This window comes from Gossypium hirsutum, chromosome A12 (assembly GCF_007990345.1).
Source record: "Gossypium hirsutum isolate 1008001.06 chromosome A12, Gossypium_hirsutum_v2.1, whole genome shotgun sequence".
Lineage (NCBI taxonomy): Eukaryota > Viridiplantae > Streptophyta > Magnoliopsida > Malvales > Malvaceae > Gossypium > Gossypium hirsutum.
The window spans coordinates 101,748,000-101,801,503 of NC_053435.1; the positions used below are offsets into that span (position 1 = coordinate 101,748,000).

The 53,504-nt window shown below is 33.1% G+C and overlaps 3 protein-coding genes across 4 annotated transcripts; 2 read left to right on the top strand and 1 right to left on the bottom strand.

The window, feature by feature from the left end:
* The first annotated feature begins 1,205 nt into the window (after positions 1-1,205).
* On the top strand, positions 1,206-8,924 carry LOC107933487 (AP-4 complex subunit epsilon). 2 transcript variants are annotated; one of them, XR_001693640.2, is made up of 12 exons: positions 1,206-2,091; positions 2,771-2,956; positions 3,048-3,263; positions 3,359-3,469; positions 3,810-4,007; positions 4,086-4,217; positions 4,921-4,977; positions 5,077-5,193; positions 5,379-5,456; positions 6,326-6,469; positions 7,339-8,591; positions 8,688-8,924. XR_001693640.2 is itself a non-coding variant. In XM_016865710.2 (11 exons), the coding sequence occupies exons 1-11, from the start codon at positions 1,525-1,527 to the stop codon at positions 8,398-8,400; spliced, it is 2,868 nt and encodes a 955-aa protein (XP_016721199.2). In that variant the 5' UTR covers positions 1,206-1,524; the 3' UTR covers positions 8,401-8,924. The 2 variants fall into 2 exon arrangements, 1 of the variants encoding a protein (XP_016721199.2); XM_016865710.2 differs by having other exon boundaries at positions 7,339-8,924.
* A 10,876-nt stretch (positions 8,925-19,800) lies between these two features.
* LOC107933461 (uncharacterized) lies at positions 19,801-23,224 on the top strand. The gene is made up of 8 exons (XM_016865674.2): positions 19,801-20,181; positions 20,270-20,338; positions 20,461-20,490; positions 20,945-20,977; positions 21,671-21,741; positions 22,069-22,150; positions 22,486-22,578; positions 22,692-23,224. Exons 1-8 carry the CDS (start codon positions 20,068-20,070, stop codon positions 22,740-22,742), a joined length of 543 nt encoding a protein of 180 aa, XP_016721163.1. The 5' UTR covers positions 19,801-20,067; the 3' UTR covers positions 22,743-23,224.
* Positions 23,225-27,266: 4,042 nt separating this feature from the next.
* LOC107933465 (abscisic acid 8'-hydroxylase CYP707A2) lies at positions 27,267-29,636 on the bottom strand. Its single transcript, XM_016865681.2, has 7 exons — positions 29,391-29,636; positions 28,964-29,282; positions 28,470-28,862; positions 28,206-28,368; positions 28,001-28,107; positions 27,779-27,897; positions 27,267-27,673 (listed from the first exon to the last, which is right to left on the bottom strand). The coding sequence occupies exons 1-7, from the start codon at positions 29,588-29,590 to the stop codon at positions 27,583-27,585; spliced, it is 1,392 nt and encodes a 463-aa protein (XP_016721170.1). The 5' UTR covers positions 29,591-29,636; the 3' UTR covers positions 27,267-27,582.
* Between the last annotated feature and the right edge of the window lie 23,868 nt (positions 29,637-53,504).

Genomic DNA, 53,504 nt, shown 5'->3' on the forward strand with positions numbered 1-53,504 from the left:
TTTAGTCACTTATGTTTGAAATGTTACGTTTTAGTCACTTATGTTATTATTTTGTTACGAAGTGATCACTCTACTGTTAGGTTCCGTTATCTCTCTAACGGTAATCCCCTACGTGGCAGTCCAACTAGATTTTAAGTGCCAACTTGGATTTCTAAATGGGATGAAAATAGATTTTTAATTAAAAATTTAATTAATTAAAATTTTTAAACCTAAACCTTAACTAAAAAATTTGTTCATCTCCTCTTTTTAATTTTTCTTCCATCTCTTCTTTTTTCAATGCTTTTTTTTTCTCATTTGACTGGAAAAACTATTATTAAGATTGAAATAGTTGAAATTAAATTGACTGCTTCATATAGATGGATTCAATGGAGGGTTCAGGTATGTCTTCTTTGCATTCCTCTATCTCTTTTATTCAATACTGAAAAACAAAAGATTAGATTTTTTATTGTTTAATGAAAACCCTAAATTGAAATTCTTGATATTTTCTTCTACTTTTTGAAATTGTTTGTAAACATGTATTTTATTTTGCGTCAGTAGACATCCCATAAAATACAACCAGAAACATGTTTTCATGAACATGTTTCATTCAAGCAAATTTTAAAATTTTCAGAAAAGGGCTGTTACTTTCACTGTTCTTGTTCATAATTATTATATTTTCTAGTTCTTTCACAGTTCTTGAATAATTGGTTTCTCAATCAATTTTTTTTATCTGAATCAACTTGTATGTTCACAATCTCTTTGTGGGTATTCCAGATTATTCTTTCTTATTGCTGATTTCAACTATTTTGATCTTAATAATAATTTTTCCAGTCAAATGAAAAAAAACCATTGAAAAAAATAAGAGACAGAAGAAAAATTAAAAAGAGGAGATGAACATTAAGATTTAGGTTTGAAAATTTTAATTAATTAAATATTTTTAATTAAAAATTTATTTTCATCCCATTTAAAAATCCAAGTTGGCACCTACAATCTAGTTGGACTGCCACCTAGGATTACCGCTAGAGAGATAACGGAACTTAATGGTAGAGTGATCATTTCGTAACAAAATAATAACATAAGTGACTAAAACGTAACATTTTAAATATAAGTGACTAAAATGTAACTTGAGACAAACAAAAGTTACTATTTTTGTAGATTAACCTTTTTTTTCTTTTGGGAGAGACTGTAATTCCAATTCATCTGCCGTGTCAAGTAAAAGTTGTATGGAAATTCTCATAGCAGTATTTAAAAAAAAAAAATCCAGAATCGCCAGTGAAGCTCTCGACCGTGGATTAGCCCGGGCGGTCCCTTATTGCACTGCCCTGTGCCTAGCCCTCGTTTCACCCACTTTTTGTTTTTTCTCTATTTCTCTCTCTGCCTGATAAAAAGCCTTTCTATTTTCCTTCTCTAAAACACACAGATAAAACATCAATCGATCTAATTTTTCAGTTCGAGATCTCAATCTCAACACCGAATGAAAAAGTGATTGTAGGCAGATAGTAAAGAAAGCTGGAGCAATTAAGGACGTTCGGTAGGGAGCTCGCTATGGGCTCCCAAGGCGGATTCTACCAGTCCAAGGAATTTCTGGATCTGGTCAAGTCCATCGGCGAGGCTCGATCCAAGGCTGAAGAAGACCGGATTGTTCTCAACGAGATCGAGACTCTCAAACGCCGTATCTCCGAGCCCGACATCCCCAAACGCAAGATGAAAGAGTACATCATCAGATTGGTTTACATCGAGATGCTCGGTCATGACGCTTCCTTCGGTTACATTCATGCCGTTAAGATGACTCACGATGACAGTCTCCTCGTCAAACGAACTGGTTACTTGGCCGTTACGCTCTTCTTGAACGAAGATCATGATTTGATCATTTTGATTGTCAATACCATTCAAAAAGATTTGAAGTCTGACAATTACTTGGTGGTCTGCGCGGCCTTGAATGCCGTGTGTAAGTTGATCAATGAGGAGACCATTCCTGCCGTTTTGCCGCAGGTTATGGAGTTGCTCGCACATCCCAAGGAGGCCGTACGGAAGAAGGCCATCATGGCTCTCCATCGCTTTTATCAGAAATCCCCCTCTTCCGTCTCGCATCTTGTCTCCAATTTTCGCAAGGTAGGTCTTTCCATTTTCCATATTCTACTTCTAGGTTTAAGCTAGTTTTATCATTCCTAATGAATATGTTTATGCATTTTAATTTAACCACCAGGCAGCTATTTTATGTGTATTTACCTATTTGAATTCGGAAAAGTGTCTTGTTTGATTTGCTGATAGCGTGGGTACTATAGAGGTCCAAATTTACTGATTTTTCAATTCATTTTTGGATTAGTTTCACAAATCATCATTTTGCTTAAGTTTTATTGAAACTAGATGAATAGTTGTGTCTTATGTGTTGATTTCAAATTTATCATTAATAGTAACTCCAAGCTCATGCTAACCGATCTGCTGTCCAACAGAATTACCTTATACATGATACTCAACTAAAACCTCAAATTCTCGAATACCTGCTTTTGTAGAATGACCTTTTTATTAAGGAAGGAAAATAGGAGTAGAGAAACCATATATTTTAAAGAAAATGCCATTGTGCAAGTTTTCAGTGTGTTGTGATTAGTACTTCCATTTTTAGGAAGGTCCATTTTAAGATCTATACCTTGAGAAGTTGAAAAGCTCATCCTAAAAGGGGGAAAAAAAATAGTCTTGATATATTTGTTTGTTACTGTTTCTCAATATATTTTTTCTGGAGGACCATAGACTGTCTCATTTATAGGCTTAAAAGTGGCTTCCTTTCTTTCAGAGGCTTTGTGATAATGATCCTGGAGTTATGGGAGCAACCCTTTGTCCGCTTTTTGAACTTATAGCAAGAGATGTTAATTCTTACAAAGATTTGGTCATCAGCTTTGTAAGCATTCTTAAACAAGTAGCTGAACGCAGACTATCAAAGGCTTATGACTGCCATCAAATGCCAGCTCCATTTATTCAGGTGATGCATCTTTTAGGTTTTACTTGAGTTTTTAGGTGATGCATCTTTTCAATTGACAATGTAGATCATATGACATAGTTGTATTTTGCAGATCAAGTTGCTTAAAATTCTGGCGTTGCTTGGAAGTGGTGACAAGCAAGCAAGTGAAAACATGTATACTGTAGTGGGAGACATATTCCGAAAATGTGATTCATCAAGTAATATAGGAAATGCTGTACTTTATGAGTGCATATGCTGTGTTTCTTCTATATATCCCAATCCCAAGTTATTAGAGTCTGCAGCCGATGTTATATCAAGATTTTTAAAGGTAGCCAATGCTTCTTCTGTGGATATGCTCTATTACTAGTATTTATTTATTTATTCTATGTGTTGAATTATGCCATCTTTTGTTTTTGTTTGCAGAGTGACAGTCACAACCTAAAATACATGGGCATTGATGCTCTTGGCCGATTGATAAAGATAAGTCCAGAGATTGCTGAGCAACATCAGCTGGCTGTGATTGATTGCTTAGAGGTTCAGAAGCTTCTTATTTTGAATTCTGTCCTTGGTATTTAGTCTTTGTTTCAGTACTTTATTATGATTTAACTAGTGCAGACTGGGATTATTTATATAGCTTGCTCTATATGGTCAGATGTACCAGTTACTTGGTTCCAATAAATGAGAAATGAGATTAAGAGGAAATAGGGGGAATGCTCTTAGAAAATTTAATCTGTCTGGTGTAGATTTTTTTTTCCCCTTGTGTTTTGGCTTGGCTACAAAATTTTGAGTGAATGCTTTTGCTTCTTTATTATGCTATTTTACATGCAGTTGTCATTCTTCATCGCAATTATTTAACATGAGTGCTTTGACACAGGACCCTGATGACACTCTGAAGAGGAAAACTTTTGAACTACTTTACAAAATGACCAAGTCTACAAATGTGGAGGTTATTGTTGATCGCATGATTGATTACATGATTAGCATTAGTGATAATCATTATAAAACTGAAATAGCATCTCGATGTGTTGAACTTGCGGAGCAATTTGCACCAAGCAATCAGTGGTTCATCCAGGTATTATTTTGACTTCCAGTGGCCAATCTAGTTTCTTAGCTTAGAGTACTGACCGTTCCTGATAATTTTACTCTGCAGACCATGAATAGAGTTTTTGAGCATGCGGGAGATCTGGTCAATATTAAGGTAGCACATAGTTTGATGCGGTTGATTGCTGAGGGATTCGGAGAGGATGATGATAATGCAGATAGTAAATTGAGATCATCTGCTGTAAGTTCATTTGACGATGGCCTTTGCAGGCCCATGCACAACCCAATGTCAACCCTTGCATCATATCTTATTTCCTATAAATTTAACATCTTGCATCTTGTTTGATCTGTTTTTCTTCCATATTTTTAATTAATTTGATTCTATTTTAAGTCTGAGAGAAAGAAAAGATCCCCGAAAGCTTGAAACCTTTGGATTTGTAATAGCTTGTGCTTTGTCCATTTTTGTATTGCTGTGAATGGAATTAAACCCAGGGCTTAGCCTAGTTGGTTCATACAGCCATCCTTAAGAGGTGGCATTCAGCAGGTTTGCACTTGAAATTCTAGCACCTGCAACCTATTTTCCTGTTCAAGCATAGCCAAAGTTGAGGATGTCTGTTTTTACTACTAGGAAGTCGCCAACTTATAATTTACAGCATAGGCTTGTGTAACATTTCTGGTTTCAGTGGAAAGCCAAAGATATAATACTCCTTATAATACATAGCATCCATTATTCTTTATCTGAATAATAATTTGAGGATCACCTATGTTTTAACTTGAATTTGTCTGGGTTTTGCATATGTTTTGTTACCTATTAGCCCAGAGGGACATTTATAGTGCAATCTTCACCCTTTTTAATTCATATGTAGCATCTATATTCAAGTTTTACTCTTTTCTTTCTTGGTCCTTTTGTTTTCTTAAGTTTGAATGATTATTTTTTTGGGCAGGTGGAGTCATATTTGCGCATTCTTGGTGAGCCAAAGTTGCCATCTGTTTTCCTTCAGGTATGTTCTTTTGTTTCAAGTATTCTTTCCCCCTTGTATTTCTTGCATGTGGAAGGACTAAAATATTGATTATTATCTTAATTGTGAGTTTTGTTGCAGGTAATCTGTTGGGTATTGGGGGAATATGGAACAGCTGACGGAATGTTCTCTGCTTCTGACATTACTGGGAAGCTGTGTGATGTGGCAGAGGCTTATTCTAATGATGAGACTGTTAAGGTATCAGCTAATATGAATTAATTGTTCTTAGACTAGTTATTACTTATTACCACTTGATGCAAACCTAGATCCTTTTATGTTGACAATCTCGTGGTTAACTGAAAATTTCTTTCGTAATTGTTCTAGAATATTTTTTTGTTCTTTCAATATCTGCAAATCTGATGATCTTTCATTTATTTTTGAAGGCATATGCAACTACAGCTCTCATGAAAATATATGCGTTTGAAATAGCAGCTCGTAGGAAAGTAGATATGCTGCCTGAGGTTGGTTCCCAAACACTAGAGGACAAATTTGTTATATGCAAATGCTCATTTATGTTGTTGATGTGTTGCATCCTTTGGTACTTTTATTATCATGTTTTTAGTGAAATGGTCTGAAAATAACTTAAACTACCTGTCTTTTCATGTTTGGTTTTGTGGTTGCTTGGTTGCCTATAAAATGAAAATCTAGTAACATTAGCTAGCAAGGACTTTTAGAGGAATTTGTACTCTAATTAATTAGGCAAAGTTTAACCATGGTTACAACTTGCAACATAACAATGAGATGCCTCAGTCTCTTTCCATATGATTTGGCAATGAAGAAAATAAATCAGGCTTGGGCTGGATGTCAGGCTGGAAGTGTGTTAGCTTTATCTCATTGTATTGATTGTGAAATTTTGTTTGACAACATACTGTCTCTCACTTAGAAGCTGCTGCAGCTGTTAGAAGGGGTTCTACTGTTTAAATAATAATCTTCTCCTTTTCTCTCTCTCTGTGGGGGTTATGTTTGAGCATAAAGGACATAAGTAGAAATTACGATCAAGCTACCTCTTACTAGGTTGTTCTGATGTTGAGATAGTGATAGATGTGAAGAAGGGTTATATTTATATTTAGGAATAAAGCCTACCAGGTGGAAATCAGCGGTTTGTGATGCCAATTGTGCAGTGTGCTAGTAGTGTGTAAATTGCTGCAAATTTATTGTAACTGGATGGTTATGGAACTTCTAGTGTTGAGATGGAAATTTCTTTATAGTGCTTATTAACTCCAGCAAGCTAGTTAATGCCTGGATATAGAATGCTTAAATGTATAATCATATTCAACTCTTGTAGGGCAACAAATTTGTGGACTGATTTCTCTTATCGCTCTTGATGCAGTGCCAATCTTTAATGGAAGAGTTATTGGCTTCTCACTCAACAGATTTACAGCAACGTGCCTATGAACTGCAAGCAGTGATTGGGCTTGATGCTCATGCTGTTGAGTGTATTATGCCATCAGATGCAAGTTGTGAAGATATTGAGGTGCTTTCTTATCGCATTCTGTTTGTTTAATTTGGTTTCAACGTACAGATTCTCATTTTATCTGATGTTTCTGATGGCTCCTGTTTCAATTTCCTTGTGATGTCTTGTTATAACTTCTGTGGCTTTCTAGCTTAAGATTCAAAGAATAAAATGATATGCTTATGACACTTTTATCCTTACAAGTTGATTGCGTCTTTGACCTCAAGCTCGGGTTGATAAAGCATTTAGTGCTTGAAAATGGTCCGTTCCACTTAAAGTTGTCATATAGAGTTTGAACCTATGATTGATGAATTAAGCATTATCCCTCCTTGATTCTCCAATTCGCTGTAGCACTTCTGTTAAATGTAAATATTGCTATAAAGAAAAGAGTAATTTAATTCCCTTTTGCATCTGTCACCTGCTCCTGCATCGATATACTTGTTGAACATTGCGATAGTTGTGGTGTTGCCTCTTCTATGATTGAGATAATGTTTTTACAAGTAGGTTGCCCTGAAAATTTTGAAAATGGACTCTTTGGTGACAAGACTATATGGATATATATACACACTTAGTTTACCTCGTTTTGGCTTTTAGGAGTTCACAGAATTGTCTTGATTTGACTTATAACAATTTATATCTATATGTTCCGTTGAAAGCTTGTGGGAGCTTCAGAATATTCTGTGCTCTGTCAATTGGTTGATATTTTAATCCCTAGCTTTCTACAAAAAGATAGGGTCCATTTAGCAAATGAAATAAAATTTCATGCTTATGTTGGCTATTTGTCTTTTTGGTCCGTTTGTGTTCTGTCAACTGCATCATGGTGGAACGTTCTTTTCTTATTTATATGACTTTTCATGCAAGAGTACAGTCATTGTTGGTTCTGCTTGCAGGTTGATAGAGACCTTTCTTTCCTTAATGATTATATCCAAGAAGCAATAGAAAAAGGTGCTCAGCCCTATATTCCTGAGAGTGAACGCTCTGGAATGTTAAATATCAGCAATTTTAGGAACCAAGATCACCACGAGGCTTCATCACATGGTCTTAGGTTTGAGGCTTATGAGCTCCCAAAACCAGCTTTGCAGTCCAGGATCCCTCAAGCATTAATTGCTTCAACTGAAATAGTTCCAGTGCCTGAGCCAATGTATCCTAGGGAGAGCTACCAGACTACTATGCCATCTATTCCATCAGATGCAGGATCGGCGGAGCTCAAGCTACGACTAGAGGGAGTACAAAAGAAATGGGGTAGACCGACATATACACCTGCTACATCTACCTCAAATTCCACATCACAGAAAACAGTTAATGGGACTTCACAAGGTGATGGGGCAAGTACCGTAAGTTCAATGCGTGAAACGTATGATTCAAGGAAACCACAAGTTGAAGTTTCTCATGAGAAGCAGAAACTTGCTGCTTCACTGTTTGGAGGTTCATCAAAAACGGAAAAGAGGCCTGCTACTGGTCATAAGGCTGCAAAGGCAAGCAGCCACATGGTGGAGAAGTCTCATGTGCCAAAGTCTAGTATGGAAGTTGCATCAGATAAGGCCGCTTCTGCTCAGCAACCTCCGAACTTGCTTGATTTGGGGGAACCAACTGCCACAAGTACTGCTCTTCAACTAGATCCATTTAAACAATTGGAGGGCCTTCTCGACACAACTGAAGTTGCTTCAGCTGTAAATGGTGCACCTGCTGCTTCCGTATCACCTGATATAATGGCATTGTATGTTGACACGGCTGCTGGTATACACAATAAAAATGATGCTGATCTTTTATCTGGCTTGTCAAATCCTTCAGTGACAAACATGCCTGGCACTACTGCAATGCCGCAAGTAACACAAAGCAGCAGTAAACGGCCAAACCCTAAAGATTCCTTGGAAAAGGATGCATTGGTGAGGCAGATGGGTGTGAATCCATCGAGTCAGAATCCAAACTTGTTTAAAGATTTACTTGGGTGAACTAGAAACATGAATATGATTTAAGGGATTTTAACAGCTACCAAATTTGCAGTGCCAGTGCGGTTTTGCATGCAGCTGGGCAGTTGATAGGACAATCATACAGGCTATATTGGTATTTATTTATTATTACCAGATATATGCCAGGGATTGTCATATAAATGAGATCCAGCCATATAGAATTTTGGGGTCAGGTACTGTTCTGGAGTTTCTTTTTCCTTTTTTTTTTTTGGGAAGCATTACTGGTCTGGAGGGTTTAGTGTTTATTATAATATTTTTTATTTTAATAGGAAAGAGCAGAAACAATGATGTTGTGTTCGTTCTTTTGAGTGATTTGCCAGCGGAGGTTTTAGTGGTGGTGTATTGTACTGTAGGTCATGCCCATGCCTATGCCTAAAGAGTTAGATGGGCGAGGGTTTTGCTTTTGCCTACTTTAGCAGTGACCGATGTTTGAGTCCCTTGTTATAATAATGATGTACAAATACTGGTAAGTTAATTAATTAATCTGAAATATGGAGTTTAAGTAATCTACCTCAATTAGAATCACAAATAAAGACTCCCAAGATTTGGAAGATAATTTTATTTCTTTTTTTTTGGTTTCATTTTACTATACTTTCTCAGGATCTGAAATAATAATAGTTTAAGTTCTATTTTCTGTTTATAAGTAGGCAACAGGCTTTCTGGCTAGTATTTGTATACTATTAGATGTGTCGGAACTCGGTAGACTGAATTTAAAAAAAATTCAACTGATTAAGTAATTCAGGCTTTTTTTTATAAAAGTAACTCTAAAAAATAAATTAATTATCAAAATAACCTATTTTTTTAATTATGTACAAAAATAATTTATTTTCTACAGTAAAAAGTGGTGGAGCCATATGATATGGCGTCACCACTTTGCCACATCAGCCCGAAGTATTAAAAAATTATTTTTTGGTGCAATCATGTTGAATGGCGCCATCAGTATAAAATATTATGGAAATACTAAAAAATTTAGAAAAACGAAGGATTTAAAAAAAAATTCTATTTTTGGGTGGAACCATTCTAAATGGCGCCATCACTTTTTCGATTTATCAGGTTCTTATATTTTTTTTACTTATTTTTTTATTTTTTTTCTTATATTTTGTCTCTTTCTTAGATTTTTTTAAGTTTTATATTATTTTCTTAATTTATTTTGCTTATTTAATTTATATTATTAATTTTAAAAAATTTGTAATATATATTTAAAATGTATTATAATATTTTTTAAAAAATTTTAATTATTATTTTTAAATTTTTTTTTAAATTTATATATATATATATTTGTGAAATTATTTTTTTTATAAATTTTAAAAATGTATTTTTCAAATTAGTTTTGAAATTATTAGTTTTATAATATTTGAAATGTATGTTTAATATTTTATTAATTTTACATACAATTTTAAATATTATTTTTAAATTCTTTTTTATCATTAGGTATATATATTTAAATTTTAAAGTTTAAATTAAAATATATATATATTTTAAAAAATATATATTAAATATTATTTTATAAATATTAAATATTTTTTTTATTTTTTTGACTTTTTTTATTGTTTTGTTTTCTCTTTTATGTTTAATTATTATTATTAACTTTAAAAAATTTGAAATATTTTATTAATATATATATTTGTAAATTTTAGATATGTATTTTGAGATTTTTTTTAAAATTTTAAATACAATTTTTAAATACATTTAAAAATTTATAATTTTTTAAATTATATAAGAAATCACAGTATTTTAAATATATTTTTTAAAATTTTGTCTTTTTCCTTTTTTTTTTACTTTTTTGAAATTTTTTGTTTTTTTCTTATTTTATTTTGTTTATTTATTTTATTATTAATTTTAAAAATTTTGTAATGTATATTTAAAATGTTTTATAATATATTTTTTACAATTTTAAATATTATTTTTAAATTCTGTTTTTAACATTAGATATATGTATTTAAATTTTAAAGTTTAAATTAAAATATATATATATTTATTATAACTTGTCACATCATGACTATTAATAAATTTAAATATAAATAAAAATTTTAAAAAATATATATATTAAATATTTTTTTATTATTTTGACTCTTTTTATTGTTTTGTTTTTAAAAAAAAATTGTTATATATATGGGTGGGGCTTGGTCCCACCTTGTATAGATGAAGAAGTTGAGTGAGAAAAAAAAATGTACGTTTGTTAAAATTTTATTTTATTTTTTTATATTTTATAGTTAATGTAATATAATAAATAATTGTATTGTATGTTTGTTTTTTTATATTATACAGATTTGAAGATGTCTTCTGGAGCAAATACGGATCACACTTCATCGATGATCGACGAAACAGTAAAATTTATTATAAATTAAAAAAAATTCGTTTTAGTTTCCCAATTTTTTTTTGCTAATCGCTACTCTGTTTAACATGTTTTGACTGCTTTAAAATACTTATCTCTAATTAGTTGTTATTTAGCTTCTGTTGAACATTTTAGATTATTAATTTGATTATACTTTGTAATACTTTTTTTTGTTATAATTGATTTAGATATACATTATTTGTAATTGTATTTGTATACTTTAAAAAAAAAGTTAGTAGCTCTCACCTCCAAACATCTAATTTAATCACACAAATTAGAATAGAATAGATATATTATAAAAATAAATTAGGATATTTTCATTTTTTTTAAATAACTACCCCTTAAAATCGACTTAAAACTTTACTCTATTTTTACTAATTTCATACTTAATTTATTAGACGGTGTGTAGGGATTAATAAACAAAACTATTACTTTATGAGCTCAATTTATGGAAAAAATTTCTTTTAATTTTAATATATATATTATTAAAACAATAATAATAAAAGTGAATATATTTGATTATTTACTAGTTAATTTATAAATAACTAGAAAACATAAGTATTTGTTTAAAAAATACTTTATGTTTTTAAATTTTATCATATAAAAAAATATTAGTATTCTTTAAAAAATAATTTTTCGCTATTACTCACTTTAAAATTTGAATAAGATATCATAAAATTTTAAAATTAGAAATATATACGTATTGTAGCAATTAGTGTCAAATTGAACTTGCTTGAACCAATCATCTTCTTTTGGGTTGCTTTTTGGTTTGGACTTATCTTTTACACTGGTAGAGTTTGAGTTGCTGCTCAATGAATTTCTCTTTTCTTGTAATTTTACTAGTCCCCAGTTCATATTCCTGTAATTTCTCCCATTCTTTTATTATTAATATATTTATTTTAATTAATTTAATGCTTAACTATGGTTAGGATATAATAATCACATTTGATTTCTACGTGTTATTATTAATATTTTATGACAAATTTTCATTCTATTATTAATATATTATTACTTATTTAATTCAACTTAAATAAAAAAAAATACTTAAAATGGTTACGTTGGTATAATATAAGTGTGATGTTTTTGTTTTCTCAACCTTTCACTTTTACTCTTGAATATATTTTTTTTATGTTTAAATTATATAGATAATTGATTTATCATATTTTTATAAAAAATTTACCATACAGGATGGTTATCGGGTTTTGAGGTTGCGATGTCATTTTCCCAAGTACGATCCGAACGAGCGGATCATGCCATACTTACGGTTGGCCGGATTTGAGGACGTCGCATTGATCGGAGGTTTGACTTGAGGCCAAACTTACTATCCGCCTTGGTTGAGCGGTGGTGTACGGAGACCCACACCTTCATTATGCCGTGCGAGGAGTGCACTATTACATTAGAAGACGTCGCTATGCAACTTGGGTTACAAGTTGACGATGCTGTGGTCACGGGTCGAAGCAAAAGTGTTGGTACCTTTTGTAGTATGCCACAGACTGCTTGGACGGTCCCCTCGTGATGGGGAACAGAATTTCACATGCTTGACATTAGCATGGTTGAGAGAAAATTTTAAGCAGTTATCGAGCACTGCCACTGAGCAGGAGGTGATGTATGCTGCTCAAGCCTATATTATGCAGCTGATTTGGGGGATACTTCTGCCGAACAACACGTCTAATAGAGTCCACTTAAAGTACTTGCCTCTATTGGAGGATTTTTCTCGTGCCGGTAGTTACAGCTGGGGATCTGCAGTGTTGGCTGCATTATACTATGAGCTCTGTCGTGCAACAAAACATGGGGTTAGTAATATGACTGGTTGTCTGGGTCTACTGCAGTCTTAGGCTCTATACAGGATGCCGTTTCTAGCGGCTGTTAGGCACCAACCATATTCATGGCCACTTATAAATAGGTAAAAATAAAATTATACTTAACATTTAACGACTCATAAGTGTGGATAATATTTTTCAAAGTTTAACTGCCAACGTGTTTGTTTTAATTTCAGATGGGCGACGTATCCGGGAATGGGTGCGAGCTAGAATTAATCATTTACCGTCAAATGATAGAGGCGTACGCCGGAGAGAAAGTAATATATATTAATATAGTTTAAGTAATGTTTATTTAACTTATCTACTTACAGTATGTGATGTGAATTGACTCATTATGTTATATTGTGCAGTTCTTGTGGATGCCGTATTCTGCAGTAAACATTGCAACCCTTATTCCTCAGAGGGTTCACGTTGAAGCTCGTATGTGGTGCATTAACACGCTGGTGCTCAACTTCTCAACCGTTGAGTGGTACAACGGTGATCGAGTTATGCGAAAATTTAGGTGTAAATAATTTGTGCCGGTCGAGCCACAACAGTTTGCTGATGTCCACGGTAAGACCATGCAGGGGAGACATACATTAGATTGAAGCGTGGAACATTAATGTTATGTAGCACTATGGAATACCCGATACGATAGGTGGCCTGAGATGCACTCCTGCATGTTTGACTTCAGTCCCTCGACTGAATATATGCAGTGGTACATGAATCGATGGCGAGTTTATTTATATGTGGGGCAACTTATGATAGTACCAGGTCACGGCTACAGACGTGGAAATCAACCTACGGTGGAGGTAGATGATCAACATATGGCGGAGCCCGACTCGGAGGACCAAGTTTTAAACACATCGGAGCAATGGGTTAACACTTTTTGTGATGAGTCCCAGAGCAGTTCATATAACCCGGACATAGGTGGTTCGAGTTCATATCACCCGGACATAGGTGGTTCGAGTTCATATCACCCGAACATGGGTGGTTCGAGTTCATATCATCCGGATATAGGCGGTTCGAGTCTATTTGACCTAGAGCAACCATCGACATCAGTTGATATGTTTGGTAATAACATGTACTCCACCCCGCCTCAGGCCACGATCGACCCAGTTGCCAATCCTTCAGATGTGTACAATACACCTCAACATCTACCCCGTCAACGAAGGCCCGTAAACCGTTATAAGCCGAACGATGATACCACTCTTGGTTCTTTCCAATTTTAAGTTATGTAAATTTCAAGTATTATGTGATGTTTGTTGTATTGGTTTAAGGTTTCACAACTTATATATTAGTGTTTTTTTATTTAATTTATTATAAAATCTTTTAAAGTATTAAAAGTTGCAACTATTAATTTTAAATATAATTTTAACACTAAATAATACAAACTTTATTTCTAAAAGATCATAATATAGACAGACCTCAGTTACAACATTTAATTTCTTTTAGACCGTGAAGATTGGCCAGTGTAGACGTTTCCATGGGGACATTTGCTCCGATTGTGGCCAACTGTTCTACATATGGTGCAACGCTTTGGATCGACTTGTTCTCTTACATCCATGTCGTTTCGAATCCTCGTTATTGTCGGTCTACCTTTGACTCTCCTACGTAGTGATCGATCAGGCAACATCTCAAATGCAGGCGATTGCACTTCCCATGTCGATATATCCCTTAATACAGGCAACTCGTTACCCCAAATACGCAGCGTATGTTCAAGTGTGTATACATCATCGATATATTGTTCAACAATCAAACTATAGGTAGCACAAGCTACAACCACATGCGCACACGGGTACCGTAGTACTTGGAACATCTCGCACTCATACCACCTGTTTCAAAGATCAACTCCATAGGACCGTGGCGGGATCCCTGACCGATGACTGATATACTCTGTCACTCGAAAAGTTTCCAAATTTCGAGAATATAGTTCTACATTCATCAACCTAGCCCTTTGAGTGTTATCTTTCATGGCATCTCTGATTTTTTCGACGTACACGTGTCTTGCCTCTAACTGTTTTGCTTGTTTCAACCCTATTTTTGGCATTAAGGTTGCTAACCTGTAAAATGTGGCTGAAAAAGTAGCTGAAATTGGCAAGTGACGCGTACGCCTTAAGACAGAGTTAACGGCCTCAACAAGGTTAGTTGTCATATGGCCATAACGGTACCTCTCGTTAAAATATTGAGCCCATTGCCACGACTCCATGCTACTCAACCACTGTGCAAGAGAAGGTTTGCAGCCCGCCATATCAGTCTCTAACCTCGTCTACTTATGTCTAAATCGGTGTGGTTCCAGCTCGTACCCTATGTGTATATTCCGATAAAATGCGTTAAAATTAGGAAATGGACTAGAAATAATTACAAATACTAATTTAAATACGATATTTTTACCTATGTTGACAAGTCGTTTGCACCAGTCTTTGTTCTTATACTCATTGTGGAAGTTCACAGTGATGTGACGAATACAATAGACAGACCTCCACGGAACCTCCAATTGCCGAATTGCAGCAACAACATCCTTCGATCTGTCAGATATAATGCAAATGTTGTCTTGCTTGACAACATGTCTCCGTAAGTTTCGAATGAAATATGCCTATGATTCAAAGTTCTCCGACTCTACGATGACAAAAGCGATTGGTAGTACATTTCTATTACCGTCTTGTGCAACCGCAATCAGAAGTATCTGCGTGTATTTTTCATAAAGCCATGTTCCATCAACTTGCACTACCGGTTTGCAGTGGGAGAAGGCCCTAACACATGGATCGAAAGTCCAGAACAGTCGACGAAACACTCTTTTTCCCAGTTCCAATTCTCCATTAGGGCCTCTATAAGGCAACGTTTGCAAGTCCACGACAGTTCCTGGGACATACTCTACCATTGCTGAAATCCAACTCTGAAGTTCATTGTATGACTCATCCCAGTCGCCGTACAATTGTTGCATGGCCATTTGGTTCGCCCACCACGCTTTCCTGTATGACACTCTGTACTGAAATCGAGCTTGCATGTCTGCAATCAATGTCGACATAGGAATGATTGGGCTATCTTTCACCAGTGGCATGATGCAATTGCAAATACTTTTGGCATCAAATTTTCGATGGTCTTGAGACATGCGTGCGACAGTACATGTATGACACCCTTCTAATTTTCGTATTTGCCACTGTTGAGTCCTCGGTATAAATGCAGTACGAACTCGCCAACCACACCTACCGTCGGCTCTCCAACATTCCCCAACATAGAATGTCGGTGTAGATTTGGAAACCTTGTAATCAATCGACAACTTCATGCTGTATTGTTTGATGGCAAACACACAATCCGCCTTGTTCTCGAACTGTTGCCCAACGAACAACTCGTCGAATTGTGAATTTGACGCCAATCTATGAGCAGGTACTATATCAGCGTACTGAGGGAACTCGGATGCATGCGCTGCATCTGGATCTACGTTCAACATGTTGCCCCCAGGTTCATTTCGTAAAATAATACCACGACTCGGGTTACATAATGAAGGGCCGTAAACATCTTCAACCTCCTTCGGGCCTTCATCATCGATATCGTCCGGAACCTAATCAACATCGGGGTTACTAAAATCTTCAACGTCTTGATCAGAATCTTCACCATTATTGGTCATTTCTCTGACATTTTTCTCAGTGCTTATTATCACCTCCGGATGTATTTGTAGACGGGGACTGAGGGTTGGGTTGTTGTACGAACTCCTACCATAATTAGGAATTTTGGGTATCTGCGACGTTCCACCGTATTCTAATTGGCCTGTCCATCCAACATTAAGATCAAAATCAAATTCGCGATGTTGACTTATTGGGCTAACATTCTCAACAGGCTCTAAGTCTGCTAACTCAACAAATAATTCAACTGGTTGGGGGTTCACACTCCTAGTGGACCACCATATTTCCATCATAGTGCCCAAGTCATCATCATCTAACAGTTGCATCGCACAAAATTTGAACGGATCTGTAGAGATTGGAAACTTGTAAAATAATTTGGACATCGCCCTTCCACAACGGATAGCTATTTTCGCACTGATCTTCCTTTTCATTTATGCTAACTTTATATTTTTTTTTGAATTGCAAACCTACTCTTTGCCGGCCTTGAAATACACAGCCAATATCACCTTCTACAATTTCACCATAAAAAATAACATACACCAAAAACACCTCATTATTTATTTTTAACAAATTTTTTGAACTTTTTCACTTAGCACAACAACTACACCACTCTATATATAAAAGAGAACCAAGAGGTGGAGCCATAAAGAATGGCTCCACCAAAATACTGTGATTTTTTAGAGTATAGGGGGCCCCGTAGCAATTTTACCATTTCCTAGTGGAGCCAAATAATTTGGAGCCTCCAGTTTTCAAGTCTGACAGCCAACTTATTTGTTTCAGCCCTTTTTTTTTTTAAAGTTCTGACTTTCTTTTTTCTTTTTTAAGTCCTTATTTATTTTATTTATTTCGAAAAACTTGAAACATATTTTTTAAAAATGTTTTATAATATATTTTTTATAAATATTAAAAATATATTTTCAAATTATTTTTTAAATATTAAATATTTTTTAAATTTTACATAGAATTTTGAAATTTATAATTTTTTATTTATTTTTAAAAATATTTAACAATTTTTAAATTTTTTATACAAATTTTATTTAAAAATTTAAAAATTTAAATGTTTTATATTATTAAAAAATAAAAACAAATAATAAATTTGAAAGATCATATCTTTAAATTATTTTAATATTTTATATTATTAAAAATATGGTTAATATTTAAAAAATAATATTTATAATTTTCAAAAATTAATTTGAGAAATATACATTTAAAATTTAAAAAAATCTAAAACTGATATTTAAAATTTTAACAAATATATATTATAGAATATTTCAAATATACATTACAAACTTTTAAAAATTAATAATAAGAAATAAATAAATTAAATAAACTAAAATAAAATAACAAAAAAATTATAAAATCTTAATTTAAAAATTCTATGTAAAATTAATAATATATTAAACATACATTTCAAATATTATAAAACTAATAAACAAAATACAATAAGAAAATAATATAAAACTTAAAAAAGAAAAAAAATTAAAGAAAAAGACAAAATTTATGAAAAACTAATCTAAAATTTAATTTGAAATGTATAATAAAAATAAATAAAATAGATAAAAAAATAAAATAAGAAAAAATTAGACTTCAAAAAACTAAAAAAAGGAAAAAATAATTATTTTTTTAAAATTTTAAAAAATTAATTTGAAAAATACATTTTTAAAATTTATAAATAATTAATTTCACAAATATATATATATAAAGTTAAAAAATATTTTTAGAAATAATAATTAAAAATTTTAAAAAATATTATAAAACATTTTAAATATATATTACAAATTTTTTAAAATTAATAATATAAATTAAATAAGTAAAATAAATTAAGAAAATAATATAAAACTTAAAAAAGAAAAAAAATATAAGAAATAGACAAAATATAAGAAAAAAATAAAAAAGTTAAAAAATAAAAAAAGTAAAAAAAAATATAACAACCTGACAAATCAGAAAAGTGGTGGCGCCATTTAGAATGGCTCCACCCAAAAATAGAATTTTTTTTAAGTCTCCCGTCTTTCTAAATTTTTTAATATTTCCCTAGTATTTTATACTGGTGGATCCATTCAACATGGCTCCACCAAAAAATAATTTTTTAATACCCCTGGCTGACGTGGTAAAGTGGTGGCGCAATATCATATGGCTCCACAACTTTTTACTGTAGAAAATGTATTATTTTTGTACATAATTAAAAAGGTGATTTATTTTGATAATTAACTTATTTTTTAAGGTTACTTTTATAAAAAAGCCAGTAATCCATCCTGCCTTTTTTCTGTTGGCAATTAAAAGCATTGGTCCTATACCCACAATTGAAAGTATTTCCAAGAATTTTCTCTCTTTAAATAATAATTTTGTATTTAAAAAAAAAATTAATGTTTTATACGGTTAGCACTTGGATATTTTGGAGGATTAAAACATTATTTGATTTTTAAATTATCATTTTTTTATTTTAGTATTTAGACTCTTTTTTCCCTTCTAAATTTACATTTCAATAATCAAATTAATCAGATCAGTTCAATGAGGTTAAAAAAATTGGCTGAGACTATTAAAAATTTACAACATACCATCTAGCACTTGTGACATATTGCATCTATATGTATTGAAAAGTAAAAATATATATTCTAAAAATTAAAAAACATGGAAATAAAAATTAACTAAACAATTCAGAAATTTATCGTGGACTTTAACAACGGTTGACTGACGTTAACCGACATTTACTAAATTTAAATTTAAATTTTTGAAACATTTTAAAATTTTCAAGATTTTATATATATATATTTACAAGTTGTACATTTAAATTTCTTATATTCTTTTTAAATTCTTAATTTAGCTATTTTTTTCAATTTTCTGAATTTTTTTTACAAGTTTTTTGAGTTTTTGCAAAAATAAATATTTTTAAAATTATTGCAATTTCTCTAGAGTTTTTATATACATTAAAATTTTCAAATTTTTGTTATTTTCTAAAGTTTAACTAATTTTTTTCAATTTTTATTTTTCAGAATTTTCTAATAATTGAACGAATTACTATTATTTTTTTGAATTTATATTTATATATATTATAATTTTCTTAACTTTAATTTAAAAATAAAATTTCCTATTATTTTGGGTTTTTTATTAATTTTCTAAAATTTATATAAAAAATATTAATTTTATCCACATGGTACCTACGTCATATTTTAAAAGACTAAAAGTGCAACATGGCATTTTCGTATAGGCACACCGCACATGTTAGTCTATTTTATTTAATATAATTGATGATACTATATTGAACTGATTGATGGAATGTTATCAGTATAAAAAAACTAAACACTAAAATGAAAAAAATATAATTTTGGGTATGTCACGAGTTTGATAAAAATTTTAAATGATAAGAATATCCTCTATTTATTATTATATTACTAAAATATTATATATTAATATTATGTGTTTTTCACTACATTTGGAAAGTTAAAACTACTTTTCCACCATAAAATTAATGAGGAACACAGATAAAAACTGTGAAAGTGTTTTTTCACTCAAAAACAAAAATTAAGATTTAAATTATTTAAATATCATATAACTTAATTAGATTTTAAATTAAACAACTTTTTACATAAATTTTTTATAATTTACAATATATATTTTTATAACGAGCCCTATTCATCTTAAAAGAGCCTTTATTTATTTATTTTCAAAAGTGAGCGCTAACCCTCAAATTGAAAATTCAAACCATAATATATTTCGGGTTCTGAATCTCTCGCTTTCAGGCTTTCTCCCTCTCACATAAACACTCTTTGGTGGCGAATCTTGAGAAAAGAAAGCAAAATTTGAACATTGGTTGGTGGGAAACTAAGAAAGCGTCGCCAGTACTCTTTAATTGTGGTTTTTCGTGAGGCTGCTATTCTGATTTGTATCAAAGAAGATGGATTGCAGAAATGGCGGTGGTCCAGTCACAACAATAGGCAAAAGGCAATCCGATTTGAAGAAGTCTTTCAAGCTCGCCGTTCGCTCTCTTCTCACTACTTGTCCTACACAGGTTTTAATTTGGTTACCTCTTTTAATTCTCTTTCTACTGACAGTGTGGATTGATGCTTTCAAATGATTCTCTTTTTGTTCTCATGAAGGAATTCAGCAAAGCGTTTCCAAAATTTTCGAGTGTCGAGCAAGAACATCTCCACCAGCTTTTTATTCAGGTCTAACATTTTGTGTTTCAGTATTATCTGGGCTTAGCTTTCTGTTGATTTTGGGTGTAGAGCTTTTAAGGACTACTTTTAACTGATACTGATCTTGGTGCTAATTTATGGCAAATTTTCAGGTCATTACCTCTTTACATGGGAATATAGAGGTATGCATTGTCTTTCAGTTATCATGCCTTCTTTTTTTTCAGTTATTATTTTGCAGTGTTGTAATTTAACTGTCCCTTTAATTTCTATAATTTAGTCACCACATTCACTCCGGGCTAGTGATGTTTTACACGTAAAGCACTGTTTTCAACTCTGCTGCTTTGTTTGAATAATGTTAATTCTAATGGAAGGTTTTGGCTATATGGAACTAAGTTGATTAGTGAATACAATGATAATATAATGTAATGGAGCGGTAGTAGGAGCACCTATCTCCGTATCAAAGTTGGTGCCACTTTCAATGTTAATTTAGGTAGTGCCTAAGTCACTACTTTTCTGTACATGACCATCTTAGGTGTCCAGTTGAGGATTTTGTCAATTTTATTTGGTGCCTCACTTACTTCTCTTAACCATTAGATAGTATGTCTTATTTCTTGTTTTTCCTCTTCAATGTCTCAGGACGAATTTGAGTCTTTATGCAATGAAACACAGGTATTCCCTTTTATACTACTACAGTGACTGTTTCATTGATATCGGTTTATCATGCACCTGATGTAGCTTTCTTTCATCACTTGGATATGCACATGAATCGAGTAAAGTATTTTGGAAGAATAAGACCTTTTGGATCTTGCAGGCTATTTCATTTCCTTAAGCTCTAGTTGTCTAGAAGTTTCACAAAGATTTTTGGTTTAATGATGTGTAGTGAAAGATACAAATACCAGTTTTTGGGAAGGAAATGGGTTTCTGGAAGCACTTATGCAAAGTCTATAATAGTAACAATGGGTTTTATTTTAACTGAATTCACTTAAGATGGGTCCTCTATCGCAAATCAACAAAGACTTGATTTTCTTGAAGAGGGTTAAATGAGATTTAGTGGTTCAAATCTTAAATTGACCTTATCATCCGTTTGTGTATTAAAGAAATATCATCGATTTGAAAAAACCTGGCAAGAAAAGAACTAGAGTCTGGTATAAAAAACATTAGATATGAAAAGCCAATTGGACAGACTGCATAAGGTAACAACAGATCCCAAACTTGACCTAAAAAATATACACCCCACTTTGTGTACATGATTTCCTTTATCACATTCAATTTCCGGACAATTTTCTTGCATTGCATTGGTGTACATCTCTTCTATTGTAAGACTTCTAGAGACCTAGATTTTTAAGTTTCTTCAATTTGTAGGTAGGAGATGCCCTTGATACCGTGGAGCAACTTGTGGAAGAACAATCTCTTGACCATTTGTCTTCAGATAGGTAGGTACCATCTGGACTATAATGTTCTTTTAATGTTTGGTGCTTAACTGATAACAGTTAATTACATTTGTAATTCAATCCTATTTGGATATCTGCAGTTTCAAATTCAATTACCACTGATTTAGATTCAATTAATTTCTTATTCTGGAGTTTATGAGACTCTACAGTTTAAACTCGAACAAAATTGTTTTCCAAGACCACTTATGTTGCCTATGGTGGTGGGTCTTCCTTCATGCATTGTTTTCTCCAATGCCATGTTTTATATTCATATGGAGCCTTGTTGACTGTATTTTTTTCAATATGAACTGAAGAGGATTTTGAATGCAGGACTACTGTAATGGATGCAGTGCACAATTTTTCAGCAGCAAAGAAAGCTGAGATCCATTACTTAAGAGGCCTGCTGGAAAGGGTAAGAAATGAGTTGTGAAGTTTCTCTATTACAAATTAACTTAGTAGGCAATTCTAGGCAATTATTACCCTTTTCTCTTATTCGATCTGTTTAATTCTCATTCTTCATTTTGTGTGCTTAAAAGTATGAAGAGAGCTATTTAGGCCATCAAGATAGTCATACAAAAATTTTGAGGATTGTTGTCCAATGAAGTAGAACGCTGTTATTGAAATAGGCGGATTTTTTGGGCCGAAATGACATGTTATGATCTACCCTCATTGATTTTGCTTATTCTAATAGATAGATAAGAAACATAGGAAAGTTACGGCATATTTTCTTTCCAATTTGTTTTATAGGCTGAAGAACATAATCGGCTCATTCAAGCTCGGGTGGACCTACTTAGGAATAAGACACAAGAAGTCCCGGACATAAAAGATGTTATTGGGAAGGTGGGTAACTTTTTACTTTCCAGTCTCAAATATGGGCTTTAAGCAATGGGTTTGGTAGGTGAATATTACTCAGGAAGATCTTAAATTTGATTTACCTCATGTTACTATTGCAGTTGAGAGGTGGAATTTTAAGTTACAAGGGAACACAAAATGTGGAGCTTTAAATGGTCTGCAACTGGTGGGGCTGGCAAAGTGTATCTCAGACTGCAGTGACTGAGAAGCTGCATGGAGCGGTTAATAGTTACTGCAACAATACGTATTTGTAGTGAGATGTTGTTAAACCTTTAGCGTGGTTGTGGGTTTATGTTAAAACATAATTCTGGTGATTGTTATAAGTAAATACATTGCTAGTTCTAAACGTACTTCTACTTGTTTGGGTAAAGCAAAATGAGGAGTGTCGGGATTTGAGTGAAGTAGAAAGGTGTAAAGTTGGATTTAGACGGTAAGGCCAGCAAGAATGAATCAAGAAATCGCAGTGTTGGATTGATATGGCCTGCTCTGCTCTTTTGTTCTTGCTTTTGCTCCTGGCTAGTTCCTACAACACAAACACAATGGTACAACCGCTCAACTCAAGCTAACTATGCATGGCATTGCCATAGGAATATATTTTTATTTTATATGAATGTGTAATTGGAACGTTTTAGTATTTGCACATACGCCCTCCTTCCTTGGCTTCCATTTAAGTTTTGAGTTTAACTGTTGCTCTTGCTGTTGCCGTTGCCTGTTGGTGATTTACACACAGTTCCAAAGTATTATTAGATATATGATCATCCAGTTGCAGTGGGTGACGATGCATAGATACTTTTGTCAAAGCTACATTACTCCCGCCCAACAAAGAAATTAAAAGTAAGCTGACTGATGAGAATATGCATTGATGATGTTAACATGAACATTTTTTGTCAAAATTCATATTCATGCATCGAATGGAGACTAGACTATTTAACAGTTTTGAAAGGTCAACTGCCAGGCCAGGCAGGTACAAGCTTTGACTGATTGATTTTTCGTGCATCTCATTTCAAGTCAGAAGTTTCGGCTAACCATTTTCATTTTCTAAGTAATTATTTCATTCAAATTTCAATGGCAATAACGGTCCAGTTCAGGTGATGTTTGTTTTTGAAAGTATCAAGAAAGCTATTTTATTTAGCCTTTATTAAAAAAATGAATAAATTAATTCTTATATATTGTAAAACATGCAAATTCACAGGTACAACTATAAATACAAATTGATACCAACTTGACTAAAACTCTTATACATGATGAGATTTAGAGGCCTATGCATATAATTATGCATGATAGGTCTTAAATTTGAGTGCTCAACATTTAAGGCTCTTGTAACCAAAACCTTGTTAGTTTCACTTTTTCTTTTTCATTTGTCAAACAAATATTTTTTAAATAGTATCATCTCATATATATTACTTTTTCAATTTTATTTGTCAAGTATGAAAAACAAGGTTTTATAAATAAAAAAAATCACTTACGCTCTATGGTTTAAAAAATACACATGCTGAAAAATACACTAATTTTCTAAATTTTATTTATTAAATGATTTTTAAATAGAAATATTTTACCTTTAATTAGTTATTATTTTATTTTTATTATCTTCAATTTTTACGTTTAATTTTTTAAAATTAAAATAATAAAAATCTAATTAGTTATAAAATAATTATATTATATTATAAATTATATTATTTTTAATATAATCATATTGTAAATATAATGTATTTGATATTAATTTATAAATTTATTTTAAGGTACAAACATGGCCTACACATTGTGGGCATAAAATGAAATAAATATGGATTGAGAATCTATACATGATTTAGACAAAATAAGACTTGAATTTGAGATATAAATTAAGGTTAAATTATGTTATTAAACCTTATAGTTTGTGTAAGTTACGAATTTAGTACCTATATTTTAATTTTACCATTTTTAGAGTGTGTGCTTTTAGAATTTTAAAACTTTAGTACAAATCATATGGTAGCTATTAAATTCATTAAGTTAAATTCTGTTATTTTCAAAATTTAATACGTCGAGTATATTGTCGCATGTACATTGCCATGCCAGCTTGTTATTTCATATATTATGCAGAACAAAAACTAGATAATAGATTTAATAACTATTATTTGTGTTAAGACTAAAATCTTGAAATTAAAAAAATATAGTGACTAAGAATGATCCAGTTGGGAAACATGGACTAAACCTATAACTTTATACATAATACAAGACTAATAGCAAAACTTAACCAAACATATTTAGTTGTTAGTCCTGTTACCATTTAGTCAAGACTAAAGTTTCAAAATTCAAGAAGTACATAGACTAAAATTGACCAATTTGAAAATATAAAGACTAAATTTGATCAAATTAAAGTACATATACTAAACCTACAACTTACGTAAAATATAGAGTCTAATAGTAGAATTTGATCTAAAATTAATTTTACTAGATATAATTTAATGAATTATCTCAAAGGTAAATATATAAACCATTTAAATATTATGTAATTAAAATTTCATCATTTTGAAATTAAAAATAGAAAAATGAATACATAGATAGATAATAAGGGCACAATTATCTTTTATTTAAAATTTGTTTAGTAAATAGATCTCGTTCTAAATATTTGAGGTAAGTGGATTTTGTTTAAATCATAGAGAAAAATGTATTTTACTGTTGATTGAGTCTTAACTTGGTTGGCATCAACATTTTTGTTAATGCAAGAGGATGCATGTTCAAACGCCCTCAAGCGTGTTAAGTAAGTGTTTTTTACTCTTAAAGCTAAAGTGATTACATTATTATTTTTTTCATAGTTGTTTTATTTATTGGTTACCGTATCAATTGAGCTAAGACTTTTTTTTTAACAATCTCATTATATATTCTAATCTAATCTTTTCTTTTTGACATAATGTTTTGAATTACGTATAACCTCTCCTCGGCCCATAAATAAGAAGATAATATGCGCTTCAACGCATTCGAACTCATGTCCTCCTGCATTGGCAACAATGCCCATACCAATCAAATTAAGACTCAATCGGCAACTGAGCTAAGACTTAATAAACATCTATTTACTACTTTTATTACTAACAAGTGTTGGATACAGTGGTAAGATACACTGCACTTTCAAAGGGAGATGTAAGTTCCAGGGAGGGAAGGGCTGGTAGGCCCTGGCCCTCCCCTAAAATGGAAACTATTTATTTAAGCCCCAAAATTTTATAAAATTTTTAAGTTAATATATGGTAAATTTTATTTGGCCCCCCAAAATATTATAATTTCAAATTAGTACTTTTGAAAACCATAAAAAGATAAACTAATACAATAGTAGAATTACATTTTAACACTTATAAAAGTATATAACTTAATCTCGATCTCTTGGTAAGTTCGAATATTGGAGATAACATTATTGGGAGAGGCAACCGCGAACTTTGAACATGAACCGTAAACATGTATATTAAAAAAAATTACTACTTTTATTTGCTTTCAATTTAAAAGTAATATAAATTGAGATTGGAATCTATTGAATAAAAAAAACCATTAAATTTATCATTTAAATATAAAAGTAGACAATAATTAAAAACATAAAAGGGATGGACGTCCAAATCCATATTTATCCATGTAATGAGACATGGATAACTATTTCAAATAGAAAATCTAAAATGAATCCAAAAATCAAATTTTATTAAATCTCTTGATCTAAATATCGTTTTATTTTTGCATTCAATACTTTGAATCTGTCTTTTGTTTTGATTTATATATGAATATTTATTTCTTTATTATGTCAACTGAGATATTCAATAGCAATAACGTAAAAAGGTTTTCATTTCGCCAACTATATATATATACATATGTTAGTCAGTCCAAAGATGCTATTGCGTAGACAAGTGTTGTAGTACCACTAATACACAATTGACACTTGTATTGATAATTAATTAAACAAAATTTTAGCTTATTCTTCTCTAAAGTTGCAAATTGAAATAAGCAACTGAATGTCAAATACAGTACCTATTACTGCACATGTTATCTTTCTTGCTTTCGTATATAATAAATACAAGAATATCATAGTTGAATGTGACGATGCCGTCGTGCTTCTGTTGCTGACAATTGGACACACAATGGCATTGTCTTTTACAGATTTTGATTATATGCCTATGCCTAACTCTACATTCAATATCCATTTGTTCCATATATAGCTTTTAAGTGATGGGTTGGTTAGGTATTATATTTAAACTCTGTGTTAAGTGAATAAAAAATTGAGTAAATTATATTCAAAATCACTAAATTATTAATAAATTTATATTTTAATTATTCAGCTTTAAAAATTTATAAAATGATCATAAATTATTTGATTTAATTGTGCAAAAGTTAATCTTATACTATTGGAAAGCCTAATAATTTTGATGGTTTCATCCAAACAACTTTTATGATTCTAAACCACTCTTTTGAAGGTAAGGCATGCATGGAGAGCAAAACCAAAAACCTGGCTGTAACCTCAAAATTCTCCCCTACTCACATGCACAAGCAACCATCAATTCATTTAATTAGCTAATTTGGGAGCATTGGAAAAGAGTGTAATATATGATCACTCCATCTCCATATATCCATGCATATGCATGCACGTGTGTGTATATATATGCAAGCAAAGCAAAGCAAAGCAAAGCAAAGCAAAGGAATGAGTAATGAATTAAGTGAGTTGATATCTAAAATTTCAATATATTTGATAATTGATTTGCCTTGCGGACTTTCAATATTAGACTCCTTTTTCAGGATGAATACATAAACTGCAAATATCAAATTCATCAATTTGCTTCTTTTTCCTATGATGAGTTGAAGACATATGATTTGTTGGCAGAATTTAGTTTTTTCCCTTCTGCTGTACACTTGGATGTTGTTGCCTTGCCTTTTGCATGCTGCTAATCTTAAGTTTCTCCTTTTGGGTTTTGCCCGAAAAACAGAGAATGCTCCGTGTTTGTTTCTCTTGTAGAAACTAGAAAAAAAACTGGGTAATTGTCCTCACTTTCTGACTAATCTGATGGGCAAACCATTTTGGGGAAGCGCAAATGGACCATACTGTATCCCACTGTTACTACCCACCATTGACCACCTGCAAAGCCCAAATCCTATCAATTTTTATTGCCTGTTTTCTATTTATAGAAACTTTATTTTACTTATCCAACAAATAAAAGAAAAAAGAAAAGCCTTTTCCTACCTGTACTTTGTTGTCAGATGATGGAGAAGGACCATGATTTCCAGCTTGGCTAACTCATTCCCTGGACAAGAGTGGGTCCCATTGCCAAATGGCATAAATGTATTGGGTTTGGGAGCAACCTGTGTTCAATCATCAAAAACCAGCAGTCAGCATATTATACAATGTAGTATTATTATATGCGTACTGCTAGACTGCTAGTTTACTACCACTGCCAAAATTTACCTCAAATCTTGAGGGATCAAACTTTTGAGGATCTGGAAATATTTCTGGGCTGTGGTGAATGTTTCTAAAGAGTGGTAACACTTTCCATCCTTTTGGTATAAGATACCCTGAACCATATTTTTCACAAGAAAAAAAAGTCAAAACTATTAACACAAAGCGAAAATATAATATAATATATATTGGAATTGTGGTAATTTAAACTGACCTTCATATTCAACATCTTCCACTGCTTCTCTGAAGGTAAAAGATAAAATTGAAGCAACTCTAAGTGTCTCCTGAATCACCCTAGATGTTAATGGCATCTTCTTGGTATCTTCCCAACTCAGCTCTTGCTCCTCTTTACCTCTTATTATTGCCTCTTGTTCTTCCTGTAATGGAGAAACACATGCAACCAAGTCATTCATCGTGTTGAAAAGGAATTCATCTTTGTCGGATATGGGGATGTGAGGGGAAGAGATTTTGATCTTACAGTGACAGCTTGAAGAACGCTAGGGTTTTCTCCAAGATACTTAATTATCCATGTTATTACGCTGGCGGTGGTGTCACGAGCGGCAAAGATTACACCAATCACGTTGTCGGCAATTTGTTCGTCGGTGAGGCCTTCTTTGTCCCTCATGAAAGACCCAAGCAAGTCATTGCAATCCACCTGCTTCGTTTGCCTCCTGGTCGATATGATTTTGGCTAGAATCTGGGCTATCTCTTTCCTTGCTTTCATTGATTTGTTGAAAAGCGTACCAGGGAGGTTAATGGGCATGGAGTTGTACCCTTTCTCAAGGATATAGTAACACCTTTTCAGATCTTCTCTGTAAAGCACTTGATCATCCTTTCCGAATATCGATAGTAGAGCAACATTGAATGTGTACTGCAACCATCACATACAGATTGTAAATGTTAACGTAAAAACCAGAAACAGGGGAAGAAAAAAAAACAGAGGATGCGGCACAGCCCACAAGGAAAGCTTACGGTTTTCATTTCTTGGAAAGTGGTAATGAGACGGCCTTGCAATGAATGGAGGGAATGTTTGGCAATGGATTCGATGTTGGGGACGATGTTTTTGATGGAATCGGGCATGAAGGCACGGAGAACAAGCTTCCTCAACTTGGCATGGTAGGGTCCCTGGTTAAAGAAGATGGCCTGTTTGCCTAACATCCTCTCTTTACTTGCGGGGAATGTTGGCTTGAAGAGATGAGATTTGGTAACGAGCACGAATTTCGCAGCATCAGGGCTGGACATCATCACGCATGGACAACCTAGTATGTGGGTCTTGAATATGGAGCCATACCTGGAACAAAACAGAAGCAGACGCGGTCATTCTATATTTTTATCAGTATACTGTATAAACATAATTTACATGCAAAAGCAAGGGAAATAATAGCATTAGAGTCAGGACCTTTGCTGTTTGGAAGCAAAGAAGACATTAGGGTTCTGGGAGTAAAGGTGAAAGGTTTCACCGATGTAAGGCCAACCCATAGTTCCAGGAGGGAGAGGTAATTTGGGGCGATTGGGTTTGAAGAAATGAAGAAGAAGAGAATGGAAGAGAAAAATGAATAAGAATGGAGCAATGAAACAGAAGATGAAAGTAAATGCCATTGTAGTAAGAGTTGGTGGTGAAGTGGCTGATAAGTGGTGAAGGGAGGAAGTGAATGAGGGTGGGTATATATAGGCTCTCATAAACAAAACAAATGGCACGACAAGAGAAAGAGAGAGGAAAAGCAGGCCGTAGTTTGAAATACAGCTTGAATAAGGTTGAATTCCACACACGGAATCTCCCTCCAGGCCAGCTCATTATTGTTTTCGCTCATTAATACTATATGTATTTACTCAAACGACTCCAAGCTCATTACATTTGAATAAGAGAGGGAAGGCACGTGTCCAAAAAAAAAAAAAAACAAAGAGCGTGGGAGAGATGAGGGCTGGCTATAAAGCGAAACGAGGAAATGGCTTAGGCTTAGGCTTAGGCTTAGGCTTAGGCTTAGGATTGGGCATTAACGCACCGAAAAGAGGCAAATGCGAAACGTGAAAACGCCTTCCCTTAGTTACGCAACACAAAAAGACAGAAGAACACAACTCAAACTATCAACCTCTGTCCGTACTCCTTTTTGCCTTTCCTTTTACTACTTATTTTCTTCCCATTTTGCCTCTCGCCTTCACTACTCTCTGCATCACTTTCAAACTAATTGAGTTTCTTCTTCCTTCCACATTCCACTTATCACCTATCTTAACTTAAAGCAACGCCTATGACGTCGTTTTCTCAACCTATAACTTTTTCTCCAACTCTCTTATTTATCCGTTATAATTTAAAAAAAAAAATTCATACTGAAATTATTTTTGAAAAAAACAAACACCCGAGCAATAAATTACAACTTAAAAATGACTAGGTTTTAACCCTCACAACATTTGGTTCATGATTCTATTCTTAGAGATATAATTTTATGTGGATCAATTTAAGACATGTTTCACAAACTCATAAATTGGATTGGAGAAAGTTCAACGCTTTTGCCCCACCTTTCATTCAATAACCTTTAAAACCTTTTTTTATATATAACTAAATTTTTATCCCGCATGAGTCAATTGTATCTATCAATTTTAATATTTGTATTTAATTATTAGTTCTTTATAACATTTTAATAATACTATGATTAATAAAATAAAACAAAAATAATATAAATATTTAATTTTTAAAGTTATTAGTATAAATTAAAAATATAATATAATATTTAAAATAAACTTAAATTAACAATTAATATTCATCAAAATGATAAAAAAAATTAGAGTTTTAAAAAGAACTCCTGATGTTCATATATTCAATCTTTTTCTTGAATAGATGTTTCAAAAAACTACTATTATATATATATATATGATTTGTTTAATATATACACAATAATTAAAGGAAGGAACCAATCCATAGATGATAAATTTAGAAAAAAAAAATAGAATATAAAATTTAAAACATAAATATTTAGAATTGAACTCCGTGTGTTGATCTGATGGTTTGGGTGTTTATCATCCCAGATATAATTTGGGTTTAAATCGTGTTAGTCGTGTTGCTGTAACAGCAACACAATTAGTGCAGCTCAAACTCAGGCCACAATTGAGACAATGAACACTTTTACCATCAGGTCAACATACAGGGTTCTCATCATAATTAATTTTGAAATCAAATAACTGTATTTATATTTAAAATTTACGTGATTTTATCACTTATATTATCATTCTGTCAATGCAATTTATTTGATTTACTAAAAACATAAGATTTTTTAGTCCTAAATTTAGTTTGTCAATTCTCTAGTGAATTAATTATTGATGTTAGATGGGATAAAAGAAATTAAATAAAGAAAATATTAATTTATAAGAATAAAATTTGCTATCAATTTTAGGTTTTCAAAGGAAGAGCAAACGATTTTTTCCCCCATATTCTGTTACCATTAGTACTACATGTTTTTCTATTGCAATTATGAATATCATTACAAAATATCAATGAAAATTTATTTATTAATTTCATACTTTAATTAAACCACATATTTAACTTAAATATCCAAACAATTCTGCCAATAAATAAGCTTTTCTCCTATGAACACATTATTTTTATCTTTTCCATTCTTCATCTCTTTCATTCAATTATATACAATCAATCAACCTTAGAACCCTCTACAAAAGAAAAAAAAAAATTAGGCATGCAATATTCTTTGCAAGTCAGAACCCAAAGCAAAACACTTGGCAACCCTTTTATAATTTATATTTTATTTAATTTATTATCAAACTATCAAGAATAAGGTATTTTTCATTTTTAATAATATTTATTTAAATTTACACAATATATAATTTTGATCAAAATTTTCATCTCACAATCTTAAATTTCTAACAACTACTAATATTTTGATTTTTTTTCATGCATCTAAAATTTCAAGTTTTCTAACTGAACTTTTACAACCATACTTTGCGTATTATATTCGAGATTATCCTTGATCAAATATGAACAAATCATTAATCATATTTTATTTTAGCTAGCAAGTTTTTTTTTTAATATTCATTTACTATATAATTGAATTCCTTTTTATGTACAAAATTGTTCTTCCTCAAGTTTATCTTAAACGGTAATTTTATTAATTTTAATATTTTTAATTTATAAATTATCAATATAAAATTAATTATTATTTTATGGCATACAAATTTAAAAGTGATTTGTGTTCTTAATTTTAAATATTTTCAACGTTCCAATCCTCTCTTAAATTTGAATGATGAAGGTCCTCCACGGACAATAGAAAATGACATAATATAAAGCCAAATTTACCTAACGATGGATGCAGCTAGATCAAGGTTATCAGTATTGAAACTTTATTTTGTTTTCGAAGGATTTTAGTTGGTTTTTGTGTAAAAAGCTACTACGTCAGTCAATGGACTAACAAGGGCAACTTTTATAGAATAGAATAGTCTGAAACATAGAGAGAGCTTAGGGTTCTGTAAAAGCAAAAAATAAAGATAAAAAATTGTACTTTATTATTTTAATTATGTCTTATGTTTAAAAGATTTGACAAAAATATTTCAATCATTTAAGGTAGGTCGAAGTTTTTTTTTTTTTTGTTATCAAAATAGTTTAAATGAATTAAATATTAATATTTAACATCATGTTAATTAAATATGGAAATAATTTAAATACATTATACATTAAATACGATTAACTTAAGAATATTTCTATTATACATTAAATACATTATACATTAAATACGATTAAACATATTATACATTATCTTCAAATTCAAATATTTCTATTAACTTTCTGCTTTGTACAAACATTAACAGACTATATTGCACATAACTATCGTAGCTTGGAGCCCTGACAGCCGTCGTTGAATATTTATCGAGTTAATTTCGATGTGGGATTCCGACTACAGTAGATATCTAAATTAGTGGGGATCTTGATTCACAATCTTTCAGGTGAAGTCATGTGTGCGTGAACTACACCCAAAATGGACCACGTTAATGCTTTTGCGGCGAAGGCCTTTGCGTCTTTCAGACTCTCTGCTTCGCCTTAGAAATTGGTTTCCAAGACATCATATTATGAAGGCATCGTATTACTGTTATTCAGAAACAATAAGGGAGAGAGAAAAGGGGTCACTTATTTGTGCATTAATCTTAGATTCTCATTATGTGCTCTCCAGATTTAGATCTTGCTGTTTTCATCATGCTCTTCGAGAGGCTAATATATTGTTCATTTGCTCACTTAGCATGGGTTTCTTAAAGAATCTGATCGAATTGGGGGTGGAAGAAGCACCACCTTGCCTTGCGGAGCAGCTGCTGAAAGATTGCCGGTCATCAGAGGAGGAGCTCGCAGGTTTGTGAGATGGAAGTTTTGGTCGATAGGTGAGAGGCTTTCTTTCCCGTCGAAGGCTGCAGATTTGTTTTAGTGGTAGCTCGTTGTCTCCATTATATCGGTTGGCTACATTTTTTCCGTCTTTTTATTTTTCGGGCTTTCCATATCATATATGGATAATTCACTGTTCTTCTATCTTGGTATTAATATTTGTAAGTTAGTATATATATCAAAGTAATTAAGTCTTAGACATAAAAATGGTAAGTTTATAATTTCATTTTTACACATAAAAATGGTATGTTTATAATTTTATTTTTACATATTTAATTTGCTTAAGATTAATATTTGTATTCCACAATCTTTATGCATATAACATAATCAAAATATTACAAATTTATTTTATTCATTTTTGCTTTCGGTAAGGAATAGTAGCATAAAAGTGATTACAAAATTATATTAAACGACATTAGGCGCATGAGCACAATCAGCAACCCCTAAACTGAAATTAGAGGGTCTTCTAACAACTATAAGCTGATGAAATTGGAACTAGCGATTTTGACTATATGTTTTGTAACCTTATTTTAGGATTTAGGAATATGACGAATTCGGATTTTTTAATTTCGACAAAGTAGTTGATGAATAAATACAATTCCGTCATCCTACTATTAGCAACACCCCCAATTAAGAGAGTTCCATCAATAACGCATTATCACACTCTAAATTCATTCTCTCATGCTATGATTAGCCCTTCTAGATTGTAATTGTGTAATTACATAATGTAAATTATGTAATTGTAATTACAATTTGTACCATCAAAATATAATATAGAAAATTATGTTGTAATTATCTTCTGTCAACTAAATAGATTTAAGGAATTATAATTCTTTATAATTATACATAATTAGAGTTTTTGAATATATATGTTTAAAAGGTTGACTTAAGATTAATGATGTAGTCCTACTGCTATCCTAAATGTATAGGATTTTGTCACCACCCCGCCCTCTAGAAATCATGCAAGGGGATTTCAGCTGACGTATATACCAATCCATAAATTATAACTTAACTTTTATATTATAAAAACAAAGTTGGAATTAGTCTCTTCTCTATATTTATCTATATAACTTTGGAATTAATTATATTATATTTTTATTATTTATAAAATTTATCACATTTATATATTTTTATTATTTATCTATATTTATAAAATAAAAACATGAAGATTAAACTCCATAAGAGAGTACAAAAATTTAGAGCATTTGTAACTTTTAAATTTAGTAAAAAAAAAAAGATAATTAACCTAAGAGTAAGCGTGGAAATGAACCATGTTGAAATTAGTTTCTCTACCTTCTTAGTAGTAACTAATGACTAACTAAAAGAGATGTAAATATTTAATAATAAAAAAAAAAGTAATGGTGAAATTAGTTAAAACTCAAACACGATAATAAAGTAAGTGGTGGACATATTTTTTACAGGGAAAACTAGAAGGTGACGATCCCTGATTCTAAAAAGAATCATGGCCAAACCTTCATCTTTAGATTTCTTTTAGTTACAAATGATTTTTTTTAGTATTTCTTTAAAAATTTTAATATTTATAGTTCAATTTAAATTATTTTAAAATATTAAATAAATTTAAAAAAAAATTACATTAGTAATTAGGGATCGGGAAGTATTCAAGCCACCTAAAAAAGATAACTTTACTCTTTACTAATTAATTAATATTCTATTTGTTATTATTTTTTCTTCAATCTTTCTGTTAAATATAGTTTTAAATTTAAATATATTGAATTATAATATTACTTTATTTATTATTTAATTAATAGAAGTTGTATTTAATTTTAATATAATTATATGTTACACGAGTTATAAGTTTCCGTATGTAAGTTGTTATTTTTTTTAAAGTTATAATTACAATAGCAATTGCAATTATATAGATTACAGAATACATCCAACTAATTATAATTATTTTTTTATACAATATCAGAGATAGGAGATGAGGGTAACACGATCCGAATCCATGTTAAACAGGTTTTTGACGAGAATTTTAATTATCATTTCATTTAAATCAAGATAATAACTATAGCTAAAGTCAATTCTTATAAAGAAGGATTGAAATGATAACCATAGTATATCTAACTAATGCCAAAATTAACTATACAAGGCTCACATATGATAAGACATAAACTAAAAAAAATTTGGACTAAGAATTCATACAAAGTAAGAATATCTTCAAATTTCCAGGACCTTAACCTTACCATTAAGCTAGCATCTCAATAGTTATATGTTTATTTAAAGAAACAATTATCAATAATAATTACATTTATTTTTAACTTCTTTTCATTTTTTTTATTTCTTTTTAATAATTTTTTATGTAAATAAGCTAAATATATTTTATTTTATAACGTTTCAATATGCAATTAAATTTTTATTATTTTTATGATTAAAACAAGAGAAATTTATAAACAAAATAAAAAGTAGATAGATAAATATGCTTTAAAATGATTGGATCATAATTACAAAAAAAGTAGATCGTCAAATAGAATAATAAAATATCAAATGAAGCCACATCATCAAAAATAAAAATAAATTCAATTCAATTTAATTTTTTGATAATGTGATACATACATAAATCCTATATATTTATAAATTGCAGTACCAAATTCATAATTAATTAGAAGAGCAGAGGCAGACACCTGTAGCATATGTACCCCAGTTGACCTAACCCTTTTTAATTTGCATGGGACATGCCATCCATTATTGACTGGTATTGTCAATATACTTAATATAAGTAAATAAGTGCATGCACAATACAGTTGGAGTTTAATTCATTCGTTATTTCTAATATGCCCTTCTCAGCAATCTCACATTGCAATTTGCGAAGCAACTTGCATTGTATGGCGCTTATTAAGCATGTATCTTTGAGTCTGAAAACAGGGTCACTTTTCTCATCATCATTCTTCGCTTTTGCCTTTTAATGCAGGCGCCTATATCTTAATTTGTTTCCTACTGCCAAGAGAAGAAGAGTGGGAATTAGATACTGAAGTGGCTACACGTGGACTATGCTACAACAAACTACCTGCCTGCTAAATAAATATCACAGTTGTTTTGGTTGACAAGTATGGCCTATACCTATACGACAGGGATAGTGACAGGTGTCTCCCGGAATTATTGGTTCATACATACATACATACATACATACATTGTTACCGCTTCTGCCCAAAACAGCTTATTCTTCATATAATGCTTGGTACTCAACGTACGTTTATTGCGTTTACATGCTGTATTTAATATCAATATATAGTGAAATTTCAACCTAGCAAAACTTAATACTGTATGAATAATTTTAAAATAATATATGATTTTCACTAATATATCAAAATACCTAATGTAAAATTGGAGATGTTCATTAGTAGAGGTGAGTGTTTGATGGAATCAAGTGAAAAAAATTTTGAGTTAATTAAGTTGATGAGTCCTATTTATCATCTTAAATTGATTTAAAAAAAAATTAATCAAGCTAAGTGAAATAAACCTTGAGTCAAGTCGAATTGAATGAAATTATTCACGTTAAATTAAAAAAAATTAAAATGTCAAATTAAAATATTATTACAATATAACTAATTCCATTTTTTATTTGCTCATCAAAATAATAACTTATTAATAAGATTAAAAGTATACATCATAAGATGTAAAAGAACCTTGCTACTCCCACCACCATCTTAGAACCAATCCCTAAAGCTAGGCATAAAAGACACTCTTACTAGCTATAACACCTTGTAACACCCCTCGCTCGACTCGGTCGTCAGGTCTGAGCATTAGGATATCATATTCGTTGTTGGAGCAACTGCAGCCAAATTCACAATAAAATAATAATTTTTGCATGAGTTCAATCATCAATCATGATTATATTACAATAATAGATTATTCCCACAACAAAATAATCATTTCCGCATGTGTTATTGTATTATAGTGTCCTACTTTCTTAAAAGTGATACTTATCTATCATGCCTTCATTTTCTCGTCACTAGAGACATTAACAAGCATTTTTTTTTCTTCTTAAACTTGTTAGTTTTTGCCGTAAGTATTTTTCCAACTCATTGACCCATAAGGTTAATGAAATGATTTCATTAACTCTTTTAATCTTATTTCCTCCTAAACAAGTATACTAGCCAATACATTAGCATCTTACTTATTTTTAATAGTGTTATAGTTTACTTCCTCCTAAACAAGTTTATTAGCCAATTCATTAGCATCTTACTTATTTTTAATGGTGTTATAGTTAATTTGAAATGACACATAATTCAAATGCAGTAGTGCAAAATGAACTGCACTAAGAAAGGTCATTGCCATCATCTTCAATGTCTTTAGTCTTGCTACAATCTTAATTATCTTTACTAAATGTTCTTACATTCCCTCGACCCATCAAACCCCATGGTCGTGAGTCACGCTATTAAAGTACCAGAAACGTTCTTCCACATGTGTAAGATTTTCTTTTGCACTTTCAATTTATGAAATTTTAGTCTTAATGTAGTTAGTAATAGTCATTCGTAAAAACATAAAGCTCAATCTATTTGATTATTTTCATGGTTTATGGTACAATTTCTTTTCCTCACTACTTAAGTCAGCAATAACAACAAGTTTAGCTTCCAATAGTTCCAAGTCAAGACCCAGAGCATCTTAATGGAACTTGACTTGTTTACTCCATTTAAAGAAGTTTAACCTATTAAATAAAGTAACATATGAAGCTTGCAAATAAAGAGAAATCACTCAAAATAATACATAAAAACATAACAATACATAAATATTGCCCAAAATATTAAATTTACTTTATGAATTCAGATAAACAAACAATTCAAGTATATATTTATTCTCCTTTGGGTAGATACTATACAATATATTATCATAGATAAATGCTACCAAATAAATAATTTTCATTAAATATATACATTATTTTTTAACATTCAAAATATAAGAATATTAATTCGTAACAATAATTTTCACTAATCATGGAATTAAAAATTCACCTTTGGACAAATTTTAAAGTTTTAGGGTAAACTATCAAAATAGTCAATTTTGTTGACCTCAGGTTATATTTTAGTTATTTATGTTCGAAATGTTACGTTTTAGTCACCTATGTTAACGTGTTGTAATATTTTAGTCATTGAGCCGTTAATTGTCGTTAACGGTGTAATAGTAAGCTGACATGACACGTTAAATTATGATTTCAAACAATAATTTTAGGTTAAATTATACAATTGGTCCCCATATTTTTTTGTTTTGAGCAATTTAATTTTTTTTCCTTTTATGTTATTTTAACTTTTCTTTTTTTTCTCTCTCTTCTATTTTTTCCTCTATTTTCCTCCCTTCTCCATCTCTTTTAATGTAGTTTTTCTATATTTTCCATTTGTTAAAACTAAAGGGGAAGAAGAAAAGGAAAATAAAGAAATAAAAAGAAAAAAAATTAAATTGTTCAGAAAAAAAGTATAGGGAGTACTTTACCAAATGAAAAACATAGAAAAACTATGTTAAAAAGAGATGGAGAAGGGAGGAAAATAAAGGGAGAATCAGAAGAGAATGAAAAATAAAGAAAAAAAAGTTAAAAGAACATAAAAGAAAAAATTGCTCAAAAGAAAAAAATATAGGCACTAATTGTACACTTTAACCTAAAATTTTTGTTTAAAATGATGATTTAAAGTGCCACGTCAGCTTACTGTTATACCGTTAACGATAATTAATGGCTTAGTAACTAAAATGTTACAAAAGGTTAACGTAAGGGACTAAAACGTAACATTTCAAGCATAAGTAACTAAAATGTAATTTGAGGTAAATAAAAGTGACTATTTTAATAATTTACCCAAAGTTTTAATAGATAATGAAAAACAGTTTAGCCATTTTCCTTCATTATAATAATTTTATTAAACACATGAATATGGACAATTTTTCATATGTATAATTTGTTTTACTTTGTATAAACTTTCTCATTTCACAACTTTAGAGATCACTGACAGATTATATATTACATGAACATGATTTAAAATATAAAATTTGCTCGGATTTTTTTCACAGGGACCCCATAATTTATTTTTAATTTTGCAGGGATTTTTTTACAATGCAAAACTTTTGCATTGATTTTATACCAGCATCAGTTCCCTTTAATTTCGATCTAATTAAATATTTATCTTTGTGGCTACCTGCAGCAAATCATGGCCATCGCAACACAAGCAAATTAAACCCAGGATTTGATTTGATTTGATTTCAGTGTTATATATAGTGTACTAGACTTGGAGATGCAAATAATTAATAATAAATTAGTCCCTAAGTACGTACGTACAGTACCAATTGTAGTTTGACTTACCGGAAAACTTTTGCCTGTGGTCATTCTTTCTTGGGTTGATTGATCAATTATGATATATCCGTGCATACATACACACAGTACAACCACCCTTTAAATAATTGGATTAATTGCAGACTTGAACATGCAAATTAATTCAGATTCTCACCATATTGAAGAGGTTGAACGTGCATGATATGACTTCGGTAATTAATCCAAGAGAGTTTTTAATTAAGGTCCGTACAACAAGGCATGCAGAAACAGATTCTTCCAGCATTTCATGCAAAAGAGTGAGTATTAAATGCAAGCCAGTGAGGTCATGCCGTGTGTGCCTGCACAGAATACGTACGTAGCTAATTGGTATATGGAAACCGTATCGTATCCCATCCATTCCTATGGGCTGCGGGGACAAACAAAAACCAGTTTGCAACAAACAATTAGTTGAGTTGTATAGGATGGCTACTTGTTTTGGTAATGAAGATAAGTTCCTACTTTTTTCAAGGACGGTTCATAGATTGGTTTTTTTTTTTTTGTGTGTGTGTGTTGGGCATTTATCGTTTAGTATATATTTTTGTATTTATAATATTCTCCCCTCTGTTTCTTTGTCTCTTCTATCACTGTCTCTCTCTACAATATGTTCCATTGTTTATTCCGAATGAGACAACATGGAATGGGATGAGCATTGAGCAGCCGAATTAATTAAAAAATCCTCCTCCTCCTAGGGTGGATTCCACTTCTGAGTCTGCCTCATTGATTAAATCCATGATGTCATCAGTCCCTTGTAAATTGGCAAGTATCTTATTGGCATTCCAATTTGTAAAAATGCCAAAAATTTGGGACCCTAAGCATCTGCATGCACCTTTAATACTAAATGAAATCATGATAAAAAAGGTAATGGCTTTCTTTTCTTTACTTTCCAAGTCATTCTCTGACATTACAGATAAGAGCGAGGCTGTTTGCACTTTGGATACACTATATTTACTTGAGCCGCATATTCTATAGTTTTATAACACATACTACTAGTGGTATAATGAAGTTTCTTTTAGAGCAAAGGCGGATTATATTATATTATTGGCAAAACGAAATGGCCCATCTGTAAATTCTTCATTTTTAATCTCTTTAAAACTTATTAAATAATGAAGTAATTTATTAAACATGCATGGTTTGACCCAAATTATTAAATGTAATGGGCTCATGCACAGGGAGACACGTGCTTGTATTTGATTTGGACTACACATGCACGTAACTTAGTATTTACACGTCGATCAATGTTAGCTTTATAATAAGACTATTATGATGGATCCAATATGGTTTATATACTCTAAACTAATACTCAGACAAAGGAAAATCAAAGCCAGACAATGCCAGTTGGATTCGGTGCTTTGACAGTCTATTACTAAAACTAAATAAATATATAATATAGAAGGAAATTTGCTTTTGAGTTTATAATCTCAATACTCAATTTTAATTACTATTGTTGAGCCGAAGGTCTGCTAGATTGCATCGGGAGGTTTAGGAGTGGTCGTCACACTCATTTCCAAGTAGCATAGTTTAGTTTCTATTATTATGCTTGTGAATTACATCAGTGCTGCCCAATAGATGGCACCCAAGGAAAGTGTGTGGATGAATAATAAATGTTGCTAATCTAGAGAATGTCATCTTTGATCATGTGCAATCGTGTAAGAATTATATTTGATTGGACCCATGCTTAGTACACAAACTAATTAATAATACGTTGCGAGAATAATGCTTCACCTAACATTAAGCAACTAATGACTTTGGGGATTTAATTATTTTAATCTATTCAAAATTGACAAATAATCTTAAGTCAACCCCTTGAAGTTTTATTTCATTTATCTTTTCTATCTACTCAAAACAACTAGTTCGGATTTCTATCATCAATAAATAAATATATGTCTATGCAAGTTATGCCAAAGAACATGGACTAAACAAAGGGCATAATTCTTCATAATTCTTCTTCTTTACAGTTGGGTACTTTAACATGGCAGCTCTTCAAAATGACTCTTTAAATTTCTAAAGCCTTGAATTCTTTTTGTTTGAACAAATCAATCACTAAGAGTTTATTTGGGTGCCTGATATGTAAGAAAAACTACTTTTTATTTTTATATAATTATAATTATACGTGCTTTCGTTTATTTTACGATTTGAATTTCTTTTATATCGGGATGATATTTAGGTAAATTTTTTTTTTTGATAATGAGTTCCAAATATTTAAATTTGATCCAAATAATTGGTTATGAGTAAATATAAGAAATGGGGTTTTTAGCATTTTAATTATGTTATGTTGTATACATATGTAATAACAAGTTTTTCCAGGCAAAAGAAGATGAGATTGAGATTCCATAGTATGTAACTCAAATGTTAGATGAGGAATTTTAATTTTTTGGATAAAATGCCCCTTAGTTGAATAATTAATTTTAGAAAAAATTAAGGTATTTTGATTTAATGAGTTAAAAGAATAATTATGAAATAAAAATAAATTATATTATAACTATATAAAAATGATATTTTGAAGTTTATGGTTTTTTTTTTCATTTTATAGTAAGACCATACAATATTAATGAAATAAGATTATCAGAGCACGTTTGGTTCGCTGTATTAGATTAGAGGTGTATTGGATTAGAGGTGTAATGGAATAGAGGTGTAATAGCAAATCAACTGTTTGGTTGAATGTAATGGAATAGAGGCGTAATAGTAAAACTGTGTTTGGTTGAATGTAATAGAGGTGTAATAGCATAATGGAGAAAACTAAAATGACCAGAATACCCTTAGCATAAATTTGTTTTGGTAAATGATTGTTGACACCATTTTTTTGGATAAAAACGGGGTCGACTTGGGTTTTGAAAAAATGAAACAGGAGTCGCCACCAATCTTTTTTTATAAGGTGTGATAGGATCACCTCGAAAAGCGGTTGTTTTTAATAAACGGTTTGATTTTATTAAAACAACAAGTTTGGTCCGCGAAATTCAGAAAACGGGTTCGGGAGTCGGTTACGCACGAGGAAGGATTAGCACCCTCGATACGCCCAAAATTGGTACCTTAGTTAATTACTTAATGTCTTAATGTCGAAAATTGAAAACTTAGAAGAATTTAAAAAAAAATACGATCCTTGTATTAAAACGTTGAAAATTTTTTTAGGAAAGTGGGCATATTTCACATTATTCGAGAAAGAGAATCATATCCAGTAAGTTAGAATACAATGTCTCAAATTCCCAATACGTGAATGAATGCCAGAATTTTACTTATTTAAAAGATATTTTAGCCATCTCGGGTTTAAAAATGAGTTCACGACCAGTAAGTTAGGACGTATTTCCTTTTTTAAATCCCGAGATCGTTTCGAAATTTGAGTTCGAAAAATTCGTGCATTTAGATTTATCGTAAAAATCGAAACCCAGTAAGTTAGGGTACGATCCTCTCGAATCTAAACACAAAATGCCATTTATTTAAAACAAGTTTTGACATATTGAGTAAAATGAAACACGAAGTCGTAATAAGAGAATGTGAAAACAAATTACATTGTTGATATGCATGGCAAAACCATAATAAATACAAAAGTATATAAAAAAAATAATACAAGCAATAGCAATCAAAATAAAATAAATAAAAGAACAAACCAACAATTCACAAAATAACAAATGTATGAGCAAATAAAAATAAAATATTCTCTTAAAATAATCATGAGAACTTAAATAAATAAGTAAATAACAATATGATTAAAATTATAAAAAATATAAAAGTACATATATATAATAAAACAATGTAAATATGTACATATATGTAAGCATATAAAAGAAAATAAAAATAAAAATATGAATACGTATATGGATTTACATATATATGGATTATAAAACATAAAAATTATATAATAATAACTATAATAAGACACCTACACTTTAAACTTAAATAAGTAAACACAAACAATAATATATTAACAATAACAAACTATAATAACAGTCATAATAATATATAATTTATCAATGTTATTAATAAAATAGCTAAAAATAATAAAACAAAGGGCTAAATCGAATTTTGAGACGAAATTTGGAGCTTAAAATGCAAATAAACGAAAAAAGGGGTCCCGAGGGACCAAAAAATAATGCGCCCGAAGAATGGAGGGCTGATTGAGCAAATATTCCCAACCTTTAGCGCGCCATTTCGTTCAGGACCAAATTAGAATAGGCGCAAAAAACCGCGGGGCCAAATTTAAAAAAATAAAAGACTTTATTATAAAACCATTAAAAAGCGGAAGGGCTAAAGGTGCAATTAGCCCTTCCGTCGAAAACACGCGGATCCTCCAGGAGCGGGTCGGGTCGGTCCGATCCAAAGCAAAACGACGCCGTTTTGGGCGTTATGGAGCTGGGCCAAAACGGCGTCGTTTCACACGCCTATATATTCAAAAATTTTCCCAAAAAATTTCATTTCCTCTTTCTTTTTTCAAAAAAAAAAACCAAAACCTCTCAACCCTCCCCTTTTCTCTCTGAGCGCCGGCCAAGGGTCCGGCCGAGGGCCACCGCACCGGCCGCCGCCCTCCGGCGTCGGCGCCACCGTGTACGGCGGCGGGGAGACCAAAAGTCTCCCTTTTTCTCTCCGATGATTCTCATCGGCCTCCTGAGCGCTCTGGCGACGTAAAGAAAAGGGTAATAAACTTCTTTTTTAATCTTTTCTTTATATTTGTGTAAAAAAATGAAAGAAATAGAATCGTAAAAAAAATGGCAACAGTAGAGAGGAAAAAAGGAAAACCGGTCAAAGATTAGTGTTCAACCTTTTATTTCTCTTCTCTCTGGAAAAACAAGGGCCGAACCCCTCTTACAGTCAATAAACATGGCTTTTATAGCCAACATTACATGCTTTTTCTTTTCATTTTGGTTGCTGTTCTTTGCGTGTTTTGCAGGTGCTTTGATGGGAGTGGTTAGTAGTGGTTGCGGCGGTGGCAGGGAGTTGGTGCACTAGGGTTTCAGTCTCTGAAACCCTATTCTGATGTGGGCTTGTCCATTGGGTTCGGGTATTGGGCCGTTCGGGTTTTTGGGCTCTGGGTTAGGCTAGTTGGGTTGGTGGGTTAGTTTAATTGGTTTGGGTTTTTTTTTTATTTTTTGTAATTGGGCCCTATGCTAAAATTGGGCTTGTACAGCTGCCCCTCTTTGCTCGTTGTCGTGTAACGAGAACAGAGCAAAGACTAAGAAAGACCAATTTTGCCCAGTCTCGTCGATTCTTGACTTCTCTTGACGCTTCTCTTCTTCAAGTAGTTTCATTCCAATCCAATGTGTCGTGTTGCTTCAATCCACTCCACTGCAACTTCAGAGAGATATGTCTTGTAACTTCAATCCATTCTGTTGTATCTTCAGGGGGTAAGGTCCATCATTTTGACCCGCTCCACTGCGACTTCAGGGAGATCGGACTCATATCTTCAACTTGGGCCACTGCAACTTTAGGGGGATAGGATTCGTGACTTCAACCTGCTCTACTGCAACTTCAGAGAGACAAGGTTTGTGACTTCGCTTCCATCTACTCCACTACAACTTTAGGGGAATAAGATTAGACATGATAAGAATTGCTATCCACTGTCCGCTCCGCTACAACTTTAGGGGGACATGACTTGTTGTTCTCAGTCTATTCCACTGCATCTTCAGGGAAATAAGACTCGACGCGATCTACTCTGCTGTAACCTCAGAGAGATAAGATCCTTTATTTTAATCCGCTCCACTGTAACTTCAGGGAGATAGGATAGTGTCTTCGATCTGCTCCGCTGTAATCTCAGGGAGATAAGATTTCTTATTTTAATCCGCTCCACTGTAACTTCAGGGAGATAGGATAGTGTCTTCGATCTGCTCCGCTGTAATCTCAGGGAGATAAGATCTCTTATTTTAATCCGCTCCACTGTAACTTCAGGGAGATAGGATAGTGTCTTCGATCTGCTCCGCTGTAATCTCAGGGAGATAAGATCTCTGGCTTCAATCTGCTCCGCTGTAACCTCAGGGAGATAAGATCTGAAATTCTTTGGTCTGTTCCACTGTAATATCAGGGAGATAAGACCTGATGTGATCTTCTCTACTGTAACTTCAGAGAGATAAGATCCTTTAATCCGCTCCATTGTAATCTCAAGGAGATAGGATTACTATCCTTGATCTGCTCCGCTGTAATCTCAGGGAGATAAGATCTGAAATTCTTTGGTCTGTTCCACTGTAATCTCAGGGAGATAAGACCTGTATAATAAACCTAATTATGCCTAATGATTAGGATGACATGATCAAAATGAAACAAATGCTCCTAACTTGACATATGTGAATGGTGTTTGCATGAGTGCAAAATTTTATTTTTCCGAGAACGATCCCGCTTAGGTTGTCATTACTCGAAGTTTATTAAGGCTTTGTGACTGTTGTGCTACAACGCCTTCTCGCTTGACTGATTTTTCTGAAGAACATTTAGCCAGACTGTCCCCATTGTAAACCTCAACGTTATATCCACTGGGACGCCAAAATTTGTACCATCATTCTCTCACAGTAATCCAAGGGTAGAAATATGTGGCTTTTCCTCTGTCCTCTTTTATCACAATTCGGGGATATAGGATCTGAACCGTTCTGGTTTCTTACACCATTCTCAAGGTGTCGTACCAAAATCTTATGCGCGAGTGAAGGGTCTCTTCTCCGAGGTAACCTCTTCCTATTGCTTGATGATCATTGCTTGCTTGTTCATTTAAGCTTTGTAATTAACTCGACAGCTTGTCATTTTGTTCAATCAATGTTTAGAGAACAAAATCTGAAAGGATAGTCTTTAACTTAGACTCTTCTTCTTAGCTATTTCACCCTTTAAACTTGGTATTTTCTAAACAATAGTCATGTTTCAGGTCCCTATATTATTTAGAAATTTTCCAGAGTAATGTGCAAAACTTCTTTCCTGAAAGTTTTATTAGTTCGTTAATCATTATTCCTATGCAATATGTTTGCAAAAAGATCATAACAATGGATAAGAATAAAGCTAGTTCTGATCATAACTCGAATAAAACATCAAAGATGGCGAAAGAAAGGTAACAAAGAAGTGGATTGAGAATGTGCGTTTTCACAAAAGGAAAGGAAGAAAGAAAGAAAATAAAAAATATGTATTTTCAAGAATACACATAAGAACTAGGTGCCCCAGTTATCGCCGCTTGAGTTTCTCTGTACAAACTTTCCGAAGACCCTTCTAAGTTTGACATGTGTTCAGGAGATCTGCAATACTCTGTCAATGTTCCAAGACGTTGCATATCCTTCCTTATTGGTAAAGCAAGATCATCATATGCCCCTGATCAAAATTTGATCCGCTCAAGTCCTGATGTTCCAATCCTGCCCAATACTTGAGTCGCCCTTTTCGGATTTTCGACTCAAGCCCTCTTTGGTCTCAAAGTGCCCTTTACGGGTTTTCACCTTAGCCTCTCCAAAGTTTTTTTTTTTTTTTTAGGAAGCAAAGCGCCCTTTACGGGTTTTCACTTTGGTTCCCCTTTCTTTCATGTGAATATTTCTTGACGGAGTCTGCGTTTACAGGATTTGGCAAACTTTTGCCATCCATCTCGCATAGGATCAAAGCTCCACCAGAAAAGGCCTTCTTTACAACATAAGGGCCTTCCCAATTTGGCATCCATTTTCCTCTATAATCTTTTTGCATAGGAAGAATCTTTTTTAGTACCAAGTCCCCTTCTCGAAATTCTCGGGGGCGAACCTTTTTATTATAGGCTCGCATCATTCGTTTCTGGTACATTTGCCCATGGTGAATAGCTCTTAGCCTTTTTTCTTCTATTAGGTTCAACTGATCGTACCGAGATTGGATCCAATCGGCTTCATCCAATTGTAGCTCAGATAACACCCGTAGAGAAGGGATTTCAACTTCAATGGGTAATACTGCCTCCATTCCATAAACCAGAGAAAAAGGCGTTGCCCCAGTAGAAGTTCTAACAGATGTTCGATAGGCAAGGAGAGCAAATGATAACTTCTCATGCCAATCCTTGTAAGTTTCAGTCATTTTCCCCACAATCCTTTTAATGTTTTTATTGGCCGCCTCCACTGCACCATTCATTTTGGGACGATACGGCGATGAGTTATGATGCTTAATTTTAAATTTGCTACAAACTTCAGCTATTGTGCTATTATTCAAGTTCGTCGCATTGTCGGATATGATCCTCTCAGGCATCCCATATCGACAAATGATCTCCTTCTTCAAGAATTTGCTGACTATTGCTTTTGTGACATTTGCATATGAAGCTGCCTCCACCCACTTGGTAAAGTAATCAATTACTACGAAGATGAAGCGATGCCCATTAGAAGCCTTTAGTGATATTGGCCCAATAACATCCATACCCCACATGGAAAACGGCCAAGGAGAGGTCATGACGTGAAGAGGTGAAGGAGGCGCGTGTATTTTGTCTCCGTAAATTTGGCATTTGTGGCATTTCCTGGCATGATCAATACAATCTCCTTCCATGGTGGGCCAATAGTACCCAAATCTCATGATCTGTCTGGCCATCGTGAAACCACTGGCGTGCGTCCCACAAATACCCTCATGGACTTCTTCCAAAATTTTCTTGGCTTCTACAGCATCTACACATCTTAACAGTACTTGATCCTTCCTTCTTTTATATAACACTTCTCCATCTAAGACATATTCAATGGCTATCTTTCTCAGAGTTCTTTTGTCATTCTCTGTCGCTTGATCAGGGTATTCCCGATTCTTCACATATTGTAAGATACTCCGATACCAAGGACAATCATCTTTTCCCTCCTCCTCAATATTGCAACAATTAGCCGGGGTCTCAGAGATACTCATCTGAACAGGCCTCATTGCCTCAAGTCTATTCACCTGAATCATCGAAGCTAGAGTAGCTAATGCATCAGCCATTTGGTTTTCCTCCCATGGGAGGTAATAGAAGGTGATATCGTCAAACTCCTCAGCCAATTCAAGAACTAGTTTTCTATAGCCGATTAGCTTAGGATCTCTAGTCTCCCACTCCCCTTTGAGTTGGTATATCACCAACGCTGAATCCCCGTATACTCTCAGTACTTTGATGTTCCGTTCAATGGCTGCACGAATGCCCATAATACATGCTTCATATTCTGCCATGTTATTTGTACAATCGAAGTCCAACTTGCTAGCAACAGGATAATGATCTCCACTTGGGGATACCAAGACTGCCCCAACTCCATTACCCGTAGCATTTGAAGCTCCATCAAAATTTAACTTCCATACGTGATCCATTTGAGGATTTTCTTCAGTATTCGCCACATACATCAAGTCCTCGTTTGGAAAATCGAAATTCAAAGATTCATAGTCCTCCAAGGCTCTACTAGCTAGGAAATCGGCTATGGCACTTCCCTTTATGGCCTTCTGACTGACATATACTATATCAAATTCTGAGAGCAAGATCTGCCATCTAGCCATTCTCCCGTTCAAAGCAGTCGATTCCATCATATATTTTAAAGGATCTAACTTTGAAATCAACCAAGTCGTGTGATACAACATATACTGCCTCAGTCTTCGGGTTGCCCAGATTAGAGCACAACACAACTTCTTAATTGATGAGTACCTCATTTCGCAATCGGTAAATTTCTTACTGAGATAGTATATTGCCTTTTCTTTCTTTCCCGTCTCATCATGTTGGCCCAATACGCATCCCATGGAATTCTCCAACACTGTTAGATACAATATCAATGGCCTATCTGGACTTGGAGGTGATAAGACTGGAGTATTAGCCAAGTACTGCTTTATCCTATCGAAAGCCCTCTGACACTCTTCATCTCATTCACCCGGATTATATTTCTTTAAGAGCCGGAATACTGGATCACATTTCTCTGTCAGTTGTGAGATGAACCGAGCAATGTAATTCAGCCTCCCTAGGAAACCTCGAACCTCCTTCTGAGTGCGCGGGGGAGGTAAATCTCGTATTGCCTTTACTTTGTCTGGGTCACCTCGATCCCTTTTTGCTAACTATGAGCCTAACAACTTCCCTGATCTGGCTCCAAACGTGCATTTGGCCGGGTTAAGCTTAAGCTGAAATTTCTTTAATCTCAAAAATAACCTTTCAAGACCTGAACATGCTCTTCTTCCGTTCTAGACTTCGCGATCATATCGTCAACATAGACTTCGATCTCCTTGTGCATCATGTCGTGAAACAAAGTCACCATAGCTCTTTGATACGTGCTCCCGCATTCTTCAATCCGAAGGGCATTACCTTGTAACAGAATGTTCCCCATAAGGTAATGAATGTGGTTTTTCTCATGTCTCCAGGATGCATCTTTATTTGATTGTATCCAGAGAAACCGTCCATGAAAGAAAACAATGAATAGCCCGCCGTGTTATCTACCAAAGTATCAATGTGAGGCAGTGGAAAGTTGTCCTTTGGACTAGCCTTGTTCAAATCCCTATAATCCACACACATTCGTACCTTTCCATCTTTTTGGGAACAGGGACGATGTTGGCTACCCAATCCGAATACTTGACCTCTTGTAAGAAACCAGCGTCGAATTGTCTTTTGACTTCTTCTCTTATTTTCAACACAATGTCAGGTCTCATTCTCCTAAGCTTCTGTTGAACGGGTTTACAATCCTCCTTTATGGGCAGACGATGCACCACAATGTTAGTACTTAGCCCAGGCATATCTTGGTACGACCACGCGAAAACATCCTTGAACTCTCGGAGCAAATTAATGAGGTCTTGCCTTGTCTTTGCGGTGATTTCAGTTCCAATTTTCACCTCCTTTCCATCCTCTAGGCTCACTATTTCTAACGATTCCCTATGAGGTAGGATATGCTTATCCTCTTGTTCCATCATTCTTAACAAGTCCGGAGATGCATCATAATCTTCGTCATTTTCAAAGTCATGGGATCCCTCTGAACACACCTCTTGCTCAAAAATAGGTTCCGCGTTTGAGGCAGCGTCACTCATGTCATTGATATCTGAAGACCTATGTGGGCAGATCAAAGAATATACCAAGAATATAAATTTATGAATATGTTTGTGCAAAAGAATTACAAATGAAAGAATTATTTGTAAGACAATCAACCAAATGAAAAATACGAAAGGAAAAAATGACTGATCGAGATGAATGTAGACACGTATTTCATTAAAATAATGATATTTAGGCCCAATGCCTATTTCACAAAAGATTTCATATCGTTTCTAGGCCAACAAACAACAGGAATGTTTTGAGCATTACTCTGAATAAGCCCTAAAGACTACAGGGATTTCTTCAGCAGTCCAATTGTTTAGCTCGCTTCCAGGCTCATAAGGGCAGATCTCCAACAAAGCCCTCCTTTCCGTTGCTTCTATGGCGTTAGTATAAACGTTTTCCAACATTCCTCTCATGCCGCTACCGGACACTCCACATTCAGAATGAATAAATCCTCCCGACACAAAAGATGTAGATATGTGGGAAAGGTTAAAGGCTCACACTTAGCTTCATGTCCATTCAACGCGCCCTTCTTCTCTCTTGTCTCTTCTCTACTTCTTTCTTCTTCTGCTTCATGTCTGGCTTGTACCTAAACCAAATCTATCAAACTTTTCCTTCGGCATTGGTGCCTCAATCCTTCCTGAAGATATTTTCCCAATCCTTTCCCGGGTAAGGCTCCTCTTCCTACCATCAATCGCAATCCCATCTCAGTGGTCCTGGATATTTTCGGTACTGGAATTCTATTTCCCTCCGCAATAAACATCGCGTTCACAAATTCTAACGACCGAAATGAACATTCTAGTGCCTCATCGTTGATGTCCACATAAGGTGCATCGCTAGTCATCATTGCGATAATATCCTCCTCTGCATCTATTGTTACCAACCGATCCTCCGATACCAACTTCACCTTCTGATGTAATGATGAAGGTACTGCCCCTGCTGAGTGTATCCACGGTCTCCCCAATAGACAGTTGTAGGAGGGTTTAATATCCATCACCAAGAAATCCACCTCATAATTGACTGGGCCATCCTTAATGGTACCTCAATTCTCCCCATAACCTCCTTTTTTGTTCCATCAAATGCTCTACTATGCTCTGGCATGCTTTCATGTGCGAACTGTCTATTGGAAATCGACTAAGAGTGGACAAAGGCAATACATTTAGTGCCGATCCATTATCAACCAAGGCCCCGGGAGTGTGTACCCTTTGCATCGGACAGTAACATGTAGGGCTTTAGTAGAACCTCTTCCTCCGGATGGGATTTCATCATCACTGAAGAAGATAAAATTGTCAGCACCAATATTGTTGATTAGCCGATCCAGCTTGTTTACCGAAATATCGTCAGCCACATATGTTTCGTTTAGCACCTTTAATAGTGCATTCCGATGTACTTCTGAGTTTAAGAGTAAAGCTAATACAGAAATGCGGGCTGGCTGTTTGTGTAGTTGCTCCACAACACTGTATTCACTGTGTTTCAAAAACTTCAGAAACTCCTTTGCCTCCTCTTCTTTTATTGGTTCATTTACCAATGGTTCAACTTCTACTGCTTTCCCTTTCCTCTGTTCTTTCTTCCAATTCTCTTCCCTGGACGACTCTGCTTGAGCGTCATATCTTTTCCATTGCGCGTGTAAGAACCTGTTTCCTAATTTCTTTCTGCTTCTTTTCCCAAAATGGTCACATTACACCCGTAATTCCACGGCACCATTTTGTTATCCCTATAAGAGAAATTTGATGGTTTCTGGATTACAATTTTCGGTGTTACCTGAGCCCTAACCTCATTACCCTTAGGGCGTGAGATAATGACCACAGGATGATTTGGAGCCTTTGTTCCCAACTCTGTCGCGCATATACTCCTCATTTCTTTCGCATCTTCGTAAAACCTCATCTCCTTGTTATCCATCATGCTTTGAACCAAAGCCTTAAATCCTTCACATTCTTGGATTTCGTGCCCTGTTTTATGGTGAAATTCACAATAATTTCCCATCTCATGCCCTTCCTCAGAATCTGAAATAACCAAACCTCTTTTCGCCATTTCTTTCCAGACCCGTTTCAATGGAGTTTTTACTTCAGCAATGTCAGTCTTGACTTCTTCTCCCGTACCTTCGCTAATCATATTCACCCCCTTATCTACGTGATTTGGTAACGGATTCTTTGCGTTCGGTGAGTCGTCAAGTTTGACAACACCTAAATTGATAAGTCCTTCTACTACCTTCTTGAAGGCAGTACAATTTTCTATCGAGTGCCCAGAATTCCCGCATGATAATCACATTGCGCGTTCGTATCATACCATTTTGGGATACGGGGGTTGTAGAGGACTCAAGTAACGAGGAGCAACAACATGTGCATCGAATAAAGTCTGATACAACTCCTTGTATGACATCGGGATTGGCGTGAATTGGGGCTTTTCGTAGTTTGCCTGGCTCCTGACTCTTGTCTTGATGATCCTGTTGATTAGCAACCACTTTCTTTGGTTGATTCACGGTAATTGACCTACCATAAGCATTCCATATTCACTTCATTTTCTCTTTCCTCGGGGTGCCCTCCTATTATTTTCTCCTCCATCTATTTTTCCACTTTTAATGGATGCTCAATCATTTCACATTCATGTTATATCCGAGAAATTTTTTGAAGCACTTCAATGTGAGTGATGAACGGGGGCTTTCAAGTATTAATAAAAAGCGTCGTCATCTCTTTTCCAAAAGCGGTGGTTGAACCTGAATCGCCACCTCTCGCCACCTCTGCGCATATTGTCTGAGCTTTCGTTCGATTTCTTTTCTATTTTGCAGAGTTTCCTTCAGGATCATTTCTGGACATGATTGTTTGTCTCAGAACCTGTGCTAATCCTCCAAGTAGCAATTTTAGCTGGTCAGTGATGTACCACTTGACGCCGCTCCCGTTAAGATTCCTGAAAGCAAAATATGTATTATAATTGGTCATTC

Excerpts from the sequence above, each read along its gene's own strand:
- LOC107933461 (XM_016865674.2), top strand. The coding sequence starts at position 20,068 with ATGGATTGCAGAAATGGCGGTGGTCCAGTCACAACAATAGGCAAAAGG. Across the intron at positions 20,339-20,460 it reads TCCACCAGCTTTTTATTCAG|GTCATTACCTCTTTACATGG; the intron begins GTCTAACATTTT and ends GCAAATTTTCAG. Across the intron at positions 21,742-22,068 it reads GACCATTTGTCTTCAGATAG|GACTACTGTAATGGATGCAG; the intron begins GTAGGTACCATC and ends TTTTGAATGCAG.
- LOC107933465 (XM_016865681.2), bottom strand. The coding sequence starts at position 29,590 with ATGGCATTTACTTTCATCTTCTGTTTCATTGCTCCATTCTTATTCATT. Across the intron at positions 28,369-28,469 it reads GCGTTCTTCAAGCTGTCACT|GAAGAACAAGAGGCAATAAT; the intron begins GTAAGATCAAAA and ends TCTCCATTACAG. Across the intron at positions 27,674-27,778 it reads CATCTGACAACAAAGTACAG|GTGGTCAATGGTGGGTAGTA; the intron begins GTAGGAAAAGGC and ends TGGGCTTTGCAG.
- LOC107933487 (XM_016865710.2), top strand. The coding sequence starts at position 1,525 with ATGGGCTCCCAAGGCGGATTCTACCAGTCCAAGGAATTTCTGGATCTG. Across the intron at positions 4,218-4,920 it reads GTAAATTGAGATCATCTGCT|GTGGAGTCATATTTGCGCAT; the intron begins GTAAGTTCATTT and ends TTTTTTGGGCAG. Across the intron at positions 5,457-6,325 it reads AAGTAGATATGCTGCCTGAG|TGCCAATCTTTAATGGAAGA; the intron begins GTTGGTTCCCAA and ends CTCTTGATGCAG.